At 46.2% G+C, this 72,089-nt stretch overlaps 1 protein-coding gene across 1 annotated transcript; it reads left to right on the forward strand.

Moving 5' to 3' along the window:
* Positions 1–30,553: 30,553 nt before the first annotated feature.
* LOC116991575 (gonadotropin-releasing hormone II receptor-like) lies at positions 30,554–44,949 on the forward strand. Its single transcript, XM_033050287.1, has 3 exons — positions 30,554–31,248; positions 39,737–39,941; positions 42,890–44,949. Exons 1-3 carry the CDS (start codon positions 30,700–30,702, stop codon positions 43,378–43,380), a joined length of 1,245 nt encoding a protein of 414 aa, XP_032906178.1. The 5' UTR covers positions 30,554–30,699; the 3' UTR covers positions 43,381–44,949.
* Positions 44,950–72,089: the final 27,140 nt, after the last annotated feature.

Below are 72,089 nucleotides of genomic sequence, written 5' to 3' on the forward strand. Positions count from 1 at the left end.
AGGCCATACACAAAGAGTCTTCATGTTTCCAGCGCCATCATGGAGAATCTAGCATCAAACAAAGCTACAGAAGGAGATGGAATGTGTGGTGACAGACACACCAATGGATAGAGTAAAACATAGCGGGAATAAAGAATAGAAGGGGAGGAATGGAATTGTACAAGGCCCTGGTGAGACCACACCTGGAGTATTGTGTGCAGTTTTGGTCTCCGAATTTGAGGAAGGCTATTCTTACTATTGAGGGAGTGCAGTGTAGGGCCACCAGGTTAATTCCTGGGATGGCGGGACTGACATAAAGAATGGGTCGACTAGGCTTGTATTCACTGGCAATTAGAAGGATGAGAGGGTATCTTATAGAAACATGTATAATTCTTAAGGGATTAGGCAGGCTTGCAGGAAAATAGTTCCCCATGTTGGGGGAGTTCAGAACCAGGGGTTAAGAATAAGGGGTAGGCCATTTAGGACTGAGTTGAGGAAAAGCTTTTTCACCCAGACAGTTGTGAATCTGTGGAATTCTCTGTCACAGAAGGCAGTGGAGGCCAATTCACTGGATGTTTTCAAGAGAGAGATAGAGTTATCTCTGAGGGTTAAATAAATCAAGGGATATGGGGAGAAAGCAGGAACGGGGTACAGATTTTGGATGAACAGCTTTGAGCCATTCAGCTGGTTCAAAGGGCTGAATGGCCTACTCCTGCACCCATTTTCTATGTTTCTGATTCTATGAAATGTTTGTACCATTGAGTGGTAGGACTGACAACAAATTCTGAGTGGGATTGACTGACAAAATGGCTTTGAAGTGAAACTGAATGAGATTGCAGTAATACATTTGGTTATCCAGGCTAATGTTGAGGTGGCATGGTGGCACAGTGGTACAGTTGGTGCCTTACAGTGCCAGAGACCCAGATTCCATCCTGACTATAGGTGTTTGTCTGTACAGAGTTTGTACATTCTCCCCGTAACCTACGAGGGTTTGGTCCAAGATCTCTGGTTCACTCACACACTCCAAAGACGTACAGGTTTGTGGGTTAATTGGCTTGGTATAATCGTAAATTGTCCCTAGTGTGTGGAGGATAGTGTTAGCGTGCGCCGATCGCTGGTCGGTGCGGACTCGCTGGGCCGAAGGGGCTGTTTCTGCGCTGTATCTCTAAAACTAATCCATCCATCATGTAGCTAACACTGTTAATCATGGCACATCAAAGGGAGCTGTGAACAATGATCTGCTAAATCTGTATGCGAGGTCTGAAGACGTTTCCGACCCGAATGACACCTATTCCATTTATCTACACCTGCTGTCTGACCCATTGAGTTACTCCAGTACTTTGTATCTATCGTACATGTGCAAGGTGCAAGATTGTCAATGCAGTTTGCGATTATTCACTCATAATTGCAATCAATTGATTGATTGATTGATTGATTGATTGATTGATTGGTTGGTTGGTTGGTTGGTTGGTTGGTTGGTTGGTTGGTTGGTTGGTTGGTTGATACAACACAACATGGAAACAGGCCCTTCGGCCCAGCGCGTCCACGCTGACCATCGATCACTCGTTTACACTGGTTCGATGTTATTTCACATTTGCATCCACTCTCTACATGCTCAGAGCAATTTACAGGGAGCCAATTACCCTACAAGCCCGCACGTCTTTGGGATGTGGGTGGAAACCGGAGCACCCGGAGGCAACACACAGGGAGAACGTACAGACTCCACACAGACAGCACCTGAGGTCAGGATCAAACTGGCACTGTGAGGCAGCAGCTCTACCTGCTGTGGCACTGTGCCACCTTGATAACAAAATGATGGCAGCAGCATGAATGGGTAAGGAAATGAGGCTGGCACAGCAATGGGGCTGATTATAGCAGGGTGGTTGTAGACAACAGGGTGCCTGGGGAGAGGAGGGTGTCTGGACAAAGAGGAGCATCGAGGACATAGAAGAGTGTCTGTGCAGAGCGAGGGGAGAGGATGGAGGAAGTGTGGGTACATCAATGTGCAATATTATTCAGCAGACTTTCTTGCACACTGTGATGGTTTTATTTAGCTCCTTACGTCAATGCCAGCAAAACCACTGGCTCCATTGTGCTGTTCTCACATGGCCTCCTTCGGCTTGTTGCTTTCCAAAGCATTAGCAAATTGCTTTTCCAAATATCTTAGCATCTCTCCGTTGAGAGCCACATGTCATAAAGCAGTCCATCTTGCAAAAAGGCAAAATGTTTTTTTTTCTTCTTTTTCATAGACTTTATTCCGCACAAACGCATAATACATCAAAAACCTATTCACAGGCTACAATACATCAAATAATCATTATAGTACAACGATGCAGTTATTATTTACGATACTCTCAACCCCACGCGGAGGAGCAGCCCCTTCAGATATTGGTACAGGGGCAGCAACCTCACACACCCCATATACGCGTGGAACACGGTCTCTTCCTCACCGCAGAAAATACAGGCGGCTGGCGAGCCCGTGAACCGACTCAAACGTTTATTACACACCACCGCTCTGTGCAACACTCTCCACCCCAGGTCCCCAATGTAAAGGGGGACAACTCCCTTGTAGAGAGACCCCCACTGGGGACGCCCCCGCCTTCGGGTGGTGACACAAGCCACCAAGTTGTGTCAGGACGGAAGACGAAGGCAAGGAGGTGCAGATGTGCAAGAGCATTCTGTACAGTATGCGTCTCTTCGCATCACGGAACGGCACGCTGGGCATCTCGGAGAGGCGGCTCAAGTTGTGTGGAGCCCGCGCCCAAGAAATATCCCGGAGCCTGGGCCCGATGAGCAAATCCGACGGAGCGGGGGTAAGCTCAGTCACAACCACTCCGAGCACACGCCTCTCCTCGACACCCGCCATAACAGGGTGAGGACAGGCCACTCCTGCAGCCACAGCATTCCCCTCCCCTCATGAAGCAACGTGCTGGCTGACGATGATCAGATTCCTCGCTCTTAACACATCGCGATAGAATATAGGCAGACCCAAAATGGCGGTCGACCGATGCCCGCCACCGGGAGCCGCGAGACCCCCCTTAGACAACGACCCCGGCGGAAAAAATACGTGGCCAGAGCGTGCCATCTGGGGGGGTTCTCTATATACATATACCTCCGCAGAGTCCTGAGACGGAGAGCCGCCACCTGGGTATGCACGCATATCAAGGACTGGCCGCCCTCCTCTAACGGGAGACTCAGGACCGCTGCGGAGACCCAGTGCTTCCTATTTCCCCAAAATAAATCCACCAGCTTCTTCTGGAAGGCAGTTGCAAAGATAGAGGGCAGGACAGAGTAGCCAGCTGATACCACAACATGGAGGCCACCAGCTGGTTTATGACCAGTACCCTCCCCTGGAAAGAAAGAACTCTAAGCAAGCCTGACCAGCGCCCAGCCGGGCGACGACTTTCATCTCCAGCTACAGCTAGTTCTCCGGCCAAGCATCCTCAGTGGGACTCAGGTAGACCCCCAGATAGAGGAGGTGCGTGGTGCTCCACGCATACAATGTCATCTCCTCCGGCAGGGAGTCTACCTGCCACTGACCCACTAAAAGTCTGGAACACTTACTCCAGTTAATCCTGGCAGATGCAACCGAGAAAACCTTCTGGCAGTCACGCATCCTCCGCAGGTCACCAGGGTCAGTGAACATAAGGAGTACATCATCGGCATAGGCCGAAAGAACCACCTCCACCACCAGGCCAGGTAGGGCCAGGCCTGTCAACCTCCTCCGAAGAAGACGCAGGAACGGCTCCACACAGACCGAGTACAACTGACCCGACATGGGGCACCCCTGACGGGCCCCAGTCCCAAAATGAAAGGGAGCCAACAACACACCTTTAACCTTCACAAGACACTCAACTGCAGCGTACAGAAGCCGGACAAAATGCGGTCCAAATCCAAACGCTTGCAACGTTCCGAAGAGGTAATCATGCTCTACCCTATCAAAAGCCTTCTCCTGATCAAGGGACAGAAAAGCAGCTGACTGACCAGTACTCTGGGCTAGATGAATCAGGTCCCTAACCAGGTGGATGTTATCCTGAATGGACCGGCCAGGGACTGTATAGGACTGGTCAGGGTGGATCAGTTGAGACAGCACGGAGCCCAGGTGATTTACCATCTCCCGTGCAAAAACTTTATACTCTGTACAGAGGAGAGAGGCCAGGCGCCAATTCTTCAGCATGCGGAGTTCGCCCTTCTTGGGCAGCAAGACAACGACTGCCCTACGCCACGAGAGGGGCATCTCCCCGGTCGCCAGGCTCTCCCCCAGAACCAACATGTAGTCACCCCCCAGGATATCCCAGAAGGCTCTAACAAACTCTACCATCAACCCATCCAGCCCAGGGGTCTTGCCCCTCTTGAGCTCGTGCAGGGCACCAGTCAACTCCTCCAGGGTCATCAAGGAGTTCAAACACCTCTCTATCTAGTCGATAGACCCTCCCACAGGACCCGCTGAACCTCCCAGCTGAATCCATCTGCAGAGAACTGAGACCCATTGTTAGGCGCTTCCCCCCCCCTGGTGAATGCTATGTACTTACTTCTCTGTTTCTATCCCAAGTACAGGCCTCGTGGCTGTGAGTCTGGAATCGAGGGGTTAAAGGCTCCTGTACCCGATTGGCCCAGCTGCGTCAGGTGACGGGTGACTCATCTGGAGTATAAATACGAGAGCTTCCCAGGATTCTCTTCTCTTCGTCTTGGACTCTGACTGATGAGCAGACTGTTGGTGGGGGCCGAGGCAGCCTGACCACATGGCATAGAACTTTGTGTATTTTCACCATTCCTTGTTAACAGATATTGTATTGGGACGGATAAGGGCTGACCTTAGAGTTTTCGGGTATTTTGGTTTCAGGGTTGTATCTCTTTGGGCAGGTTTTGGAATCTCCGGTTCGACGGCCCATGGTGTGGCTGGCTGGAGCATTGTTAAATTGTTGTCGGTTTATCCATATCCCTGACTGGGTTGTTTAAATCAGGTTTGAGTTTTGTGTTCCAATGAATAATTAAAACTGTTTTTTGAACCTGAACCTGGTTTTTGACTTGTGTTACGTGGCTCTGAAGTACTTGCATTCGGGAGTCGTAACAAAATGGGGGCTCGTCCTAAGTTTTGAGGACCCTAGACGTTTTTAGAGGGTATTTCTGGTAGGCTTCTGGACTGAGGAAGTCTGTGTGTTGAGAGGGAATTTTTTCTTCCCTGTTTGTGGTAGCATTAAGGCCCAAGTTTTAGCTGGTGGTTTGGGGCTACATTAGAAAATGGAATTTAAGGTGAAAGAATTTGTTGAGGCTCCTAGTCGGGAGTTGTTTGATAGATGTACGAAAGAGCATTTGATTTTGCTGGCTGAGAACTATGCCGTGACTATTGACAAGCATTCAAAGAAACACTCCATTAAATCGGAGTTGTGGGCTGCGTTGGTGGAGGCTGAGGTTTTGCCTGGTGGTGCAGAAAGTCCCCCACCTTCTGTTCAGCCAGTTCAGAACATGGAGGCCATCATTAAACTGAAGGAGATGGAGCTTGAGTCACAGAGAATTGCCTCTTTGTTAAAAGAGAAAGAGCTCATGCATGTTCTTGAAATGAAACGGCTTGAGCTTGAGGAGGAAACCAAAAGGGCTGAATTTCAGCTGCGGGAAAAAGAAATAGATAATTCCCGGGTTTCTTCTAGGGAACGGGAGTTTGAGATGAGCAAGAACATCCGCCTGGTTCCCCCATTTCGTGAGGAGGATGTGGACAAGTATTTCACAGTGTTTGAATGGGTGGCTTTGTCCTTGAAGTGGCCTAGGGACGTGTGGACCTTGCTATTGCAGTGTGTCCTTGTGGGTAAAGCACGGGAGGTGTACTCGTCTTTATCTGTTGAAAGCAGTCTGGACTATGAGTGTGTGAAGTCTACAGTATTAAGGGCTTATGAATTAGTTCCAGAGGCGTACCGGCAGAAATTCCGGCACTTTAGGAAGTTTGATAGTCAGACTTATGTGGAGTTTGCTAGGGAGAAGGAGGCACTTTTTGCCAGGTGGTGCGCTTCTCAAGGAGTGAAGGATTTTGAGCTACTGCGGGCCTTGATGATTATGGAAGACTTTAAGAACTGTCTCCCTGAGAGGGTTACTACTTACCTTAATGAGCAGAAGGTGAATGAGGTGTCTAAGGCTGCGGTGTTGGCAGATGAGTATGTATTGACTCATAAATCTGATTTTGTTGGGCGATCCTATAGTTTTGGTGCACGGCCGGTTGATCGTGGTGGTGTCGCCGGTGGCAGTGTCAAAGCTGTTTCTGTGCCTGCAAGTGGCAGCACGTTGATACAGGGGGAGGTCCGAGCTGATAGGGTTGAAGGAAATGTGAGGACAAATGAAGGTCCTGTGTGCTACTATTGTAGAAGGAGAGGGCACATGTTAAAGTCGTGTCCCGTTCTGAAGCAGAAAAATGCAAAGCCTGTGGCTTTGGTGGGTGCACAGAAGGCACCTGTCGTACCTGAGGTGCCTGAGTCTGATGAGTGTAGGAATTATCCTGCGTTCATCATGAATGGTTTTGTTTCTCTAGAGGATGGGGGTGATAGAGTTCCAGTATCCATCTTGCGTGATACTGGTGCTACTCAGTCCTTTATATTGGATGATGTACTGCCGTTTTCTGGGGAATCATCGGTTGGGTCAAGTTTCCCAGTGGTAGGATTCGGGATGGATGACATGGTAGTGCCTTTGCATACCGTGCGTCTCGAGTCCGAGTTGGTTTCAGGCCGGGTAACTGTTGGGTTACGGCCGTGTTTTCCCTTTGAGGGAGTTTCTGTGATTTTAGGGAATGACTTGGCAGGAGGTAGAGTTTTAGTCACTCCTGAGGTGACGGCTGTTCCGATGGTGCAGAGTCCTGATAGATTGGCTATGCAGCATCCAAAGGTCTTCGCAGCTTGTGCTGTCACGAGGGCTATGGCTAAGAGCCAGGCGAAGTTTGAGGATGTGGTGGACCTGAGTGAGAGCATTTTTGGGGATCAGGATGATAGATCCTGTGTTGTGAAGGGTGTTTCTCCATCTCAAGATGGGATAGTGTCTGGAAATGTGCCGGTGTCACTGTCACGTGACCGGCTGGTTGAGGAGCAAAAGAGTGATCCAGGTTTATCTGATCTGTGCGACTGCGCAGTGCCTGAGGGGGATATGGATTCCACAGCAAAGGGGTATTTTCTAAGGGATGGCTTACTGATGCGAAAGTGGTCTCCCTTGGATATATCTGGGCATGATGATTGGAGCGTGGTTGATCAGATTGTGATGCCTCGTCGGTATAGGGACGAGATACTCTGTTTGGCTCATGATAGTCCTCTGGGTGGACATTTGGGGGTCAATAAGACGTATGACCGCATCTTACGGAATTTTTTTTGGCCAGGTTTGAAAAAGGACGTGAAACAGCACTGCAGGTGTTGTCACATTTGCCAGGTGGCAGGAAAGCCGAACCAATCGATTGTTCCTGCGCCTTTATATCCAATCCCTGTGGTCGGTGAGCCGTTTGAGCGGATTCTAGTTGATTGTGTGGGCCCTCTACCTCGGACAAGGGTGGGCAACAAGTTTTTATTAACAATTATGTGTGCGACTACCCGCTTTCCGGAGGTGGTCCCTTTGCGTAGAATTACTGCCTCTGCAATTGTTAAGTCTCTCACTAAGTTTTTTTCGTTGTTCGGTTTGCCCATGGTTGTGCAGAGTGACCAAGGTACCAACTTCATGTCGAAGGTTTTTGGTCAGGTACTGAAATTGTTAGATATTAAGCATGTTTTGGCTGCAGTGGTGCTGCCCCCTGACACGGGTGGTGATGTGGGGGAGGCACGGTTGTCTGTGGCAGTAACGCAGGGAAAGCTGAGTAACTCTGAGGCTTTGGAGACGCTTCCCTTGCGGTTGTCTCATTTGACTGGCATATCCGTGGCAAGGATAATGTATTGGCTGATGCATTGTCGCGCCAGTGATGTCTGTGTTACTGAATAGTTGCTGAAATTTGGTGGTGTTTTTTTTAGTTCATTTTCAGAAACTTATTCAGTATCTTTGGGTGGGGGTGTTAGGCGCTTCCCCCTCCTGGTGAATGCTATGTACTTACCTTTGTCTGTTTCTATCCCAAGTACAGGCCTCGTGGCTGTGAGTCTGGAATCGAGGGGTTAAAGGCTCCTGTACCCGATTGGCCCAGCTGCGTCAGGTGACGGGTGACTCATCTGGAGTATAAATACGAGAGCTTCCCAGGATTCTCTTCTCTTCGTCTTGGACTCTGACTGATGAGCAGTCTGTTGGTGGGGGCCGAGGCAGCCTGACCACATGGCATAGAACTTTGTGTATTTTCACCATTCCTTGTTAACAGATATTGTATTGGGACGGATAAGGGCTGACCTTAGAGTTTTCGGGTATTTTGGTTTCAGGGTTGTATCTCTTTGGGCAGGTTTTGGAATCTCCGGTTCGACGGCCCATGGTGTGGCTGGCTGGAGCATTGTTAAATTGTTGTCGGTTTATCCATATCCCTGACTGGGTTGTTTAAATCAGGTTTGAGTTTTGTGTTCCAATGAATAATTAAAACAGTTTTTTGAACCTGAACCTGGTTTTTGACTTGTGTTACGTGGCTCTGAAGTACTTGCATTCGGGAGTCGTAACACCCATAAAAGGACCAAACGAAAGCACTGCTCCTCTCTGGATCTGTGACAGAGGAGCCATAATCTGCGAGCATCTCGACGAGCTGTTTGCGGACTACCCGCCCTTTCTCAGGAGAAAAAAGGAAAGATGATGCACGGTCCAGATCGTGCAGCATCTGGACCCGCGACATCACGTAAGCAACGCGGGACCGCTCAAGCAGCAGGTCCCTCAGTGCTTCCTTCCTCTCCTGATACTCTCCCCATTCACAGGAGTCCTCACCAATCCGACCGGGGCGAGGCTCTGCATCGAGTAACTCCCTCATGAGTCGAGGCAGCATCTCTGGCAAAAAAGGATTGGTGACGTTTTGGGTCGGGACCCTTCTTTGGACAAGACACGTCTTCATCCATCCTTTTTCTCCAGAGTCGCAGCCTGACCTGCTGAGTTTGTAGAAATCTGCAGTTCTTTGCATTCTACAAGCATTCCACCAGACTGTGCTTCTGATTGTAAACTGCAAAGAAGGTAAACAGTGACATCAAATGACTGTAATTTACACAATATGCCCCTTTGAATCTGAACCCAGGAAATAAATAGCAGCAAGCCTCCACCAATCCCGCTCCTAATGCCAGACCTGAAAAACCTTCTCTGAACTAGAACGCTGCTACACTGCTTTCAATTAAGCTCACACTGAAAATCCCTTTGAGCCCTGGAGGAACGGCCTGAGAGGTACGAGACTGTACCACTCTTTGAGGTTCGACCCGCAAGCAAAGGCACTGGAAACAGCTGCATTCTGACAGCTTGCATTGATTTTCCAGCCACACTTCATTTCCTTGTGCGTGAGAAGAGGACCACAATCCCAGTTACCGGACTACTTTCAAATTCTGCTCCGAAGTAGCAACTATTAAACAGATTCTGATCAATTGGTGGCACGGTGGCGCAGTGGGAGAGTTGCTGCCTGAAGAGCCTGTCCCACTGTACGAGGTAATTCAAGAGTTCTCCCAAGTTTTCCCCTGATTCGAACTCGGAGAATGCCCGTAGTGGGTCCATAGGAGTTTGTGGATGTCTCCTAGCAGCTCGTAATGCTAACGGTAGGTACTCAGGAAATCCAGTAAACTCGTGACGTTTTTTCAACACTGTGAAAAATGTCCACGAGTAAAAAAATACTTGTGATGAAAATTCTTTTTACTTTTTCTTCGGACGAGCCGCTACGAGACATCCACGAACTCCTACGGACCCGCTACGGACATTCTCCGAGTTCGAATCAGGGGAAAACTCGGGAGAACTCTTGAATTACTTCATACAGTGGGACAGGCACCAGAGACCCAGGCTCGTTCCCGACTACGGGTGCTGTCTGTACAGAGTTTGTACTTTCTGCCCATGACCACGTGGGTTTTCTCCGAGATCTTCAGTTTTCTCCCACACTCCAAAGACGTACAGGTTTGTAGGTAAATTGGCTTGGTATAAATGTAAATTGTCCCTAGTGTGTGCAGGATAGTGTCAGTGTGCGGGGATCGCTGGTCGGTGGGCCAAAGGGCCTGTTTCTGCTCTATATCTCTGAACTAAACAATTGAAATCTTGCACACTCTATAATTCCTTATCAACAATCATAATACATTCTTAAAAGCACTGACATATAATAAAAACTACATGCTATCCAATCCCCTATTTGCATTTATTCTTGGTAAAGATAACTCTCAAGGACTTACGAATCTAAGGATCACAGCTGTTATCGGGCAACTGAACCATCCTACCAACAACTAGAGAACAGTCCTGAGCTACTATCTACCTCATTGGACACCCTAGGATTATCTTTGATCGGACTTTACTGGACTTTATCTTGCACTAAATGGTATTCCCGTTATTACCTTTATCATGTTTCTGTACACTGTGGATGGCTCAGTTGTAATCAGCAAGCAAAAACAGGAAAGCAGACTATTATCTAAATGGTGGCCGACTAGGAAAAGGGGAGATGCAGCGAGACCTGGGTGTCATGGTACACCAGTCATTGAAAGTGGGCATGCAGGTGCAGCAGGCAGTGAAGAAAGCGAATGGTATGTTAGCTTTCATAGCAAAAGGATTTGAGTATAGGAGCAGGGAGGTTCTACTGCAGTTGTACAGGGCCTTGGTGAGACCACACCTGGAGTATTGCGTACAGTTTTGGTCTCCAAATCTGAGGAAGGACATTATTGCCATAGAGGGAGTGCAGAGAAGGTTCACCAGACTGATTCCTGGGATGTCAGGACTGTCTTATGAAGAAAGACTGGATAGACTTGGTTTATACTCTCTAGAATTTAGGAGATTGAGAGGGGATCTTATAGAAACTTACAAAATTCTTAAGGGGTTGGACAGGCTAGATGCAGGAAGATTGCTCCCGATGTTGGGGAAGTCCAGGACAAGGGGTCACAGCTTAAGGATAAGGGGGAAATCCTTTAAAACCGAGATGAGAAGAACTTTTTTCACACAGAGAGTGGTGAATCTCTGGAACTCCCTGCCACAGAGGGTAGTCGAGGCCAGTTCATTGGCTATATTTAAGAGGGAGTTAGATGTGGCCCTTGTGGCTAAGGGGATCAGAGGGTATGGAGAGAAGGCAGGTACGGGATACTGAGTTGGATGATCAGCCATGATCATATTGAATGGCGGTGCAGGCTCGAAGGGCCGAATGGCCTACTCCTGCACCTAATTTCTATGTTTCTATGTTTCTATGTATTGTCTTTCCACTGACTGGATAGCACGCATCAAAAGCTTTTCACTGTACCTCGGTACGCGTGACAATAAACTAAACTCAACTCAACCTTAGATGCAAGAACGGAACTTACTATCAAAACATGGAGGGGACGGGGGACACAATCTTTTGGCAGCCGCGCGCGCATGCGCACACTCACACACGCGTGTGAGGCTTCGGAGGCTCAATCCAGCGCTAAATGCAGCTCAACTGCCTGTCTCACCGGGTTAACCTGTCTTGACTGACGGGATACCAGCGCTGCTTCTCCGCGCTGGCCATATTTCCCGAAAGGTCCTGGCAGGTTAACCTGGCGGGGATGTCGCCCACCTCTCAAAACATGGGGGAGACGTGTCCCCTCTGGCCCCCCCGGGTTTTCCGCCCCTGCTTAGATGGACACAAAATGCTGGAGTAACTCAGCGGGACAGGCAGCATCTCTGGAGAGAAGGAATGGGTGAAGTTTCGGGTTAGTATGAATTAGGGTCTTGATCCGTTCCTTCTTTCCAGGGATGCTGCCTGTCCCGCCAAGTTACTCCAGCATTTTGTGTCTATTTTCGGCGTAAACCAGCATCTGCAGTTCCTTCCTACACATTTTGTCAACTCAACCTTGTTGGATATGTCAAAGGATGAATCAATCCGTGGTACTTGATCCTCACAATGATCCTCGTGCTGTGCAGCAATCTTAACCTTTGTCGTTTTGCAGACAAGATGCATCCTACAAACAGGGGCAAATAGCAGCACCGACAATAAGCCAGGAGGCATCCATTTGTCACCTGAATCCAGAGTGATTTTGGCTGAAGGGACTGTCTCCATAGTAAAAACAAGTGGAAGTGCAAAATGGCTCCATTTGAAATGCATTTCACAACACTTCACAGCATTTCACAACAGGACGGCAATCTGTTGTACTCAGCTGAAGATAAAAGCCACCGACTAAAAGCATAATTCTGAAGACCATCAAGCCTGAAATGTGAATGCAGGGAAAACTCAACGTTGGACGTAGCCTTGATCCAGCGTGTGATCCCAGCAAGGGATCATATTTCAGTGAGATATTAAGGCTGTAGCATGTAGTTCAGGGTCGGCAGCCTTGTTCTGCATAGGGGCCAGGAGCCATGTCTGTGAGCGGATGGCGTGCCGCATCTATCGCCATAGTGTGACACTTGGTGTTGTTTTTCGCATTAGTTTTCACGTGTTTTTCAATTAGTTTTCTGCAGTTCCCAGGTCCCTCGCGTGCCCTGGGACTGGCTGCAGTTCCCAGGTCGGCTCGCCTGCCCCAGGACTGGCTGAAGTTCCCAGGTTGCCTGCATGCCCTGGGACTGGCTGCAGTTCTCAGGTTGCCTGCATGCCCTGGGACTGGCTGCAGTTCTCAGGTTGCCTGCATGCCCTGGGACTGGCTGCAGTTCCCAGGTTGCCTGCATGCCCCAGGACTGGCTGCAGTTCCCAGGTCGGCTCGCCTGCTCCAGGACTGGCTGCAGTTCCCAGGTCGCGAAAACAAATTGGAAAAAAAATACACCTGCGGGCCGGATGATTTTGGGTTAGGGGCCGCATCCGGCCCGTGGGCCGTAGGTTGCCGACTCCTGATGTAGACAGAAGCAAGCACAGGTTTCCAGTGCACACTGTCACAAGTCACACCATTCTGGTACTCAGTTCTTAAAGTTACAGTTGCCATTTTATACACTATTATATATGCACCACACAGAAGGAAGCCATTCAGCCCATCATGCCAGAAAAGCAAAATATACTGTCCCTCCTGGAGTGGCAGTGCCAGTGAGCTTCCTGAGAGTGAATCCACAGAGAGGCAACAGGTGCGGATGGAGTCCCTGGCCACGTCCTCAGGACCTGTGCGAATCAGGTCCTGTGCGGCTGTGGTATTCACGGGCATCTTTAACATCTCACTGCTCCGTTCTGAGGTTCCCACCTGCTTCAAAAAGACCACTACCATCCCGGTGCCAAACAGTAGCGGTGGCACGGAGGCGCAGTGGTAGAGTTGCTGCCTTACGGCGCCAGAGACCCGGGTTCGATCCTGACCGTGGGCGCTGTCTGTGTGGAGTTTGCACATCAAGGTCAGTACCTAAGCCACCAAAAGCTACAATGTAGAAACAAAGAACACAAAGGGACATAACGTGCTGGAGTAACTCAGCAGGTCAGGCAGCATCACCAGAGTTTTGGGTCACGCCAAAGAGTCCAGACCCGAAACGTCACCTGTCCATGTTCTCCAGGGATGCTGCATAACTGCTGAGTTACTCCAGCACTTTGTCTCTTTATTTGTGACAACATGCTTTGCTCCATAGACAGTGTAAACTGATAGAAACATAGAAACATAGAAATTAGGTGCAGGAGTAGGCCATTCGGCCCTTCGAGCCTGCACCGCCATTCAATATGATCATGGCTGATCATCCAACTCAGTATCCCGTACCTGCCTTCTCTCCATACCCTCTGATCCCCTTAGCCACAAGGGCCACATCTAACTCCCTCTTAAATATAGCCAATGAACTGGCCTCCACTACCCTCTGCCACTTATGATGACACTTATCATCACCGCAGGTAAAGCCATGGGACTCAAAGGTAATCTCACAGCTAAATACTAACTAAACTGGAGCATAGGTTCTGAGATCAGTCTACTTCCAGACCAGAACCTATAATAGACAATAGACAATAGACAATATGAGTAGGCCATTTGGCCCTTCGAGCCAGCACTGCCATTCAACGTGTTCATGGCTGATCATCCCCAATCAGTACCTCGTTCCTGCCTTCTCCCCATATCCCCTGACTCCGCTATTTTTAAGAGCCCTATCTAGCTCTCACTTGAAAGCATCCAGAGAACCTGCCTCCACCGCCCTCTGAGGCAGAGAATTCCACAGACTCACCACTCTCTGTAAGAAAAAGTCTTTCCTCATCTCCGTTCTAAACGGCTTACTCCTTATTCTTAAACTGTGGCCCCTGGTTCTGGACTCCCCCAACATCGGGAACATGTTTCCTGCCTCTAGTGTGTCCAAGCCCTTACCAATCTTAATACGTGCCGGAGGTAGTGGTGGAAGAATATTTTTGCTTGTAATGTTCAAAAGGTATCTGGATAAAAGCTTGAAGAATAATAACATTGAGAGATATGGAGAAAGAATGGGGAAGAGGGATTAATTAGATTACACTGTCAGAATCACAGTCATACACCATGGTAACAAACCCTTTTGGCCCATCCATCCACTATGACCAACAACCACCCATTTACACTAATCCTGAACTAATCCAATGTCAACTAGACCAAGTCCTGATGGATTCTCCCCCACTACCACAAAGTGGCCAATTACTGACCAAACAGTCTGAACAAGGGTCCTGACCTGAAACATCACCCATTCCTTCTCTCCACAGATGCTACCTATCACTTACTGTTTCTGCCCTACCCTATTTCACTTTCCAAAATACACTCGTCCAGAGTAGTTCAGCTTAGAGATACATGGAAACAGACCCTTCAGCCCATCGAGTTCACACTGACCATCAATCAAGAGACAAGAGTCAAGTCAAGAGAGTTTTATTGTCATGTGTCCCAGATAGGACAATGAAATTCTTACTTGCTGCAGAACAACAGAATATGTAAACATAATACAAAACGGAAGGTAAAAGTTCAGTATGTCTATAGACCATACACAATGAATAAACAGATATAGTGCAATAATAATAAAAGACTTATTGTTCAGAGCATATTTGGTGTCGTGTTTAATAGCCTGATGGCTGTGGGGAAGCAGCTATTCCTGAACCTGGATGTTACAGATTTCAAGCTCCTGTACCTTCTTCCCGATGGCAACGGAGAGATGAATGTGTGACTAGGATGGTCTTTGATGATGTTGGCAGCCTTTTTGAGATAGCGGCTGTGATAGATCCCCTCGATGGTGGGGAGGTCAGAGCCGGTGATGGACTGGGTAGTGGTCACAACTTTCTGCATTCTTTTCTGCTCCTGGATGTTCAAGTTGCTGAACCAGGCCACGATGCAGCCAATCTGTGGCCAATCATCGGTTCACACTCGTTCTATGCTATCCCACTTTCTCATCCACTCTTTACACACTCGGGACAATTTACAGAAGCCAATTAAGCTACAACCCACATGTTGTTTGGGTGTGGGAGGGAATAGGTGATGTTTCGGGTCAGAGACCCTTCGTCAGACCTGATACGACCCAAAACATCACCTATACCTTTTCTCCGGAGATGCTGTCTGACCCACTGAGTTACTCCAGCTTTTTGTGTCTATTTAAGATTTATTACCGATGTACAGTGAAAAGCTTGGTTTTATATGCTGTCCAATCTGAGCAGATGAACTCAAATACAACAGATAGAGCAAAGGGGAAGACACAGAGTGCAGAATATAGTTCTCAGCACTGTAGCATAGCAGTTCCACAGACAAACGCCAATGTCCATAATGAGGTAGAGGTGAATTGGACAGTAGGTTGACTTATGGAAGCACCGTTTAGAAGCCTGATAACATAGAAAATAGGTGCAGGAGTAGGCCATTCGGCCCTTCGAGCCAGCACCGCCATTCATTGTGATCATGGTTGATCGGCCCCAATCAATAACCCGTGCCTGCCTTCTCCCCATATCCCTTGATTCCACTAGCCCCTAGAGCTCTAACTAACTCTCTCTTAAATCCATCCAGTGATTTGGCCTCCACTGCCCTCTGTGGCAGGGGATTCCACCAATTCACAACTCTCTGGGTGAAAACGTTTTTTCTCACCTCAGTCTTAAATGCCTCCTCCCCTTTATTCTAAGACTGTGGCCCCTGGTTCTGGACTCGCCCAACATTGGGAACATTTTTCCTGCATCTAGCTCGTCCAGTCGTTTATAATTTTATACGTTTCTATAAGATTCCCCCTCATCCTAAACGCCAGTGAATACAAGCCTAGTCTTTTCAATCTTTCCTCATATGACAGTCCCACTATCCCAGGGATCAATCTCGTGAACCTCCGCTGCACTGCCTCAATCACAAGGATGTCCTTCCTCAAATTAGGAGACCAAAACTGTACGCGGGAACAGAGGGGAGGAAGCTGTTCTTGAGTCAGGTGGTGTGTGCTTTCAAGCTTGTGTATCTTCTACCCCAGGGGAGCAGGGAGAAGAGGCAATGATCGGGGTGAGACGAGTCTTTGACTATGTCGGCTGCTTTCCAGAGGCAGCGTGAGGTGTAGATGGCCGGTGGGGAGCCGGGTCTGTGTGTCGGACTGGGCAATGTCCTCAACTCTCTCTGCAATGTCTTGCAGTCTTGTGGTGGAGTCATTCCCTGTTTAAGTGCCATCCCCGACAGTCGACAGTCTGCGACACTAACTGGCCATTTGGAAGGGCGATATGTGAATGACATTGTGTTCATTCCCGGGACCTTCTGGCCGTAACCAGCAATGGAATGGAATCCTTCACAGACGGTGTTTAAGTTTCCATGTGGTTGTGGGTGAGGTGTGTGCAAGGAATGAGGATTCTGCGAGTGTGTGTGTGTGCGTTTATAATTAAGTAAAGAGAAGAAAGACGCGCTTGGCAATAGTATGAATGTTGAGTGAACGGTGAGTCTGAGTCTGAAGAAGGGTCTCGACCCGAAACGCCACCCATTACTTCTCTCCAGAGATGCTGCCTGTCCCGCTGAGTTACTCCAGCATCTTGTGCCTGTCTTCAATGTGTGTGACTGTCAGAATGGCTACATTGCAGTGGCCGGGGGGGGGGGGGGGGGGGGACTGGGGGTGTGTGGGTGTCTCTGTGTGTGTAGGGGAGCAGAGTTGGCAGGGAGAGCGAGAGAGAGAGAGTGGCTGCAGAGACCGCTGTGTCTGCAGTGCTGCTCTGTGTGTGTGTGTGTGTGTGTGTGTGTGGAGCAGACGCATCTTACAGCTAGCTCTAGCTGCGCCTTTATATAGCACCGCTTGCTCATCACTGCAGTCCGGACAGCGAGAGTCTGAACTCACCCTCCCGCACAACTGCCGGTGACCCGGGAGCAGCACCTCTGCACCCACCCCAGTGTCCGCAAGACCTCCGGCCACGGTAAGAAAACCATCAACCAGTGGAAAAGGATAGATAGCCATTGGCAGTGAATTGACAATGTGGAGGTGAAAAGCGCGTTAATCAAATTAAGAACAGCACAGGGCAACGTAAACACACGTCTGCCTGATATATATATATATATATATATATATATGTAGGTAGACAAAAGTGCTGGAGAAACTCAGCGGGTGCAGCAGCATCTATGGAGCGAAGGAAATAGATTTCCTTCGCTCCATAGATGCTGCTGCACCCGCTGAGTTTCTCCAGCACTTTTGTCTACCTTCGTAATTCCAGCATCTGCAGTTCCTTCTTACAAAAGTGTATATATATGTGTGTATATTTTTATATATATAAACTTTATAACGTTATTATATATAACCTTACACACACACACACACACGCACACACACACACACACACACACACACACACACACACACACACACACACACACACACGCGTAAGACGGAACTGCAGATGCTGGTTTAAATCGAAGATAGACAAATTGCTGGAGCAACTCAGCGGGACAGGCAGCATCTCTGGATAGAAGGAATGGGTGGCGTTTCGGGTTGAGACCCTTCATATATATATATATATATATATATATATATATACATAATGTTATAAAGTTTTATATATATATATATATATGACAATAATAAGTTCTCTTGGACTTGAACTATATATATATATATATATATATATATATATATCCCTATATATATTATATATAACCCTATATATATATATATATATATTTAATATCGTTATAAAGTTATATATAACTATTTTTTCCGACTAAGGCATGTTTTCAGTAAATAAGTCTGACGGGAGAGACAATGACCTAGATGTGTTTGCGGGGATTCAATCATAGTTCAGCCATTTCCACATTACACGTGTGAAAAGCTGTGGGGTGAATTGTACTTTGACCGGAGGTGATGTGGTTTGCGGTGAATTCATCACCGTTTGACATAATCCCCCGCGATTGCCTCCATCAACCTATTTCCCCCCATCAATCTTGCTCCAACGCTCAACCTCTTGCCTGTCTGTCCTAAAATGTTTTATTCATGTAGTTCCCGGTGGAAACGTGTCCATGAATGCATTTGTGAAGCTTATTAGGAGTTATTTAGAAAGCTAAAGATGTCGATGGCATAACACTAGTTGCAACAGTGTGTAAGAAGGAACTGCAGATGCTGGTTTAAACCGGAGGGAAGCACTAAATGCTGGAGTAACTCAACGGGACAGGCAGCGTCTCAGGAGAGAAGGAATGGGTGACGTTTCTGGTCGAGACCCTTCTTCAGACTGGTTAGGGATAAGGGAAACGAGAGATATAGACGGTGATGTGGAGAGATAAAGAACAATGAATGAAAGATATGCAAAACAAAGTAACGATGATAGAGGAAAACGTGAAGCTAGTGCGACTTGGGTGGGGGAGGGATAGACAGAGAGGGAATGCCGGGGTTACATGGAGTTAGATAAATCAATATTCATACCACTGGGCTGTAAGCTGCCCAAGCGAAATATCAGATGCTGTTCCTCCAATTTGCGTTTAGCCTCACTCTGACAATGGAGGGGACCTAGGACAGAAAGGTCTGTGTGGGAATGGGAAGGAGAATTAAAGTGTTTCGCAACCGGGCGATCAGGTAGTGTAAACAGGTTGAGCATCTATATCTAGAACTTGCCATCCACACGCCAGTCTCCATCACTAATCCCATATTATCTCCAGCTCTGTTTTCCCCATCCACTTTCCTACAGTCATCAGCTTCTTAAATGGACCAGAACTAACTAATTCTACATCACAAACAGTGATGAGCGTTTGATGGTGCTGGGCCTGTTTAGAAGAATGAGGGGGGGGGACACACCTCATTGAAACGTTCAGAATAGTGAAAGGCTTGGATAGAGCGGATGCAGAGAAGATGTTTCCACTAGTGGGAGAGTCTAGGACTAGAGGTCATAGCCTCAGAATTAAAGGACGTTTGGTTAGTTCAGAGATACAGCGCGGAAACAGGCCCTTTGGCCCATCAAGTCCACACTGACCAGGGATCCCTGCACATTAACACTGTCCCACACACTATCCCACACACTATCCCACACACGTTAGGGACATACACATACACCAAACCTACATTCCTGTACGTCTTTGGAAACCGAAGATCATGGAGAAAACGTTATTTTAGGAAGGAGAGGATTTGAGTGTAGGGCCCTGTACAACTGCAGAAACCAGCATCTGCAGTTCCTTTCTACATGCAATGGACTACCTCTTCCACAACTTGGACTTGTTTTCTACCCTGTTTTTTTTTTTGCACAGTCTTTTTCTTTTCAGTGTCTTATAGAAAGTATGTGCAATTTGTGCATGGTTTGTGTTTTGTATGTTGGATGAGTCTGTGCCTACCATATTGCTGCGAGCAAGACTTTCACTGCACCCATATCTAACTGTACTGGTGCACGTGAAAATAATATGGCAGATTCTTCCCTGCTGTTATCAAGCAACTTGAACCATCCTATCATCAACTAGAAAGTGGACCCGAGCTCCCATCCACCTCACTGGAAACCCTCGAACTATCTTTGATCGAACTTTACTGTACTTTATCAGTTAGTTGAAATTAGATTAGTTTATTGTCACGAAGCTTTTGTTCCGTGCTAACCTGCCAGCAGAAAGACAACATATGATTACCATCCAACCATTCGCAGTGCACTGAAATTTAAAAGCATGGAGTGATTGTAATATGTGATTAGATTCAAGTTTCAAGATTCAAGAGAGTTTATTGTCATGTGTCCCAGATCGGACAATGAAATTCGTGCTTTGCTTCAGCACAACAGAATATTGCAGGCATAAATAAATACAGAACAGATCAGTGTGTCCATATACCATTGAATATATATACACACATAAATAAGCAGATAAAGTTCAATGGGCTATTAATGTTCAAATTTTTGTATGTTGAGTTTAATAGCCTGATGGCTGTGGGGAAGAAGCTGTTCCTGAACCTGGATGTTGCAGATTTTAGGTTCCTGTACCTTCTACCTGAAGGTAGCGGGGAGATGAGTGAGTGGCCAAGATGGTGTGGACCCTTGATGATGCTGCCAGCCTTTTTGAGGCAGCGACTGCGATAGATCCCCTCGATGGTAGAGAGGTCAGAGCCGATGATGGACTGGGCAGTGTTTACAACTTTTTGCAGTCTTTTCCACTCCAGGGCGCTCAAGTTGCCGAACCAAGCCACGATGCAACCGATCAGCATGCTCTCTACTGTGCACCTGTAGAAGTTCGAGAGAATCCTCCTCGACAAACCGACTTTCCGTAGTCTTAGGAAGTAGAGGCGCTGATGTGCTTTCTTTATAATTGCATCAGTGTTCTCGGACCAGGAGTGATCTTCGGAAATATGCACGCCCAGAAATTTGAAGCTCTTGACCATTTCCACCATGGGATATAAACGGGACTGTGGGTCCCCATCCTACATGTTTAAAGATCTGCTTCTGTGGCCAGCACGCAAATAGTCACCTGGGTTGGGGGATCTTGTTTAAAATAATCTTGCACTAAACGTTATTCCCTTCATCCTGTACCTGTTCACCATGGTTGGCTCAATTGTAATCATGTATATCTGTCCGCTGACTGGATAGCACGCAACAAAAGCTTTTCATTGTACCCCAGAGCACATGACAATAAACTAAACTAAACTAAACTCGTCTTGATTTCACTGGACACTTTGCTGTTGTAATTTACAAATTCTTAGCATGCTGGGTCAATCATCTTATTTTCCTCATTTTCATACTGACTATCCAATATTTTGCCGCTTAGCTTTCAATCCATTCTTAACCCTCCGTTAAAATGTTCAAAATCTCTTCTATTACAATCTCTCCTTCAAACTGGCAGCAAGGTGTATTCTGTCTGTAATACTCCCTTGGAGGAAAGGACCATTAGTTAGGCTGCTCCTCAACACACTACTCTGCACAATGTTATGCTCCCTAGATTGTTCACAACATCACATGCCTTTCCCTCCAATAGTTCAGTTTAGTTTAGAGATACAGCGTGCAAACAGGCCCTTCGGCCCACCGAGTCCGTGCTGATCAGCACTGCCACTATCCCACACACATTAGGGACAATTACAATTTTTATTGAATCCAAATGAACCTGCAAACCAGTACACGTTTGGAATGTGGGGGAAAACCGGAGCACCTGGAGAAAACCCACACGATCAAAGGAAGAACATACAAACTCCTTACAGTCAGGATAGAACTTGGGTCTCTGGCGCTGTAAGGCAGCAACTCCTCTGCTTCACTACTGTGCCACCCCTATATCACAAATACATGTGATGCATATTCTCTTTTCCACAGCTACCATTGTTTAATCTATCTGGCCTTAAGGAATATTGAGTCTTTCTCTGGATTTGTACCACACCAGCCTGACCGCTGTGATTCTCAGCTGTGATTCTCAGCTATCGTCCTCCATATCTTTGTACACTCCCTGCATTAGAATGTATGGGCGGCACAGTGCAGTGGTGGAGCTACTGCCTTACAGCGCCAGAGACCTGCGTTCGATTGTGACCACGGGGGCTTGCCTGTATGGAGTTTGTACATTCTCCCTGTGACCTGCATGGATTTTCCCCGAGATCTTCGGTTGCCTCCCACACTCCAAAGACGTACAGATTTGTAGGTTAATTGGCCTGGTGTAAATGTAAAGTTGTCCCCAGTATGTGTGCGATGGTGTTAATAAACAATAGACAATAGACTATGGGTGCAGGAGGAGGCCATTCAGCCCTTCGAGCCAGTACCGCCATTCAATGTGATCATGGCTGATCATCCCCAATCAGTACCCCATTCCTGCCTTCTCCCCATATCCCCTGACTCCGCTATTTTTAAGACCCCTATCTAGCTCTCTCTTGAAAGCATCCAGAGAACCTGCCTCCACCACCCTCTGAGGCAGAGAATTCCACAGACTCACCACTCTTTGTGAGAAAAAGTGTTTCCTCGTCTCCGTTCTAAATGGCGGGGATCGCTGGTCGGTGCGGACTGGTGGGCCGAAGGGCCTGTTTCTGCGCTGTATCTCTAAACTAAACCAAAGCTGGGGAAGGAGTTCAGCGGCACTATTTAATATGGTGCGTGATATCCCGTCAATTCCTCAACATGACGTTAAATCTCTGCTCAGGTTCAGTTCCCAGAATTGCTACTTGAATAATTGCTAGTATGATTGCTACAGTGAGATTCACACTAGCTTTCTCATCTACCTATAACTTTCCCTTCCATTGTTGAAGGTAGTATAAGACTATTGAAGAAGGAGCTATTTTGTCTTGGAGTAGCTGTGACTCACCAGGTTACACTGTTATCTCTGAGTCAGTTGAGACTGCAAAGACAAGTTGGAAACACCTAGGCTAATGAAAGTCAGAAGTACAATGGCTTGCAAAAGTATTCATACCCCTTGAACTTTTCCACGTTTTGTCACGTTACAACCACAAACGTAAATGTATTTGATGTGATAGACCAACACAAAGTGGCGCATAATTGAGAAGTGGAAGGAAAATGACACATGGTTTTCAAATTTTTTTACAAATAAAAAACTGTAAAGTCTGGCGTGCACAAGTATTCAGCCCCCTTTACTCTGATACCCCTAAATAAAATCCAGTGCAACCAATTGCCTTCAGAAGTCACCTAATTAGTAAATAGAGTCCACTTGTGTGTAATCTAATCTCAGTATAAATACAGCTGTCCTGTGAAGGCCTCAGAAGTTTGTTAGAGAACATTAGTGAACAAACAATGTCATGAAGCCCAAGGAACACACCAGACAGGTCAGGGATAAAGTTGTGAGAAGTTTAAAGCAGTGTTAGGTTATAAAAAAATATCCCAAGATTTGAACATCTCACGGAGCACTGTTCAATCCATCATCCGAAAATGAAAAGAGTATGGCACAACTGCAAACCTACCAAGACATGGCCGTCCACCTAAACTGGCAGGCCGGGCAAGGAGAGCATTGATCAGACAAGCAGCCAAGAGGCCATGGTAACTCTGGAGGAGCTGTAGAGATCCACAGCTCAGGTGGGAGAATCTGTCCACAGGACAACTATTAGTCGTGCACTCCACAAATCGGGCCTTTATGGAAGAGTGGCAAGAAGAAAGCCATTGTTGAAAAAAAGCCATAAGAAGTCCCGTTTGCAGTTTGCCACAAGCCATGTGGGGGACACAGCAAACATGTGGAGGAAGGTGCTCTGGTCAGATGAGACCAAAATTGAAGTTTTTGGCCTAAATGCAAAACGCGATGTGTGGCGGAAAACTAACACTGCACATCACCCTGAACACACCATCCCCACTGTGAAACATGGTGGTGGCAGCATCATGCTGTGGGGATGCTTTTCTTCAGCAGGGACAGGGAATCTGGTCAGAGTTGATGGGAAGATGGATGGAGCCAAATACAGGGCAATCTTGGAAGAAAACCTGTTAGAGTCTGCAAAAGACTTGAGACTGGGGCGGAGGTTCACCTTCCAGCAGGACAACAACCCTAAACATACAGCCAGAGCTACAATGGAATGGTTTAGATCAAAGCATATTCATGTGTTAGAATGGCCCAGTCAAAGTCCAGACCTAAATCCAATTGAGAATCTCCGGCAAGACTTGAAAATTGCTGTTCACAGACGCTCTCCATCCAATCTGACTGAGCTTGAGCTATTTTGCAAAGAAGAATGGGCAAAAATTTCAGTCTCTAGATGTGCAAAGCTGGTAGAGACATACCCCAAAAGACTTGCAGCTGTAATTGCAGCGAAAGGTGGTTCTACAAAGTATTGACTCAGGGGGGCTGAATACTTTTGCACGCCACGCTTTTCAGTTTTTTATTTGTAAAAAAATGTGAAAACCATGTATCATTTTCCTTCCACTTCACAATTATGCACCACTTTGTGTTGGTCTATCACATAAAATCCCAATAAAATACATTTACGTTTGTGGTTGTAACGTGACAAAATGTGGAAAAGTTCAAGGGGTATGAAAACTTTTGCAAGCCACTGTATAAGGATGTGAATGTAAAGGATAAAGAGTAATAGAGTCATAGAGCGATACAGCATGGAAACAGGCCCTTCGGCCCAACCCGTCCACACCAGCCAACAATGTCCCAGCTACACTTGTCCCACTTGCCTGCGATTGGTCCATATCCCTCCAAACCTGTCCTATCCATGTACCTGTATAACTGTTTCTTAAACAATGGGATATTCTCAGCCTCAACTACCTTCTCTGGCAGCTTGTCCCATACACCCACCACCCTTTGTGTGAAAAAGTTATCCCTCTGATTCCTATTAAATCTTTTTACCTTAAGCTCCATGGAATAGAGACCCAGCCTACTCAACCTCTCCCTATAGCTCACCCCCTCTAGTCTTGGCAACATCCTCATAAATCTTTTCTGAACCCTTTCAAGCTTGACAATATGTTTTCTATAACGATGCCCAGAGCTGAACACAATATTCTAAATGCGGTCTCACCAACGTCTTATATAACTACAACATGACCTCCCAACTTCTATACTCAATACTCTGACTGATGAAGGCCAAAGTGCCAAAGGCCTTTTTGACCACCTTATTTACCTGCGACTCGACCTTCAAGGAACCGTGCACCTGTATGCCTAGATCCCTCTGCTCTACAACACTACCCAGAGGCCTAACATTTACTGTGTAGGTCCTGCCTTTGTTCGATGTCCCAAAATGCAACACTTCACATTTCTCTGTGTTAAATTCCATCCACCATTCCTCTGCCACCTGGCCAATGGATCCAGATCCTGCTGCAATCGTTCACGACCATCTTCACTATCTGCAAAACCACTAACTTTTGTATCATCAGCAAACTTGTTAATCTTGCCCTGTATGTTCTCATCCAAATCATTGATGTAGATGTCAAACAGTAACCAAACCCTGAGGCATACCACTAGTCACAGGCATCCAGTCTGAGAGGCAACCTTCCACCATTACCCTCTGCTCCTTCCATGGAGATAATTCTCTTTCCATTTAGCTATCTACCCTTGGATCCCCTGCGATCTAACCTTCCAGAGCAGTCTACCATGTGGAACCTTGCCGAACGCCTTACTGAGGTCCATTTACATAACATCTACAGCTCTGCCCTCATCAACCTTTTTGGTCACGTCTTCAAAAAAATCAATCAGATTTGTGAGACACGACCTCCCACATACAAATCCATGCTGACTATCCTTAATCAGCCCTTGCCCATCAGAATGCCTGTATATCCGATCCCTCAGAATACTCTCCAGTAACTTACCAATTACAGATGTTAAGCTCACCAGCTTATAGTTCCCAGCATTTTTCCTGCAGCCCATCTTGAAAAGAGGCACAACATTTGCCACCCTCTAGTCTTCCGGCACCTCTCCTGTATTTAAGGACGACTCGTCAATTTCATCTAGGGCTCCCGCAATTTCCTCTCTAGTTTCCCACAATGTCCTGGGATATATCAGATCAGGCCCTGGAGATTTAGATGTATAAGAATGCGCTGGCGTTGGAGAGGGTCCAGAGGAGGTGTACAGGAATGATTCTGGGAATGATTGGGTTAACGTATGGTGAGCGTTTGAAGGCCCTGGGCCTGCACTCAAAGTTTAGAAGGATGAGGGGGTACCTCATTGAAACTTACCGAACAGTGAAAGACCTGGATAGAGTGGATGTGGAGAGGATGTTTCCACTAGTGGCAGAGTCTAGGACCAGAGACCTTAGCCTCAGAACAAAAGAACATTCTTTAAGAAAGGAGATGAGAAGGAATTTCTTTAGTCAGAAGGTGGTAATTCTGTGGAATTCATTGCCACAGTCGGAGGTGGAGGCTGTCAATTGATATTTTTAAACCATCGATAGATAGATTAGTACGCGTGTCAGGGGTTATCGGGAGAAGGCCGGAGAATATGGTTGAGAGGGAAAGATAGATCAGCCATGATTGAATGAAGGAGTAGACTTGATGGGCCGAGTGGTCTAATTCTGCTCCACTAAATTATGAACTAATAAGTACCACCATTCAATTTATGTTGTTAAATTTAAGGCACCTTCTATGCTCATGTGTAAAGATCTCATGAACACAAATTGTGAATTTCGCTCTGGTTCTCTCTCCCATTACTTAGATTATCTGGTGATTATCACGTTGATATGTGTCGTTTGGCTGGAGGGGCACCATGGCACTACGGTGGAGTTGCTGCCTAATGGCCCTGTCCCACGGTACGAGTTCATTCCAAGAGTTCTCCCGAGTTTGCCCTGATTTACTCAGAGATTTACGGTAATTTCCACTCGTCGGTACTCGGGGCTCTCGTGGACATTTTTCAACATGTTGAAAAATCTTCACGAGTCTTCCTGAGCTTACCTGCCATTAGCGTTACGAGCCGCTAAGAGACGTCCCCGAGTTCCGCTACATTCATTATCCGTGCTTACCACGAGTTTGTTTTTTTTAAAACTCGGGAGAGCTCTTGGAATGAACTCGTGGCGTGGGACAGGGCCATTACAGAGTCAGAGACTAGGGTTTGAAGCTGACTACGGGTGCTGTCTGTGCGGAGTTTGCACGTTCTCCCCGTGACCGCGTGGGGTTTCTCTGGGTGCTCTGGTCTTCTCCACGTTCCAAAGACGTGCTGGTTTGTAAGTGATTTATACGTGTGTCGTATAAAAAAGTGTATGGGTGATCGATGGTCGGCGTGGACTTGGTGGGCCGAAGAGCCAGATTTCACAATGTACATAGCAATGTATCATACAATGTATGTCACTATGCCACTCACTGTCATATGAGGAAAGATTGAAAAGACTGGGCTTGTATTCACTGGAGTTTAGAAGGATGAGGGGAAATCTTATAGAAATATTAAAATTATAATAGGACTGGACAAGCTAGATGCAGGAAAAATGTTGGGCGAGTCCAGAACCAGGGGCCACAGTCTTCGAATAAAGGGGAGGCCATTTAAGACTGAGGTGAGAAAAAAACCTTTTCACCCAGAGAGTTGTGAATTAGTGGAATTCCCTGCCACAGAGGGCAGTGGAGGTCAAATCACTGGATGAATTTAAGAGAGAGTTAGATAAAGCTCTAGGTGCTAGTGGAATCAAGGGATATGGGGAGAAGGCAGGCACGGGTTATTGATTGGGGATGATCAGCCATGATCGCAATGAATGGCGGTGCTGGCTCGAAGGACCGAATGGCCTCCTCCTGCATCTATTTTCTATGTTTCTATGCTGAGCTAAATTTGACTGTCTCACACAGAACATCGAACAGTATTGCACAGGAACAGGCTGAAGATGGGCACAAAAAACTGGAGTAACTTAGCGGGCCAGACAGCATCTCTGGAGAAATGGAATAGGTGACGTTTCGAGTCGAAACCAGTCTGAAGAAGGGTGTCTATCTTTGTTTTAAACAGTTCCTCCCAGATAAGAACAGGCCCTTCAGTCTACAATGTTCGGACCGAAGATGATGCCAAATTAAACCAATGTGCCTGCACGTGATCCATATCCCTCCTTTCCCTGCACATCCATGTGCTTAACTAAAAACCTCTTAAAATAAATTACTGTATCTGCCTGTGAATTCCAGGCACCCACCACCTCCGTGTAAACTTGGTTGTCTCGAACATCTCCTTTAAACTTTGGCCTTCTCACCTTAAACCAATGCCCTCTAGTATTTGGCATTTCTACTCTGAGAAAACAAGTTTTGACTGTCTACCCTATCTAACGTCCTCATATTTTTTAATATTTCTGACATTCCTTTGGCATTCCAGAGAAAACAATCCATATTTGTACAACCTTACAGCTAATATGCCCTAATCCAGGCAGCATTAGGGTAAACTCCTCTGCACCCTCTCCAAATCCTTCACATCCTTCCTGAAATGGGGCAACCAGAAATAGGGCAGCATGATGGCGCAGCGTTAGAGCTACTGCCTTACAGCGCCAGAGACCCAGCTTTGATCCTGACTACTGGTGCTGTCTGTACGGAGTTTGTACGTTCTCCCCGTGACCTGCGTGGGTTTTCTCAGAGATCTTCGGTTTCCTCCCAATCTCCAAAGACGTACAGGTTTGCAGGTTAATTGACCTGGTATAAATGTAAACATTGTTCTTTGTGTGTGTAGGGCGGTGTTAATGTGCGGGGATCATTAATTAAGGGACAGAAGTTTAGGGGTAACATGAGGGGGAACTTCTTTACTCAGAGAGTGGTGGCTGTGTGGAATGAGCTTCCAGTGAAGGTGGTGGAGGCAGGTTCGTTTTTATAATTTAAAAATAAATTGGATAGTTATATGGACGGGAAAGGAATGGAGGGTTATGGTCTGAGCGCAGGTATATGGGACTAGGGGAGAATACGTGTTCGGCACGGACTAGAAGGGTCGAGATGGCCTGTTTCCGTGCTGTAATTGTTATATGGTTATATGGTTATATGGATCGCTGGTCGGCGCGGCCCCGGTGAGCCAAAGGGCTTGTTTCTGTACTGTATCTGAATTTCCGAACTAAACAAAACTGCACTCCAATGCATGTCTTGGTTCCTGCATCAGTAACTTCCAAAGTACTTACTTTGTTGTCATGGAGGAGATACAGGAGAATGCAATTCCTAAAATCTGGAACAAAAAACAAACTGCTGGAGGAGCTCAGTGGGTCAAGCAGCATCTATGGAGGCAAAACATCGATTCTCCCTTTGCCTGCACAGATGCTGCTTGACCCATTGTGTTCCTGCAGCAGTTCATCTTATGCTCGTTGTCAAGTGTATCGAGTCATCCTTAAGTTGTGCAGGGCATGTCATTATTGTGCTCTTATTGTGTTATGATTCCACTGGTGAAGGTGATAATCTATTGTTCTGGTTCCATGGGACAGGCACCATTCATAAGGTATTGCCGGAAACCATTAGTTTAGTTTAGTGTAGAGACACAGTGCAGAAGTTGTCCTGTTTCGACCCGAAACATCACCCATTCCTTCTCTCCAGAGATGCTGCCTGTCCTGCTGAGTTACTCCAACATTTTGTGTCTGTCTTCAGTTTAAACCAGCACATGCTATTCCTTCCTACACAGTGCAGAAGCAAGCCCCTCGGCCCACCAAGTCCACGCCGTTCAACAATTCCTATACACCAGGGACAATTTTGTACAATTTTACCAAGCCATAGTCTACAAACCTGTACGTCTTCGGAGTGTGGGAGGAAACCGGAGCATCCGGAAAAAAAACACGCGCAGGTCACGGGGGGAATGTACAAACTCCGTACAGACAGCACCCGTAGTCAGGATCAAGCCCGGGTCTCTGACGCTGCAAGGCAGCAACTCTACCGCTGCGCCACCCTGCCGCCCGAACATTAACCAAACGTTAAACAATTTCACCTGGATCTCATTCACATGCCCTTTTTCGGGAGAAGCTGCGAACATCTTCTAGAGGGAAGACACTGACTGAAGATAGGTGTGTATAGAGTGTATAAAACCGTGAGGGTGAATGTACATGCAAGAACTAGAGGGCATAGCTTTAAGTTTAGAGGGGAAATAATTAAGGTCAGCTTTTTCACGGAGAATGGTATATATATGGAAGGAGTTTCCAAAGATAGTGATTGAGGCAAGTATAATAACAACACTTATAAAACGTTTGGAGAGTTACTTGCACGGGAAAGGTTCGGAGGGATGTGGATCAAATATGGGCAAATGGGACTAGTTTAAATGAGAATATTGGTTGGCACGCAGAAGATGGGCCGAAGGGCCTGTTTCCGTACTGTATGACTCTAAGTGTAGGAAGGAACTGCAGATGCTGGTTTACAAAGAGGATAGACACAAAATGCTGGAGTAACTCAGCGGGTCAGGCAGCATCTCTGGAGAGAAGGAGTAGTTGACGTTTCTGCTCAGAACCCTTCTTCAGACTAAATTTTGTGACTATCTTCTGTATGATTCTAAGTATCTTCTCAGCCAGTGGTCTTGATGTCAGATGGAGTAGCAATGTTTAGTTTAGTTTAGTTTAGAGATACAGCGCAGAAACAAGCACCTCGGCCCACCGTGTCTGCACCGACCAGTGATCCCTGCACACTAACACTATCCTACACACACTAGGGACAATTTTACATTTGATACCAAGCCAATTAACCTACAAACCTGCACGTCTTTGGAGGGCAGGAGGGAAGCGAAGCTCTCGGAGAAAACCCACGCAGGTCACGGGGAGAACGTACAAACTTTGTTTAGACAAGCACCTTTAGTCAGGATCGAACCCGGGTCTCTGGCGCTGCAAACGTTGTAAGGCAGCAACTCTACCGCTGCACCACCGTGCCACCCTGTTGAAGGCCTGTGTTAGAACAAGGCATCTTCCCAACCTTGCTGAATGTGTAACAAGCTTCTTGTTTCACCTGCAGGCTGTGAGAACTGGAATACTCGTTGGGGTTAACGTATAAACCTTGGCAAACTCAAGATCCCGAGGCTGCACTGACACTGACAGGATTCCCGTTGAGTCCGTTGCCATCAAGCAGGTATCCAGCAGGTTCGGAGCCCGGCACCTATAATGAACGCCAGTCTTGACGCTTTCATCAGCCTCTACCTTCGTCAAACTCGCTGTGACTACAATGGCACGGATGAGGCCATGGCCATGGTGCGGAGGTGTAACGGCAGCGGCAGCCCTCACTTTCAGATCCCCGTCTTCTCCGGCGTGGCCAAGGTGAGGGTGGGGATCACTGCCCTGGTCTTCACCGTCTCCGCCTTCTGCAACCTGGCCGTGCTGTGGACCACCGGCCGCAACCGCAAGAGGAGGTCCCACGTCCGGATCCTGATCGTCAACCTGGTGGTGGCGGACCTGCTGGTGACCTTCGTGGTCATGCCACTGGACGCCGCCTGGAACATCACCGTGCAGTGGCAGGGCGGAGACCTGGCCTGCCGGCTCCTCATGTTCCTCAAGCTGATGGCCATGTACTCCTGCGCCTTTGTCACCGTGGTCATCAGCATCGACCGCCAGTCCGCCATTCTAAACCCCCTGGGCATCAGCGAGGCCAAAAAGAAGAATAAGATCATGTTGACGGTGGCATGGCTGCTGAGTGCCATCCTCTCTATCCCACAGGTGAGAGCTGCCCAGCGCCAACTGATATTTCTAAACTAACTAAATGGCGTCAAGTTGGGTACTATCTAAATAGCGTCAAGTTGGGTACTATCTAAATGGCGTCAAGTTGGGAAAAGGAGAAGTACAACGGGATCTGGGGGTCCTTTTACATCAGTATATGAAAGTAAGCATGCAGGTACAGCAGGCAGTGAAGAAAGCGAATGGCATGTCGGCCTTTATAACAAGAGGAATTTAATATAGGAGCAAAGAGGTCCTTCTGCAGTTGTACAGAGCCTTAGTGAGACCACACCTGGAGTATTGTGTGCAGTTTTGGTCCCCTAATTTGAGGAAGGACATTCTTGCTATTGAGGGAGTGCAGCGTAGGTTTACAAGGTTAATTCCCGGGATGGCGGGACTGTCATATGCTGAGAGAATGGAGCAGCTGGGCTTATACATTCTGGAGTTTAGAAGGACGAGAGAGGATCGCATTGAAACATATAAGATTGTTTAGGGCTTGGACACACTAGAGGCAGGAAACATGTTCCCGATGTTGGGGGAGTCCAGAAACACTTTTTCTCATGGAGAGTGGTGAGTGTGGAATTCTCTTCCTCAGAGGACAGTGGAGGCAGGTTCCCCAGATGCTTTCAAGAGAGAGCTAGATAGGACTTAAAAATAGCGGAGTCAGGGAATATGGGGAGAAGGCAGGAACGGGGTACTGATTGGGGATGATCAGCCATGATCACATTGAATGGCGGTGCTGGCTCGAAGGGCCAAATGGCCTACTCCTGCACCTATTGTCTATTGTCTATTGTCTATTTCACTCTGGGAACTGAATGCTGGCCAAGTGTTTTTCTGGCTGACTGGCTACAGTCAATTGCTGGTAGACAAAAGTGAAAGAATGCAGTAGTTACTTGAAATTAGAGAAATTAACGTTCATACCACTGGGTCGTAAGCTGCCCAAACGAAATATGAGGTGCTGTTCCTCCAATTTGCGCTGGGCCTCACTGACAGTGGAGGATGCCCAGGCCAGAAGGGTCAGTGTGGAAATGGGAAGGGGAGTTAAAATGTATGGCAACCAAGAGATCGTAAACCAGCATCCGTAGTTCTTTCCTACAGATTTAATGTTCAGTTTTGTCTGGAAAAATCTAGTCCATTCCCATTGATTAACAGAAGTTTACAACCAAGCAAAATCATCCTGTACCAGTGAAAATATTTTATTAAATATTTTCTGAAAGCACTGTTTTAGTGTTCAGTTTAGAAATACAGCACGGAAACAGGTGCTTAGGCCCACTTATCACATGCCCACCAACAATCACCCATTCACACATTAGTTCTATGTTATTTCCACTTTCATAAGGTCATATGTGATAGGAATAGAATTAGGCCATTCGGCCCATCAAGTCTACTCTGCCATTCAATCATGGCTAATCCATTACTTCCTCCCAACCCCATTTTCCTGCCTTCTCCCCATAACCTCTGACACCTGTACTAATCAAAAATCTATTTGTCCCTGCTTTAAAATATCCACTGACTTGGCCTCCACAGCCTTCTATGGCAAATAATTCTACAGGTTCACTACCCTCGGACTAAAGACATTTCTCCTCATCTCCTTCCTAAAAGAACATCCTTTAATTCTAAGACTATGACCTCTAGTCCTAGATTCTCCCACCAATGGAAACATCCTCTCCACATCCACTCTATCTGAGCTTTTCACTATTCTGTATGTTTCAATGATGTCCCCCCTCATTCACTGACCATCGATCGTTTGTTCACACTCATTCTATGCCATCTCACTTTCTCATCCACTCCCTACGCACTCGGGCAATTTACAGAGGCCAATAAGCCTACAAAACCCGCACGTCTTTAGGATGTGGGAGTAACCTGGAGCACCTGGAGGAGACCCACGTGGTCACAGGGAGAACGTGCAACACAGACAGGCAGCACCCGAGGTCAGGATTGAACCCGGGTCTTTGGCGCTGCGAGGCAGCAACATTTACCAGCTGTGCCATTCTGCAGCTGTACGGTGCAGATTGAAGCTGCTGCAATGTTATTACTTAAAGCATTCTCTGGTTCAGTATTCGAGATTCAAGATTCAAGAGAGTTTATTGTCATGTGTCCTTGATAGGACAATGAAATTCTTGCTTTGCTTCAGCACAACAGAACATAGTAGGCATGACTACAGAACAAATCAGTGTGTCCATATACCATTATATAAATATATACACACATGAATAAATAAACTGATAAAGTGCAAATAACAGATAATGGGCTATTAATGTTCAGAGTTTTGTCCGAGCCAAGTTTAATAGCCTGATGGCTGTGGGGAAGTAGCTATTCCTGAACCTGGTCGTTGCAGTCTTCAAGCTCCTGTACCGTCTACCTGAAGGTAGCAGGGAGATGAGTGTGTAGCCAGGATGGTGTGGGTCCTTGATGATACTGCCAGCCTTTTTGAGGCAGCGACAGAGAATAAATGCAAACTAAAGCTCTATCAGCACTTAAACGACTCAAACGCCTCCCCTGATCTGCAATATAATTTCTCCATTCTACACATTGTCAGCTGAAGTGTCTCCTCTCCCGGAGATAAAGTAATATTAAACAGAATAATGTGGAAATAACGAACTGAAAATGCCGGCTTACAAAAATGACACAAAGTGCTGGGATATCTCAGCGGGTCAGGCAGCATCTCTGGAGAACATGGATAGGTGACATTTTGGGTTGGGGCACTTCAGAATAACCTCAGTAAATTAGAGAGAGACTGCAGAACGAAGAGGCTCGGCTCGATTAAAAGACCATTTATCTGATGACAAATCAGATCTGCGGACAGAATGTTACTTCAGCAGAAAGATGGCTTTCTGAAATATTATTGTAACAGCTGGAAAACCCTAATGATAGTTTGATCAGCTGAGTACAGCATAAGATTTCTCCAACTGATTGATTGATTGAAAGATACAGCATGGAAACAGGCCCTTCAGCCCACCGAATCCACGACGACCATCGATCACCCGCTCACATTAGTTCAATGCTATCCCACTTTCTCATCCACTCCCTACACACTAGGGGAAATTTACAGAGGCCAATAAACCTATACGTCTTTGGGATGTGGGAGGAAACCGGAGCGCCCGGAGGAAACCCACATGTTCTCAGGGAGAATGTGCAAACTCCACACAGACAGCACCCGAGGTCAGGATCGATTTTGGGTCACTGGTGCTGTGAGGCAGCAGCTCTACCAACTGTACCACTGTGTCGCCTTGTTTAGACTCAGTGGCTACGTTCAATTGCTAGTAGCGTTAAGGCAGACAGCCATGAAACTTAGAGGCCAACGATTTAATGCCCAGTCTCATCTGGGAAAATACTGTCCATTACACAAGAATACAACTGAGCAGCATCATCCTGCACTACTAAAAATAAGAGAGAGAGACAGAGAGACAGAGACAGAGCGAGAGAGAGCTTAAACAGTGACAGAGGCTAATGAAATCAGTGAATGATTTATTTCCATGCACTGACAACTGGAATCAGGTTTTACTGATCCTTAAAAAACCGTATCGAGCTTGTTCTATGCTGTACATGTCCGTAATTCAAAACAATTGGAGACAATTTTTTCTATGCAGAATGAAAGCCTTATTTATCAGTAATCACAGTGTGTGTACCTGATGGGGAATAATGGTGCTGGCGTGTGGTATTGACAGCCGTGGGTATTCTAGCCAGGCTTGCATGTTGCCATCTGCATGTCATAGTTCCTTTACCTCAGTCTGCTGAGCGCACTTTAGTTCCACCATCGTTACCTATAATTTACCGGCTTCCTGCTGTGGTTTGATCTGAAGGAGCTCCTCATGAATGATGCTTGATGTCTTATTCATTGTTTGGAGTATAACAAACATAACCTTTATAAATCCCACTTTACAACAACCCTAATGGGCCTGTCCCACTAGGAGATTTTTTCGGCAACAGCCAGCGACTGTCATGGTCATATCAAGTCGCCGAAAAACCGGCGCCAACCTACATCATCCTGGCGACAACCTACGCCAGCACCTACGTCAGGAAAAGTCAAGCTACGATCATTGGCGTCAAACACACTGTCGCCAAAAATGTTTCAACATGTTGAAAATTTAGCGGCGATCAGAAAGACGCTCCTACTTTTTGCGCGACTGAGGAGACTACGCCCGGCGAACATGTGGCGACAAACTAGTCGCCTGTAGTTGCCTAAAAAATCACCTAGGTGGGACAGGCCCATAAAGCACCTTCCTGCACAGTCCCTGTTATAAGCTGGACAAAACACAACAGCCTTTTTGTACACAAAATATTCCCGTAAGTAGTAATGAGCTGAATTTTAAGATGACCTTTAAATATATTTTGTATTTATTATGTGCTAATGAACACTGTTAGCTTTAAATATTGCAGTAAATTTCAGTCTGCATCATATAATAAGCAATCCAGTTGTTGGCAGTAATGCCTTCGCTCCTTGTCAGTTGTGGTTAGTTTTAGTGTTCAGAACGGACTAGAATTTGGTTGTATGGTCACTGATCTAATGCAACCATTTGATGAAGTTGTTTGCAGCATTATGCAAACCAGTTTTGCCCGCAGACTACTGCAGAAAGCAGCGGAAAGAAGCAATTTGAGCTTAAATCTGCTTTATTATTGTCACAAGGACCGAGGTACCGTGGAAACCTTTGCTTTGCGTGATATCGGCTATCAAGTCAAACTCAAGGACAATAGAACCCAAGAGAATAATGCAGCACGGCAACGGGCTCTCACACATGTTTATGCTGTTTCCCACTGGGCAAAATGCCACGCATTCAACTGCAGATGCTAAACCAAGACAGAGATAAAGCCAGGAAGGTCAAGTGTTCAGGACAGATCAGGTTAAGAAATGTCTGCTTGGAGTGGTGTTGTCTTTGCAAAGAGAGGAGATTGTTTTAAAAATGAGTAGGGATAAGAAATAGAGCGATCATGTACGGCAGCCAATACATGAGACTCAAAGTGCAAAGGCTGCACGGTAGAAGGATAATTCGGTTTGTAGATATCATAGAAACATAGAAAATAGATGCAGGAGTAGGCCATTCGGCCCTTCGAGCCTACACCGCCATTCAATATGATCATGGCTGATCATCCAACTCAGTATCCTGTACCTGCCTTCTCTCCATACCCCCTGATCCCTTTAGCCACAAGGGCCACATCTAACTTCCTCTTAAATATAGCCAATGAACTGGCCTCAACTACATTCTGTGGCAGAGAATTCCAGAGATTCACCACTCTCTGTGTAAAAAATGTTTTTCTCATCTCAGTCCTAAAAGATTTCCCTTTTATCCTTAAACTGCGACCCCTTGTTCTGGACTTCCCCAACATCGGGAACAATCTTCCTGCATCTAGTCTGTCCAACCCCTTAAGAATTTTGGAAGTTTCTATAAGATCCCCCCTCAATCTTCTAAATTCTAGCGAGTATAAGCCAAGTCTATCCAGTCTTTCTTCATATGGAAGTCCTGACATCCCAGGATCAGTCTGGTGAACCTTCTCTGTACTCCCTCTATGGCAAGAATGTCCTTCCTCAGATTAGGAGACCAAAACTGTATGCAATACTCCAGGTGTGGTCTCACCAAGACCCTGTACAACTGCAGTAGAACCTCCCTGCTCCTATACTCAAATCCTTTTGCTATGAATGCTAACATACCATTTGATTTCTTCACTGCCTGCTGCACCTGCATGCCTACTTTCAATGACTGGTGTACCATGACACCCAGGTCTCGATGCATCTCCCCTTTTCCTAATTGGCCACCATTCAGATAATAGTCTACTTACCTGTTTTTGCCACCAAAGTGGATAACCTCACATTTATCCACATCATACTGCATCTGCCATGCATTTGCCCACTCACCCAGCCTATCCAAGTCACCTTGCAGCCTCCTAGCATCCTCCTCACAGCTAACACTGCCCCCCAGCTTCGTGTCATCCGCAAACTTACAGATGTTGCATTCAATTCCCTCATCCAAATCATTAATATATATTGTAAATAGCTGGGCACTGAGCCTTGCGGTACCCCACTAGTCACTGCCTGCCATTCTGAAAAGGACCCGTTTACTCCTACTCTTTGCTTCCTGTTTGCTAGCCAGTTCTCTATCCACATCAATACTGAACCCCCAATACCGTGTACTTTAAGTTTGTATACTAATCTCTTATGTGGGACCTTGTCGAAAGCCTCCTGAAAGGCCAGATATAACACATCCACTGGTTCTACCCTTATCCACTCTACTAGTTACATCCTCGAAAAATTCTATAAGATTCGTCAGACATGATTTACCTTTCATAAATCCATGCTCACTTTGTCCAATGATTTCAGCACTTTCCAAATGTGCTGCTATCCCATCTTTAATAATTGATTCTAGCAGTTTCCCCACTACCGATGTTAGACTAACTGGTCTGTAATTCCCCGTTTTCTCTCTCCCTCCCTTTTTAAAAAGTGGAGTTACATTAACTACCCTCCAATCCTCAGGAACTACTCCAGAATCTAAAGAGTGTTGAAAAATTATCACTAATGCATCCACTATTTCTGTGGCTATTTCCTTAAGTACTCTGGGATGCAGCCTATCTGGCCCTGGGGATTTATCGGCCTTTAATCCATTCAATTTACCTAACACCACTTCCCGGCTAACCTGGATTTCACTCAGTTCCTCCATCTCATTTGACCCCTGGTCCCCTGCTATTTCCGGCAGATTATTTAAGTCTTCCTTAGTGAAGACAGAACCAAAGTAGTTATTCAATTGGTCTGCCATGTCCTTGTTCCCCATGATCAATTCACCTGTTTCTGACTGCAAGGGACCTACATTTGTTTTAACTTTTTCTCTTCATTTTACAGACTTCATTAGAGACCATTACATCAAAGGAATCAAATATCTAGCACCTTGGATGGACACTGGCAATTGCAGGCAGAGTAGCTAATACAGCACGGCAATTGGTTTCTTCGGCCCACAATGTTTGTGCTGAACACGATGCCGTTAAAATGATCCCATCTGCCTGTACATGATCCGAATCCCTCTATTCCATACCCTTCCATGTGCCCGTTCCAGGTGTCCACCACTCTCTGTGTAAAACAACTTGCCCCGCACATCTCCAGTGAACTTTTCCCCTCTTAGCTTATGCCCTCTAGTGTTGGACATTTCCACTCTGGGAAAAAGGTTTTGACTGTCTACCCTATCTATGCCTCTCATCATTTTACATACTTGTATCAGGTCTCCCCTCAACCTCTGGCCTTCCAGAGAAAACAAGCCAAGTCTGTCCAACCTCTCCCTGTAGTTGAAACCCTCTAATCCTGGCAGCATTATGATAAACCACCCTCTTGCACCCTCTCCAGAGTCTCCACATTCTTCCAATAATGGGGTGACCAGAACTACACGCAATAAAATTCAGCCAGACATAGTCCTATAGAGCTGCATCATGACTTCCTGACTCTAATACTCAATCTTCCTCGCAATGAAGGCAAGTATAGAATACACCTTCTTTACCACCATATCTACTTGTCCTGCCACCATCAGTGAGCTATGAACTTGGACTTCCAGATCCCTCTAAAGGTAGAGCAGAGGGGTGTATATAGAATGCAGAACATGGAGTCTTGGCTTGGCCATAGAGGCCCGTTGTCCTGGTTGTGGCCTGTTGTCGGAGTTGCATGGGTTGTCCTGGCCAAGTGATGTGTCAACGTCATCCACCGCTGTTCCATTTCCAGAGACAAAGTGCAATGTCCGCAATGGGGTACAGGTGAAGCGAACAATAGCCTATCTTATGGAAGGACCATTCACAAGCCTGATAGCAAAGGGGAAGATAGACACAAAATACTGGAGTAACTCAGTGGGACAGGCAGCATCTCTGGAGAGACTTCTCCAGAGATGCTGCCTGTCCAGCTGAGTTACAATAAACAATAGAAAATAGACAATAGGTGCAGGAGTAGGCCATTCGGCCCTTCGAGCCAGCACCGCCATTCAATGCGATCATGGCTGATCATCCCCAATCAGTACCCCGTTCCTGCCTTCTCCCCATATCCCCTGACTCCGCTATTTTTAAGAGCCCTATCTAGCTCTCTCTTGAAAGCGAGAGTTATTCCAGCATTTTGTGTCTATCTCCGATTTAAACCAGCATCTGCAGTTCGTTCCTACACAGCAAATGTGTATTATGTTGAAATTGGCATTTGATTTTTTATGTACATATATGTTATGTATATGTGTATGTGTGTATATGTGTATATGTATGTATGTATATATGTACATGTATATGTATGTATGTATGTATTTATGTATATATGTATGTATATATATAATTTTCCTTTTATTTATTCATTTTCATCTTTTCTTTTCTTCTTTTTTTTAAATCGTTCGAAATAAAAATAAAGATATCATTCAAAGGGGAAGAAGCTCTTCCTGAGTCTGGTGGTGCATGCTTTCAAGCTTCTGTATTTAGGTATTAGAATTGTGAAGACAAAGGTTCATGAGCATGTTTTGAAACAGTGTACCTGCGATTTCTCTTGCAGATTCTCCTGTTTCATACGACAAGCATCAATGTGCCCCAAAACTTCACTCAGTGCTCCACTATTGGGAGTTTCAAAGAACACTGGCAAGAGACCTCCTACAACATGTTTACATTTGTTTTCCTGTTTCTCATGCCTTTGATGATCATGATATTCTGCTACACTCGAATCCTGATGGAGATATCAAAGAGGATGGCCAAGGGAAACTGTAAGTTAAAGTCTCATTATCATTAGTGTCTCTGTTTTCCCAGCACCATCAGTGATTCACATAATGACATTCTCATGCGATCTGTGGAACTGTGGAACTGTGTAACTTCCGCATTTCCCTTCCTGACGTTTCAATTGTACTTTCAACCTTCCAGATTAATTAATTAACCCACTCCCAATATATGTGAACCTTAATGGCATTAAGGCCGGCACTGTGGCGCAGAGTTGCTGCCTAAAGGGCCTGTCCCACTGTATGAGGTAATTCAAGAGTTCTCCTGAGTTTCCCCTGATTCGAACTCGGAGAATCACGGTAATAGCCGTTCGTAGGTACTCGGGGCTCTTGTGGACATTTTGCACAGCGCTGAAAAAACTTCACGAGTTACCGCGTTCCCCGAGTACCTGACGTTAGCGTTACGAGCCGCTACGAGACATCCACGAGCTCCGACTTAGCCGCTACGTACATTCTACGTACTTACCATGAGTTTGATTTTTTTTAAACTCGGGAGAGCTCTTGAATTACCTCGTACAGTGGGACAGGTCCTTTACAGCGGGAGAGGCCCGGGTTCGATCCCAACTATGGTGCTGTATGACAGAGCTTGTCCGTTCTCCCCGTGACTGCGTGGGTTTTCTCCGGATGCTCCGGTTTTCTCCCACACTCCAAAGATGTACAGGTTTGTAGGTTAATTTGACTTCTTTAAATTGCAAATTGTCCCTCGTCCCTTGACCCTAGTAGGACGGCGTTAGTGTATGGGGATCGCTGGTTGGCACAGACTCCTTGGGCCGAAGGGCCTGCTTCTACGCTGTATCACTAAATAAACTAAACTAAACTAAACTAAACTAAACATACAATAATGAAACACTCCTTGCACGTATTATTTTCAAATACATTGATATCATTGAGACAAAGTGTCATACAGCACGGAAACAGGCCCTTCGGCCCAACTCATCCATGCTGACCAAGATGCCCCATCTAAGCTAGTCTCATACATCCGAGTTTGGCCCATATCCCTCTAATCCTTCCTCATCCATGTACCTATCAAAATGTCTTTTAAATGTTGTTTTAGCACCTGCCTCTACTTTCTCTGGCAGCTAGTTCCATATACCCACCACCCTCTGAGAATCTGAAGAAGTGTCTCGACTTGAAAGGTCACCCATTCCTCCTCTCCAGAGATGCTGGGGTTACTCCAGCATTTTGTGTCTACCATTTGAGAAACTATATACTACACTCTGGTATTGTTCTCTTTCCCACCTTTTATACCTTTAGTACTTGTAATTATATTCATGCAGAGTATTACCTGATTTGCTTGAATAGCACTCAAGCCAAAGCTTCTTACATATAACAATAATAAACTAAGCCTAAACCCTCAAAAGTTGCCCCTTAGGTTTCATTGAAATCTTTCCCCCCTCACATTAAACCTAAGCCCTCCAGTTCTTGATTCCCAATACACTGTACATTCACCCAATCTACTCCCCTCATGATTTTATACACCCCTGGAGTGGTGTGTTAAGTGCCTGTCCCTCTTGAGCGACCTAATCCGCGAGTTCTGGCGAGTTTGCCCTGGACTCATACTCGCAGCATGGTCGACACGAGGTTGTAGGAGGTCTTCGTAACAAGGGGTCACAGTTTAAGGGTAAGGGGGAAGTCTTTTAGGACCGAGATGAGAAAAACATTTTTTACACAGAGAGTGGTGAATCTCTGGAATTCTCTGCCACAGAAGGTAGTTGAGGCCAGTTCATTGGCTATATTTAAGAGGGAGTTAGATGTGGCCCTTGTGGCTAAAGGGATCAGGGGGTATGGAGAGAAGGCAGATACAGGATACTGAGTTGGATGATCAGCCATGATCATATTGAATGGCGGCACAGGCTTGAAGGGCCGAATGGCCCCCTACTGCACCTATTTTCTATGTTTCTATGTTTCTATGTTTCTAACTCTCCTTCATGGTCGAGAGTGATCTCCGCGTACTCGAGGCCTCAGCTAGGTAGCGGCGTTTTTTTTCAATATGTTCTAAAATGCCCGCGAGTAAAAAAAGGTCGCCATGGAAAAAATCGATACTTTTTTTACCTGTAGGTTTAGTCATAGTAGGTCATAGTAGGTCGTAGTAGGTCGGCATGTTAGTCGTAGGTAATCGAGAGTAGTCGATGGTAGTCGTAGATAGTCTTCATCATAGTCGAAGGGAGGTCGAAGGAGTTTGAAGCAGGTCGTCTTCACTCTCCACTATTCGGTGTCCAGTTTTCCTCAAGTTAGTCGTAGCTAGTCTTCAATATGACATTTTTTTAAACTCTTCTAAACTTGCCAATCAGGTTGCCCAAGTTGGACAGCCCCTTTAAGATGTTCACCCTTACTGACCGAGAAGAATTTGGTCACATATACCAGACACAAGGAATGTCAGGTGCTGGTTTACATAAAAAACACCCAAAGTGCTGGAGTAACTCAGCAGTCCAGGCAGCATCTCTGGAGAACATGGATAGGTCACCTGAAACGTCGCCTATCCATGCTATCCAGAGATGTTGCCCGTTTCATTGAGTTATTCCAGCACTTTGTGTCACTTTTATTAACTGTGCCATTGAGATGGTCAGGTAAATATAAATGACTCATGTCTCTTGAGGTAGAAAGGGAAGATGAAACAAATTGGTATTTAGGCACTCATGTGGGAAGCATTGTTTGTGGATGTTGATTGAGGAAAGGGTTACACTCAGATTCATATCAGAATGTCAAGTCATTGTCATGGCTTCAATAGTCATCAATATCACACCATCAACATTCATTGACTAAGCTCACAAACAAGCATTTACTGATGGATTGATCTATATTGTTCGATCTCGCACAACAAAGAGAAAGCGAGAAAAGAGAAATTACAGTAAGAATGTCATCAGAATGAAAATTATTTTTTAAAAATCTATATCCTGATAAAAATGGGAGATTGGTTTGTTTTTGTGTTTGCTTTTCAGTATCGTCGAAGGAAGTGCATTTAAGACGATCAAAGAACAACATACCCAAGGCTCGACTGAGGACCCTAAAGATGAGCATTATTATTGTGACCTCCTTCATTGTTTGCTGGACCCCCTACTACCTCCTGGGACTCTGGTACTGGTTCTCCCCAGAGATGCTTTCTGAGGAAAAGGTCTCGCCTGCATTGAGTCAGATCCTCTTCATCTTTGGTCTCTTCAACACTGTCCTGGACCCCATCACCTATGGGCTTTTTACCATCCAATTCAGGAAGAGTCTCCAGTGCTGCTGCCACTCGGACAAGACCGCGTCCAACTTAAATCTCAACACGACGCAGACGGGCTCCTTCAGGTGCTCGGGGTCGTCTTTTCGCCTCAAAAAGTTAATTGCGCTTGGTCAAGAGGGTCAAAGGTCAATCGCGGAGAACGAGTCCCACAGCAACAGCAATTATTGCAAGAACGGTTATCTTGATGCACCGGGAGGCTGCCAGTGAAGGCACTAACACAAGGTGCTGATGACTGATCCTCCTGTGGTCCTGAAACACGAAGTACAGAAGACTGATGTGTCCTTGTGTAGTCTTGCATTAGGGAGCAGGCCAGTCTAACTGCGAGTAACAGCTTGGTTGGTGTGTGTGCATGATTTGATTTTGCCAACTCTACCTGTGGTCGAACGTTGTTTTCTTTCCCACTTTGGTGACTGCCTTCTTGCCCTTATACAACAAAGGCACCATTCTGCCCGTCCACTCCATCCTATCCCTGTGTAAGGGCAATTAAGCCTCCCTCCATGGCCCTGGTGATGCATCACCATCTCAGATTCAGATTCAGATTCAGATTCAACTTTAATTGACATTGTGCAGTGTACAGTACAGAGACAACCAAATGCAGTCTGACACTTACCCAACAACGCCTTCTTCGCTCCTCCATCAAAGTAAATTGGTCTGAAAATACTGGTCTTGAATCAAGAGGATCCTTGTCATCAGAAGTGAAGCCACATAATGTTCAGACACATAGGTATTTATAAACTGTGGTCTCGTCTCTGTCAGAAGCACCTATAAATATTTCAACTCTTCAAATAGTTTGGTAACGTTGAAGCTTTCAGAACCTCTGATGTCGTGTTACTTATCTTGAAAATCGGAAAATGATCATATCCTCCAATAGCCGACTAGCCTGTCAAACTGGCTGGAGAGACACCACAGGAAGAGTCAAATGCAAGTGGACCTCCCAGTGTCTGGGCTGGCTGCAAGACGTCCTTCCTCCTGCTCCATCAATATCAAAGCTCATTCCATCAACTTCATGCAGTTGCATCTCTTTAGAGCACTTTGCGTAAAGTCTGAAGAAGGGTCCCGACCCGAAATGTCACCAGCCTGAAGAAGTGGTCTAACCAGAATCGTCACCTATCCATGTTCTCCAGGAATGCTGCCTGACCCGCTGTGTCACTCCAGCACATAGTGTCTCGCTTTTTAATGTAAAATCAATGTAGATAATCAATGCTTTAAGACAAGGACCAACCCAAAACGCCACCCATTCCTTTTCTCCAGGGATGCTGCCTGTCCCGTTGAGTTACTCCAGCATTTTGTGTCAATCAACACTTATCAACAATCTGCAAATTGTAAATGTTCATCGTTAATCTGCTTCGGCCCGTCTCCATTTGACATCCAAATCACAGCTGGAAAATCCTTCCAAGCCCAGTCCTTTACATTCAGAATACAAAGTGTAGATTTAATATAAATTCTATTTTTTAATGGAGATTACTTTCTCCTTCTGTCAACTGTGATGGGTTTACCACTGCTTTGTGAACGAGTGATGATTATTTTCTCAATACATCGACAGGATTCTTATTTAATAAAATGATGCCTATCGATGTGTATAACTGTGTGCATTGTACTTTATCCAGAGTTACCCAGTCCAATCTAAACTGACTTTACCAATTACAGTACTTGTTTGTCTCAACAAATAAATACACTGCCATGTGTGGTTGATACTGCCTGATGTGGTTTATCTTGAGCTCGTAGATGAGTATATGCATCGTGTAATAATTGATCTCAGTGCATCCGGATTAGAAAAGGGTGAATTTAACTTCATCTGGTGCTAATCACCAGATGGCAACAAAACAAGTAATTTATCCTTAAGGGCCTGTCCCACTTGGCCGTCATTTGTGCATCACGCAGTTGGTGCGCACCACAGCCTATGTCATAGAAACATAGAAACATAGAAAATAGGTGCAGGAGTAGGCCATTCGGCCCTTCGAGCCTGCACCGCCATTCAATATGATCATGGCTGATCATCCAACTCAGTATCCTGTACCTGCCTTCTCTCCATACCGCCACAAGGGCCACATCTAACTCCCTCTTAAATATAGCCAATGAACTGGCCTCAACTACCTTCTGTGGCAGAGAATTCCACAGATTCACCGTTCTCTGTGTAAAAAATGATTTTCTCATCTCGGTCCTAAAAGACTTCCCTCTTATCCTTAAACTGTGACCCCTAGTTCTGGACTTCCCCAACATCGGGAATAATCTTCCTGCACCTAGCCTGTCCAACCCCTTAAGAATTTCATCACGCACCATGCGCGCTTAATGTGCACCATGCGCGCATCTCATGCGTGTCACGACGCAGGCGTAAATGATGTTGCGTAAATTACGCGCAAATGATGGCCAAGTGAGACAGGCCCTTTACTTTCCCAATTTCATTCAGACCTAAGAGTCTGAAGAAGGGTCTCGACCCGAAACGTCACCCTTTCCTTCTCTCCAGAGTTGCTGCCTGTCCAGCATTTTGTGCCTGACGTCTCTCAATCCTTATTAACAGCGCTTCATCCTCATATCTAACTTTCCCTAACCGATCCACACTTTTCATAACATCATGTTCAGAAGTTATAAGAGCAGAGTTAGGCCGTTCGGCCCACCAAGTCTACTCTGCTATTCAATCACGGGTGATCTATCTTTCCCTCTCACCCCCATTCTCCTGCCTTCTCCCCAATACTAATTAAGAATCTTTCAATCTACGCCTTAACATCCATTATCTTGGCCATCACAGTCTTCCGTTGCACAGAATTCCACGGAATCGCCACCCTATTTGGTCAGCACGGTGGCGCAGCGGTAGAGTTGCTGGCTTACAGCGCCAGAGACCCGGCTTAGATCCTGACCACGGGTGCTGTCTGCACGGAGTGTGTACGTCCTCCCCGTGACCTGCTTGGGTTTTCTCCAGGTTTCCTCCCACACTCCAAAGACATACACATTAGTAGATTAATTGGCTTGGTATAATGATAACTATTCCTAGTGTGCAGGGATCGGACTCGGTGGACCGAAGGGCCTCTTTCTGCACTGTATCTCCAAACTAAACTAAACTATTGGTGTCAACTATTTCCTGCATTATTTGATTCTACATTTTCATATTCTTTGTCAAGAACCTCTACTTAAACCCCTGTTAGATTTATCAGCAATGCTCAAGTTTAAGATACTTGTCACAGGGACAGATACAATATCAGCACATATTGAGGAGCTTAGTGAACGTGCTTTGCCTGGATATTGGTCTAATGGGGATGCTGAAGTTTGCTACATGACCTGTCACTTCACTGAGACTGGCAGCAACTATGCTCTCTACACAAATATACATTAATGCAGGAATAAATCCCTGGAGTTGCCATCAATCATTCGACGCTCTGCTGCAATGCTGAGGTCTCCATTTGTTTAGTTTTGTTTAGTTTAGAGATACAACGTGTAAACAGGCCATTCGGCCCTCCATCTCCACCGACCAGCGATCCCTACACATTAACACTATCCTACAGAGACCAGAGACAATTTATATTTTACACTATACCAATTGACCTACAAACCTGCGCGTCTTTGGAGTGTGGGAGGAAGATCTCGGAGAAAACCCACACAGTTCACGGGGAGAACGTACAAACTCAGCACAGACAAGCACCCATAGTCGGGATCGAACCCGGGTCTATGGCGCTGCGAGGCAGCCACTCTCCCGCTGCGCCACCGTGCCGCCAAAAGAGGGCGCCATCTCTGTGAAATTGATTGCCACAGAAGGGTGCGGTGGCCAAGGCAATGGGTGTTTTTAAGACGTAGATTGCCAGATTCTTGATCAGTCTACTGTTGCACCACTATGCTGCCCAGTGTGATGTGGTGTGAAACGAACAGAGTTCAGTCAGACAAATCTGAAGTTGGGCAAAGTTCCCTTTGAAGAGGTTTGAAGAGCCTTAAACTGTTGGATCAGAACAAGATCCTCATGAGAGACCTGGGTAGAGTGGATGCGGAAAGGATGTTTCCATTAGTGGGAGAGTCTCGGACCTGAGGGCACAGCCTCAGAATAAAAGGACGTACCTTTTAAAAGGAGGAGGAATTTCTTTAGTCAAAGGTAGTGAATCTATGGAATTCATTGCCTCAGACGACTGTGGAGGCCAAGTCAATAGATATTACTAGGATGCAGGTTGACTGATTCTTGATTAGTCCGGGTGTCAGGGGTTATGGAGAGAGAGCAGGAGAATGGGAAGTTCATTGCTACAGATGGCTGTCGAGGCCCAGTGAATGGAGGAGATTAACAGATTTAAGGGTCTGTCCCACGTGGCGATTTGGCCAGCGTCATATCAGTGTCGCCAAAAGATTTTGAACATTTCAAAATCCAGCAGCGACAAAAAAGTGGTTGCGACACTTGAAAAAACACCGCGCATCATACGTCCTCACGCCGCCTCATACGTCCTCACGCCGCCTCATACGTTGTCACGCCGCCTCATACGTCCTCACGCCGCATCATACGTCATCACACCGCCTCATACGCATCACGCTGCCTCATACGTCCTCACGCCGCCTCATACGTCATCACGCCGCATCATACGTCATCACGCCGCCTCATACGTCATCACGCCGCCTCATACGTCCTCACGCCGCCTCATACGTCCTCACGCCGCCTCATACGTCCTCACGCCGCCTCATACGTCCTCACGCCGCATCATACGTCCTCACGCCGCCTCATACGTCGTCACGCCGCGTAATACGTTGTCACGCCGCGTAATACGTTGTCACTCCGCGTATTTTTCGGTGACATGATACAGTCAATGATGATGGCAGTCGCCGAAAAAAATCACCAAGTGGGACAGGCCCTTAACAGATTCTTGATTAGTACAGGTGTCGGGGGTTATGGAGAGAATGGATTTGAGAGGGAAAGATAGATCAACTACTATTGAATGGCATAGTGGACTTGAAGGGCTTAACTCCGACAATTTTGCTCATCGGACCTATGAGCATGAAGATAGTCTATTCCAATGTCCTCCAGGCTTTCTGCACCCTCTGCGAACCAGTGGTCAATTTGAAGTCTTCCCCCTGGGGCTAAATTCACGTCAAGTTCCATTCACCCATCGCCCCCTTGTATTTTTACCTATTATAAATTTCTCATGATGGAGGTGGCGGGTCACAGACAAGGCCAGTGTTTCTTGACCTGAGGAAGGGGGTGGCCGTCTACCTTCTCGACCGACTACAGTACTGCAGTAGTTCGAGTACAATTGAATGGCTTGCACATGGACTTCGAAAACCAGATCAGAGTCAAGGTTTCAAGGTCAGTTTATTGTCACATGTACCAGTTGAGATACAGTGAAATTTGAGTTACCATACAGCCATACTAAGTGAAAAGCAACAAGACACACAGCCACGTAGAAGTCAACATAAACATCCACCACAGTGGGTTCCACATTCCTCACTGTGACGGAAGGCAATCTTCTTCCTCTTTGTTCTCCCACGTTCAGGGCAGTCAAACCATCCACAGTCGGGGCAATCAAAGTCCCCACAGCCGACGGGTGAAGCCCCCATCGGGGTGATCGAAACCCCTGCGTCAGGGCGGTTGAAACTCTCTCCGCGGCATGGAGCTCCTGAATTGGCCCGTTCTTACCAGAGACCGCAGGCTTCACGATGTTAAAGTCCACAGACCCCACGGTTGGAGCTTCGATCCCCGGCAAAGTGATCGCAGGCTCCGTGATGTTAAAGTTCCACAGACTCCCGCGGCTTGGAGCGCCGGGTCGACCTCCAGGAAAGACCACCAACTCCACAACGTTGAGGTAAGAGATTGAAAAAAGTTTCCCCCAACCTCCCCCCCTGGTTTGGTTTGGTTTGGTAACTCAGACACCCAAAAACAAAGGAAGGTGCAGAAATCGCTAGATGTTGCCTTGTCCATCATGGCTATCGATCTCCTCACCATCCTAGGGATCTGCGGGAAGTGCTTCTCTGGGAGAACAAAGAATGTCATCAGAGACCCACACCACACTGGCCATGCCCTCATCTCACTGCTACCATCGGGAAGAAGGTACAGAAGCTCGAAATCCGTGAGCTCTAGCTTCAAGAACAGCTTCTCCCCATCGACTATATGGTTCTTGAGTCACTCTGTAGAGGCCCAACCACATCCCCACCCAACTGCCATGGACTACATGGATAGGACAGGTTCGGTACATGGATAGGACAGGTTTGGAGGGATATGGACCAAATGCAGGCAGGTGGGACTAGTGTAGCTGGGACATGTTGGCCGGGGTGGGCATGTTGGGCCGAAGGGCCTGTTTCCACACTGTATCTACGACTATGACTTTGAAACTATGTTGCACTACTTGCTTCTGCTGGCACTATTGTGGTCTAAACTATAGTTGATAATTGATTGTGTTATTGTTTATTGTATATTTATTTGTTGTGTGGCTGCGTTAATGTGCCTGCGAACACGAGGCAACTAAGTATCACTGTGTTCCCGTACTGGTCCACATGACAATTAAACATTCTTGACACTAGATCATGACTGTGGCTATCTTTTCTTGAATTCTAGATTTTACAAAGGTGACCTTTAAGGTTGTTAATCCAAGACTCTGGATTACTTATCTACCAATCTTGTAATCCAACTCACAGCAGCATTTAACCCACATCAGCTCTCAGTTCAGAAACATTTCATTTTAATGTGACAAGTTTTGTGACAATGTTCCATCATACCGTAACCTTGAAATCACCCCCATTCCTACAATCCCCCTGTTCTCTCGGCTCCGACAATAAAGCCATCTCGACCTTCCTTAAATTAAATATCTTCCACTACTAAAATCCTAAAATCTGGAATTTCTTTCCTCAACTGGCAACACAGTGGCGTAACGGTAGAGTTGCTGCCTCTCAGTGCCAGAGACCACCCTGACTATGGGTGATGGTTGCATGGAGTTTGCATGTTCTCCATGTGACCCCGTGGGTTTTCCCCGGGTGCTCCGGTTTCCTCCCACACGTATAGGTTTGTAGGTTCATTGGTTTCGGTAAAGATTGTAAATTGTCCTTCAGTGTGCAGGATACTGTGCACAGTAGATAGCATGCTGACTGGTTGCACCGGGGCTTGGTTCGGCAACTTGAGCATCCAGGAGCGGAAAAGGATGCAGAAAGTTGTGACCACTGCCCAGTCCATCATTGGCTCTGACCTCCCCACCATCGAAGGGATCTATCGCAGTCACTGCCTCAAAAAGGCAGCCAACATCATCAAGGGCCCTCACCATCCTGGCCACACACTCATCTATCCGCTACCATCGGGCAGAAGGTACAGGAGCCTAAAATCTGTTACATCCAGGTTCTGGAACAGCTACTTTCCCACAGTCATCAGGTTATTAAACTTGCCAACAAACAGACTCTGAACTGTAACAGCCTATTGCACTTTATCTGCTTATTTTACTTCGGAGTCACGTGAGTGACTACGTGAAGAACCCCGCCAGGACGCATGCGTGTCATATCGCTACACGCATTGCAACGAGTCACAGCAGGGGGAACGACGTTCCCCTTAGCGGCAAACTTGAAAGCAGGGAACAGCAGGTAAGGAGACTCTGCGTTCCTTCCACTTACCTTACAGGTGGAGACATGGACCAGATCCACAAAGGCTGCGGGAAAGCTGGCGGGGGAGAACCGCGGAGTAGCGGGCAGCCGGCAGCAGCAGCCAACGGCACGCCAATCTCCCGTAATGGGAACAGCTGTGCCCGACTTCGCTCCCGACTTTGCTCCCGCACCGGCCAAGCCGGGCGGTAGAGCGAAGCAAAAAATCAACAGAGTCGTTGACTCCGATGAGTCCGACTCTGAACAGCCGCGAGCGGCCAGTGCCCGTGCGCATTGGGGCCGGTTGGAGCGGCTTTAGGAGCAGCCGCGAGCGGCCGGTGCCCGTGCGCATTGGAGCCGGTTGGAGCGGCTGCAGGAACTGGAGCAGGAGCGGCTTCAGGAGTAGCGGCTTCAGGATCAGCCACGACGGCCAGTGACCATGAGCATTGGAGCCGGTTGGAGCGGCTGCAGGAACTGAAGCAGCAGCGAGTGGCCAGTGCCCGATGCATCGGAGCCAGATGGAGCGGCTGTTGGAGCAGGTAAGTGGCAGGCTCCGGGAGATGGAGACTAGTCACAGGGGGCAGCTAGTAAGCCCTACAGCAGTACCTCTTGTAGGGCTGCACAGTGTTTCTCCCTCATCAGAGGGGAGTATAGGGGGTCAATTCTGGGCTGAACCTGAAGAGGGGTGCAGAACATACCCCTAGTGCACATGGGGTGCAAGAAAACCTATTGGAAGACACTTACCATCAGGGAACTGCAAAACACTGAATGTTCCCAGTGTCAACCAGTGTATTTGAAAACATGGCAGAGCCAGGGACTTGAAACAACAGAAAGTTCTGAAAGTCCTAACAGCGGGAATTATGGGTTTCGCCAGCACAATAAACAAAAAAGACATGACACAAGGGCTTTAGACCCTGATTTGCAGGCCTATGCAAACCTGGAACCTCCAAACCACCAATATTACTATTTGGAGGCAACTTATCAAAACAGGTAAAAGAACTTGACAAAGAGGGTAAAACCCTGGGGCTCATTAAAGCAACGTCTAAAAACTACTTCCTGGGGAATGCGCTAACCCTCAACACTGACCCAACTACAGATCCAGACACCGGCAGCTCAACGTCCACGGAGGATGCCGAAAAAGTAACAAACCTACCAATAGTAACCATGGAGGTAGGTGGGTCTGGTTCCTTACGAGGTTGGTGGGAGATTACAATTCTATCTGGATGCATGGAATAAATTAACTACCGACACTTATATTTTCAGAAGTATAGGGTTATACCATAGAATTTATACAAAACATAATCCTCCAGTTCAGCATGTACCGAACCGAATGTTCGTGCTTACAGGCAAAGAAAAAAAAAATCAAAAGCGCATGCTGAACTACAGTGCCCATATAAAAAAGGAGTAATGGAGGATATCCAACACGAATCACAGGAATTCGTGTCCAAAATCTTTATCATAAACTAGATGGTGGTTGCCACATCATCATAGATTTGACTAATTTGAATATTTTCGTACTATATACTCATTACTAGATGGGAACCTTTGTTACTGCTAAGCAATTGATTCCTAGGTTACTACATGGCAAGCATCGTATTAAAAGATGCTTACTATACAGTACCCATTAGAGGTGACCACAGATGTTATTTAACACAATGGATCATCTGCGGTACACCCTTAACACAGTTCACATGTCAGTGACTTTGCCGAAAGAAAAGGTTACAGCCTTAATGGAGGCTTGCAGCAAAACAAAACCATCCATCAGACTGGTAGCAAGAATAATTGGCCTTATAGTGGCTGCGTTTCCAGCCACACAAATCGGACCTTTACATTATCAAAAATCACAGATGGTAAACATTCGTGCACTCAAACATTATGGGGGTCATTCTGACAGATCAATGAAGCTACCAACAGAGGCCACAATGGAACTAAAATGGTGGAAACATAACATTAGGCATTGTTCCGATCCAAACATTATCAGCTACCCATCTATGGAACTACATACTGATGCCAGTGCACTTGGATGGGATGCTACCAATTCCATCTCCAGCTGTGGGGGAGATGGAATGCACAGGAGGCATCATTATTACAAACACTGGGCATAAACTACCTGGGAATGTTGAGTGCATTCCATGGCTTTAGTCATATTGTTCTGGGTTATATCACCAGCATGTTAGACTACAAATTGACAACACCACCGTGGTAGCATATATCAACCATATGGGTGGAAACATATCGACATCATGTGCAATCTGGCCAACACAATTTGGCAATAGTGTATCCAGAGAGATATTTGGATATCAGCTACCTACTTACCAGGTAAACTGAATTAGTGGCAGACAACAGGTCACGCTGATTCTATGAAAACACTGAATGGATGATGGATAAAAAATGTATTGCAGAAATTACAGCACGGCATGGAACACCAGATATCGACCTATTCGCATCCATGCTCTCACCAGTTATCGAATTATGTTCATGGGAACCAGAACCTGGGGCAGTGGTACAGATGCATTTTCGCTGCATTGGGGGATTATTTATTTATGCATTCCCTCCTTCTGCCTCATCAGTCGGGTATTTAGGAATATACAGTAGACTCCGCGTCTGGTATTTTGATAGTACCCGATTGGCCTACTCAACCATGGGTCCCGGTGATACTCGACATGGTATTAGAACCATGCATCACCATCCATCATAGACCTAATTTACTGGTTCTTCCCGCAACAAGGGGTAGTTACCCATGTCATAATTATATAAACCTATTAATTTATAGAGTTGAAAGCACCTCTACTACACCTGGGACTGACGGACCGAACAGTGGATATTATTTCAGCGGCCCACAGACAGTCCACCAAAAAACAGTACTTGGTGTCATCAAGAAATGGGAAGTACTGTCACAACAATAAACATCACCCACAGATCTATGAACATCCCGTCTGTTCTGCAATTCCTGGCAAGCCTCCATTACGACGAGAGGCTCAGTCATAGTGCCATCAACTGCGCCAGAAGTGCTCTGTCAACATACCTGTGGCGAGGAACAGAGCGGCATTCTGTTGGGACACACCCTGGTAACCAAACTCATGAGGGGCATTTTAATGTTAATCCCCCAAGAACCAGGTACTCCCAAATATGGGATGTGAGCATTGTACTGACCATGTTAAGAAACTGGTCTCCAGCTACAGCTCTGTCCCTACAGAAACTGACTATGAAAACAGTCATGCTGATGGCCTTGGTCACGGCACAAAGGGTCCAGTCACTACAGAAACTAAGGCTGGACAATATGATTATTTAATCTGGAAATTTAACTTTTCACATCAATGAAATAGTCAAACAGAACAGACAGGGGTCAGCAGGCCTAAAAACAGAATTCAGGGCCTACCCGACAGATGGTCGTCTCTGTATTGTAACACACTTACTATTATATATGGAGTATACTAAGATCATCAGAGGGAAAGAAATGTCACTTTAATCAGCTACAAACAGCCACTCAAAACAGTGACAGCCAAGACCATCTCTAGATGGCTAAAAAAGGTCCTAATAAAGGCTGGAGTAGACACTAGCATTTTTAAATCTCACTCCACCAGGGCTGCAGCTACATCGGCAGCTATGAAGTTGGACGTTCCTATGGACCAAATCCTCAAGACAGCAGGATGGTCAACGGAGGAAACTTTACAACGACTTTATAAGAAACCAGTCATTGAACCTGGAACATTTGCAGAAACAAATTTAAGTTCTGTAATATAATTTACCCCATCAATAGGGGCAATAATTGGTGTTAATATATTTATCATTGGGTTTCAATATCATATTGATGTCTAATGATGTTAACTCTATTCTCCCCATAATCAAGGCAGATGTGATGCATGGACTCGTTTCCACGGCATGAAATCACAGAGCTTTAAAATCTTCACGTAGTCACTCACGTGACTCCGAAGTAAAATAGTAAGATTAAACGAGAACTTACCAGTTTGAAGTTTGATCGTTATTTTATGAGGAGTAACGTTGAGGGAATACGTGCCCTCCGCTCCCACCCTTGATCATATACTCAACTGGTATCTCTTCTCTAATCTTACTATGTTTAGTCATTACAGTTATCTGTGATTTCACACGGCTGCTTTGAAGAATGACACGCATGCGTCCTGGCGGGGTTCTTCACGTATTCCCTCAACGTTACTCCTCATAAAATAACGATCAAACTTCAAACTGTTAAGTTCTTGTTTAATCTTACTATTTATGTGCATATTGAACTGAACGGTTCTGTATTTTTGCTTACAATATTCATTGCCCTAACTTGGACACATGACAATAAACTCTCTTGTCTTGTCTTGTCTTGGGGATCGCTGATTGGCGAGGACGCAACGGGCAGAAGGGCCTGTTTCCGTGCTGTATCTCTAAAGTAAACAAAACCTCTTTGCCAGTTTACACTGCTTTCTCATTTAAAGATCTTCCTTGGCAGCTATGTCTCTGACCATCTGTTCAACATTGCACATGGCTCTGTGCCAAGTTTCATCTCTGTGAAGCAACTTGCTCCAAGCTGTGAAGCTGAAATTGCTATTGAACTGGGAATCTTGGTTGCAACTGAAGATGCCCACAAGGGTGAAAGGTGGCACAGTGGCGCGGCTGGTAGAACTGTTGCCCCACAGCGCCAGAGACCCGTGTTCAATCCTGCTCAGGAGCTGTCCGTGTGGAGTTTGCACGTTTTCCCTGTGACTGCGTAGATTTTCCTCAGGTGCTCCGATCTCCGCCAACATCCCAAAGATGTGTAGGTTTTGTAGGTTAATTAGCCTCTGTCAAAAAAAAATTGCCCGAACGTGCAGTGTATGGACGAGAAAGTGGGATGACACAGAATTAGTGTGAATGGGTGATCGATGGTCGCATTGACTCAATGGGCCGATGATCCTGTTTTCCTGCTGTATCTCCAAACTAAAGCTCAACTCAAATAATATGTGACTGTGACCAGAAGCCAACTACCAAATACAAAATAAACACAAAAAGTGCTGATGGAACCCAGCAGGTCAGGCAGTATCGGTGGAAAGAATGTCAAGCAATGTTTTGGGTCTGAAGAAGGCTGACACACCATGTTTCTATTCCCTTCACAGCTGCTACCTGACCCACTGAGTTCCTCCAGCACTTTGCCTTTTGTTCAAGATTCCAGCATCTGCAACTTCTTGTGTCACCAGATTTTAAATGGCTTTTTTGTTTAAAACTAAGCCGTATTTAGTTTAGTTTAGTTTAGAGATACAGCATGGAAACAGGCCCTTCGGCCCACCGCATCGACACTGACCAGTGATTACTCCATAAACTAGCACTATCCTTTCACACTAGAAACTATTTACAATCTTTGTAGGTCAATTACCCGACAAATCTGTAGTTCTTTGGAGTTTGGGATGAAACAGGAGCACCCGGAGAAAACCCACGCAGGATGTGAGGAGAACATATAGTCAGCAGCAGAGGTCAGGATCGAACCTGTGTCTCTGGCGTTGTAAGGCAACAACTCTACCGCTGCACCACCATGCCGCACAATTTACTTTCCCAAGTTGCAGCCATGAGAATCAGGAGGTGAGGAGTTTTATTTTAAGTCAGAAGCAAATGGCTCTAATTCGCATCTGGCTGCAAATAACAAGGCTTTGAACGATCTCTTGAATGGATCACCATGGAGCTACTGGATGACTGTGTCTCGGGTGCTGCAGAAGGGAACACTTTCACTAGAAAATAAATCTGGTCAAAAGCTGCAGAAATGCAATTTAAAACATGTACACTCAAGCCAGAAACCCATTTCAATAACTGTAATAATAGGCAAAATCCTGAAAAATTATACGAAAACTCAAAGTAAAAATCTGATCAATAACCTTTTATTCAACAAAGCCTCCATTCACTGAGAGACCATCTAAGAAGATGAGTGAATACAAGGAACTACAGATGTTGGTTTACAAAAAAAAAAGTCAAAATGTGCTGGAGTAACTTGGTGGGTCGGCCAGCATTTCTGGAGAACATGGATAGGTGATGTTTTGGGTCAGAAGGGTCCTGAAACCAAAGCATCACCTATCTATCTTCTCCAGAGATGCCGCCTGACCCACCGAGTTACTCCAGCATTTTGTGACTTTTATTTCTAAGGAGGAGTAACAGTACTCAGCAATGATGTTAAAGGATCTGTTGTAAAATATTCAACATATATTGTACCATCTGAAGTCCTCCACTGGTCTGATCACATCTTCCTTTAGGCATCACTCAGGAAAGAAGCTGCAAACTGGAGACCAAACATTACCCTTGCATTTCACCACTTTCCCTCCCTCCCCCACCCTAGACGTCCTGCTAGTTTTACTGTTCGTGTCCACACGTTATCATCTCCTCCACAGCCATCATAGAAACATAGAAAATAGGTGCAGGAGTAGGCCATTTGGCCCTTCGAGCCAGCACCACCATTCAATGTGATCATGGCTGATCATCCTAAATCAGTACCCCCGTTCCTGCTTTCTCCCCATATCCCTTGATTCTGTTAGCCCAAAGAGCAGTTTGAAGACATCCAGTGAATTGGCCTCCACTGCCTTCTGTGGCAGAGAATTCCACAGATTCAAAACTCTCTGTGAAAAAGTATTTCCTCATCTCATTCCTAAATATCCTACCTTATACTTAAACCCTGACCCCTGGTTCTGGACTCTCCCAACATCGGAAACATTTTTTCCTGCATCTAGCCTGCTCAATCCCTTAAGAATTTTAAATGTTTCTATAAGATAACCTCTCCTAAATTCTGGTGAATATAAGGCCAGTCGATCCATTCTTTCATCAAATGTCAGTCACGCCATCCCAGAATTAACTGCACTCCCTCAATAACAAGAATGTCCTTCCTCAAATTAGGAGACCAAAACTGCACACAATATTCCAGGTGTGGTCCCACCAGGGCCCTGTACAACTGCTGTAGGACCTCCTTGCTCCTATACTCAAATCCTCCTGCTACGAAGGCCAACATGCCATTAACTTTCTTCACTGCCTGCTGCACCTGCATGCTTACTTTCAGTGACTGATGTACAAGCAGACCCACGTCTCGTTGCACCTCCCCTTTTCTTAATCTGACACAATTCAGATAATAATCTGCCTTCTTGTTCTTACCACCAAAATGGATAACCTCATATTCATCCACATTATACTGCAACTACCATGCATCTGGCCACTCACCCAACCTATCCAAGTCACCCTGCAGCTTCATAGCATCCTCCTCGCAGCTCACACTGCCACCCAGTTTTGTGTTATCTGCAAACTTGGAGATGTTACATTTAATTATTTTGTCTAAATCGTTAGTGTATATTGTAAATAACTGAGGTCCCAGCACCGAGCCTTGTGGTACCCCACTAGTCCCTACCTGCCATTCAGAAAAGGACCCACAAATTCCTACTCTTTGGTCCCTGTCTGCCGACCAGTTCTCTATCCAAAGTCAAAGTCAATTTTATTCATCACATGCACCCGAAGGTGCAGTGAAATGAATTTGCCAGCAGCTATACACTTAAAAAAAAGAACACACAATACACAATAGAATTTAACACAAACATCCACCACAGCATTCTTCACTGTGGTGGAAGGCAACAAAGTTCAGTTAGTCCTCCTCCTTTGTTCATCCGTGGTCGGGGCCATAAACCCTCCGTAGTCGTCGCTACGGACGGCCCGATGTACTGGCCCTCTCATCGGGATGATCAAAACTCCGACGCCGGGACGATCAAACACACTCCACGGCTTGCAGTGCCCGAATCGGCACTTTCTTACCTGAGACATATGCTATAATATGCTTCCGGATATTATAGGCCGCAGGCCGGTGGTCGGAGCTCTTCTACGGCGATCCCCGACAAGGGATCCCAGGCTCCGGATGTTGTCCACTCTCCGCCCGCGGCTAGAGGCTCCGCAGACCACAGGCGCATGATGCCAAAGTCCCCAGGCCAGCGATCGGAGCACTCCTCTCTGGCGACCCCCGGCAAGGGTTCCCCCTCTCTGCGATGGAAAAGTCCACGCTGCGCCCGCTGCTGAACCATCGGGCCCGACTTCGGGAAAGGCCACTCCAATCCAAGCTGTTAGGCCGCGAGGGAGGTGACATGGAAAAAGTCACCTCTCTGTCAAGGAGGCTACCGAGAGCGGCTTCCCCCCCCCCCCCCCGTCCACGATTTCTAGGGCCACCTCCTTGAGTACTCTGGGATACAAACCATCAGGCCCTGGGAATTTATCTGCCATCAGTCCCAACAGTATTACCTATTCAGTGCCTTCAGTCCCAACAGTTTACATTTCCTGACTAATGTGGATTTCCTTCAGTTCCTCCCTCCCACTAGATCCTCGGTCCCCTAATATTTCTGGACCAAACAATGGACCATTAGGGACTCTTTGAAACATAGAAACATAGAAAATAGATGCAGGAGGAGGCCATTCGGCCCTTTGAGCCAACACCGCCATTCATTGTGATCATGGTTGATCGTCCCCAATCAATAACCCGTGCCTGTCTTCTCCCCATATCCCTTGATTCCACTAGCCCCTAGAGCTCTATCTAACTCTCTCTTAAATCCATCCAGTGACTTGGCCTCCACTGCTCTCTGTGGCAGGGAATTCCACAAATTCACAACTGTCTGGGTGAAAACGTTTTTTCTCACCTCAGTCTTATTCCCTTTCTTCTAAGACTGTGGCCCCTGGTTCTGGACTCGCCCGACATTGGGAACATTGGGAACATTTTTCCTGCCTTTGGTCATCGGTTCTGACTCTGATCGGCAATGTACCTTTTCATACCTCTAATTTCCCTCTCCCCTAACTCTCAGTCTGAAGAAGGGTCTCGACCTGAACGTTACCTATTCTTTTTCTCCAGAGTTGCTGTCTGACCCACTTGAGTTACTCCAGTTATTTGTGTCTATCTTCCGCTGAGTTACACCAGCATTTTGTGTCTATCATCAGAGAGACCGATATTGAGAAAGAGCCTAAGATTACAGATAAGCTATTTGGACTTCAATATTCATGAGTCAGCAGTGAACAAGCAATTGACTTCAATAAAATTGCAGATACCGGCTGCCATCTGGTAATACAAAACTCACATTTTGCTCAATGAAGGTCAGCTGGAAGTGAAGCAGAATCGGCCACATCATGAAAGTTTGACCGGCCGACCTAACACCAGGTGTAGAGTTCACAGCGTAGCAATCCAATCGGCTTTCTCTTGAGTTTAATTAAAACTTGGAAAAAAGGAACGCTGTCTGCATTCATCACGTTAGGTCCGAAGGGATTTAACGGCAGCATATTAAATGCAGCCACAACAAAACAGCTGCATTGCATTTTAAGGAGGTAGGCATTTTGAAATCAAGAGGCAGCAAGAAAGAAAACAACGGCATGTGAACTCATGCAAATGGTTTTCAAACAGTTTCGGAACGTACTGATTTAAGAATAAACTCAATCAACGAATTTAAAGAATTAAGTATAAAGGTTGAGGATGAGTTTTTAATTTCCAAAATTGAATTTTATTCAGCATCAAAAACATATTCAACACGGCATGGTGGCGCAGCGGTAGAGTTGCCTCACAGCGCCAGAGACCCGGGTTCGATCCCGACTACAGGTGCTGTCGGTACGGAGTCTGTACGTTTTCCCCGTGACCTGCGTGGGTTTTTCCCAAGATCTTCGGTTTCCTCCCACACTCCAAAGACGTACAGGTTTGTAGGTTAATTGGCTTGGTATGAATGTAAACAATGACCCCAGTGCGTGTAGGATAGTGTTAGTGTGCAGGGATCGCTGGTCGGCACGGATTCGGTGGAATGAAGGGCCAGTTTCAATAGACAATAGGTGCAGGAGAAGGCCATTCGGCCCTTTGAGCCAGCACCACCATTCAATGTGATCATGACTAATCATCCCCAATCAGCATCCCGTTCCTGCCTTCTCCCCATATCCCCTGACTCCGCTATTTTTAAGAGCCCTATCTCTTGAAAATATCCAGAGAACCAGCCTCCACTGCCCTCTGAGGCAGAGAATTCCACAGACTCACAACTCTCTGTGTGTTCGCTCGCTATATCTCTAAACTAAACTAAGAAGAACAGTTTGAAAAAACAATCTCATATTCAGTTATTCGCAACTATCCTTACACCAAGCATCCTCTCCACTGATGGTAATACCCCCTCGGGTGATATCTCTTTCCTTGTTTGAGGGGATATCTCCTCTCTTACCGGCCCTCTCCTCACGCCTGTCATCGCTAGTGGCACCCCCCTCTTCATCTCTCCAACCAGCAAAAGAGTTTATGAAGAAAAAAGGGCCCCGATCTGAAACATCGCCTATCCACGTTCTCCAGAGATGCCGCCTGACCTGTTGATGTACTCCAGTACATTGTGTCTTTGTTTGTAAAACAGCATCTGCAGTCCCCTTGTATCTACATTCCGAGATAATGCCCAACCCAGGGGACTGTTTGTGTGTCAGCCACAGAAGCAAATCTACAATCACATATTACAATCACTCCACACTCGTAAATCTCTACTCCGACTTATCTACGCACTGTAAATGCTTTATCTGTACACTGTGAATGGCTCGATTGTAATCTTCTATTGTCTTTCTGCAACAAAAGCTTTTCACTGTTCATCGGTACACGTGACAATAAACTAAACTGAACTAAACGACAAAAGACTTTGGCTTAGTGAAATGTTTATTAACATGGAGTGACGATGATTTACTCGGGGTGGAAACAGAATCCAAATCCATCGTGACATCTGGGCCTCCTCCATTGCAAGAGTGAGGCCCAGCGCAAATTGGATGATTACTCGCGGGGATTATTGAAGGACCATGAACCTTCTGAACCTTCAGAATGTTGTAGTCGGCAGGGCAGTACTCTGCATATCGCCAACTTGGACAATCTTACATTTTTTTTATCAAGCCAATTAACCTACAAACCTGTACGCCTTTGTAGTGTGGTAGGAAACCGAAGACCTCGGAGAAAACCCACGCAGATCACGGGGAGAACGTACAAACTCCATACAGACAGCACCCGTAGTCAGGATAGAACCATCTCTGGCGCTGCATTTTGCTGTATTTGGTTCCGTTCAGGTTTCCTAAGTGGGACAGGGGCATTATGCCCCTGTCCCACTTAGGAAACCTGAACGGAAACCAATGTAGACTTTGCGCCCCACCCAAAGTTTCCGTACGGTTCCCAGAGGTCCCCCGAGGTTTTTGTCAGTCTCCCTACCTGTTTCCACTGCCTGCAACCTCCGGCAACCACCTGCAACCTCCGGGAACCGCACGGAAACCTTGGGTTGGGCGCAAAGTCTCCAGAGGTTTCCGTTCAGGTTTCCTAAGTGGGACAGGGGCATTAGGCAGCAATTCTACCGCTGTGCCACTGTGACTGCCATCATGAGGAGCTGAGAGATGGGATCATTAGATTGCCCCTCAGGGGGTTAGCAGGGAGTGAACGGGCTGACTGGCCACCTTGTGTGCTGTAATGCTGAGAGGCCATTTCTCAGATAACACTTTAAAACCGTGGTCCTGTTGCCTGCCGCATATTTGACATTGATTGATTTGATACTTTATTATCACATATGATGCTTCACATTGAAATTCTTTGTCTCGCACATCATGAACAAGGTATGCCAAGAGTCGCCACGTAAGGGTGCCGGCAATGTTATAATGTGTTCAATGTAGTCCTTAATGGCCCCTCTTTGTTCTCGGCCTCTCCCCACCCCCACACCGGGTACCTTTTTGTTTTTGGTGACCCCACACTCCGAGTCCCTGTTACTCCTCCGGGCCTTTTGTGACACCTCCAATATTTGCTTTTTACTCTGAATCGATGAGAGATTTTCCATTGTGATAACATTGAAGCCGATGGGAGCGTGTTTTGTGCGCAATTAGGCTGCGGTACCACCTACAGTACACTGATGTAACAGATTACACTCCAAATGCGATTCACCGGCTTCAACACACTTAAGCACACTCCGGGGATACTGAAGGCACTGCAATAGTACAGATGTTCCTTATTAACTCAGAGATGTATATCGGCACTTGAGTAATCACACAACACAAACAGCTGACTGAGAAGCCCTCTGCACAAGCTGTGATGTTTGATAAACCTCCCCTGGCACAGCGTGATAGGAATGTTCTCAACAGCTCTGATTAGAAGCCTGCTCACGTTTTCTCAGAAAATAGGAGCGAAATGCTGGAGTAACTCAGCGGGTCAGGCATCATCTTTGGAGAAAAGGAATAGAAGACGTTTCAGGTCGAGTTAGAAGAAGGGTCTCGAACCAAAACGAAAATGCTGCTCAGACCCGTTGAGTTACTCAGCATTTTGTGTCTACCTTCTCAGAAAAAGTTAACAGGCTTCTAACCAAAGCTATTTTGCTGGGGTGTCTCTCTTTGGTGTGAACCAGCACCTGCAGTTCTTTCCTACAAATGTTTTTCTGATATAGTCTTCCGCACTTGAAGTCCAGACACTGATGGAATAAAGTGCCTGGGTTGCAAAATGGTTTGTCGCTGCCTGCCTTCACCGCTCCTCGCGTGTGAGCCAAACAGAAAGGATAGAGAATATTCGGATGTAAATCACTTCAAACCAGTCATGAAAGGAGTTTGTACGTTCTCCCTGTGACCTGCTTGGGTTTTCTCTGAGATCTTCAGTTTCCTCCCAAACTCCAAGGACGTACAGGTTTGTAGGTTAATGAGCTTGGTATCAATGTAATTTGTCCCCAGTGTGTGTTAGGATAGTGTTAGTGTGTGGGGATCGCTGGTCGGCACGGACTCAGTGGGCCGAAGGGCCTGTTTCCACATTGTATCTCTAAACTAAACTGAACAACATATAATCCTCTGACATTTTCGTCACCTCCAACGGGATCCCACTACTGGCCACATCTTCCCATCTCCCAACTTTTCTGCTTTCCGCAGTGAAACCATTCTCTCCATAACTCCCTGGTCAATTTGTCCCTTCCCACCCAAACCACCCACTCCCCTGTCCCTTTACCTCCCCCCTCAACTCCATCCAAGGACCCAATCTGTCTTTCCAGGTGAGGCAGAGGTTCACCTGCACGTCCTCCAACCTCATCTACTCCAAGCGCAGGCTCGGCGATCGCTTCGCTGAACACCTCTGCTCAGTCCGTCTTAACCAACTCGATCGCTCGATTTGCTCAGCACTTCAACTCCCCCTCCCCTTTCCCAATCTGACCTTTCTGTCCTGGGCCTCCTCCATTGTAAGAGTGAGGCCCAGTGCAAGTTGGAGGAACATCACCTCATATTTCACTGGGTAGTTTACACCCCAGCGGTATGAACATTGACTCCACTAATTTTAGATAGCCCTTGCTTTCTCCCTCCTTCCCCTCCACCTTCCCAGTTCTCCCACCAGTCCTACTGTCTCCGCCTACTTCCCCCCCCCCCTCCCCCCGACATCAGTCGGAAGAAGTGTCTTGACCCGAAACATCGCCAATTCCTTTTCGCCATAGATGCTGCCTCACCCGCTGAGTTTCTCCAGCATTTTTTGTCTACCTTCTGAACTAAACAGTGGATGATCTTCGGGTCTCCGTGCAAACATGAAGATTTCGAGCAGACACCGGCGGGTGGCATTTCGAGCAGGATTCATACAGAAGTTTATCACAGACACCTTGTAGCTAACTGGCTTCCTGTTATGCTGGCTAAATGACACAGCACAATGAGCAAATCGATCCAGACTATTGTTGGGCCCCTATGACACGAAATATCATTGTAACCTTAACCATTCACCCCTGTGATAACCTTGAAAAAGGTTTCATCAATAAATAATTTGGTTTAAAGGCAAGATTACTTTCAACTACAAAATACTTTACATGTAATGAAATTGACTTTCTATAGCGTAACCACGGCTTATCTTGCGTATTTATAGTAAGCTACTTCACGGTTTGGTGTATGCACAACAATAGGCAATATACAATAGGTGCAGGAGTAGGCCATTTGGTCCTTCGAGCCAGCACCGCCATTCAATGTGATCATGGCTGATCATCCCAAATCAATACCCCGTTCCTGCCTTCTCCCCATATCCCCTGACAACAAAAGCTGAACATCCTAAATAAATCTGAAGAAGCGTCTCGACCCGAAATGTCACCCATTCCTTCTCTCCAGAGATGCTGCCTGTCCCGCTGAGTTACCCCAGCACCTTGTGTCTATCTTCGGTTTAAACCAGCATCTGCAGTTCCTTCTTACACATCCTAAATAAATAATCACCTTCAAAGAAAAATCATTTCTGTAACTTCTGCATTCCTCCTCTCTCCCCCCCCCCCCCCTAGTGCCACTTGCCTGCGCTTGGTCCATAACCCTCCAAACCTGTCCTATCCTTGTACCTGTCCAACTGTTTCCGTACACCCACCACCCTCTGTGTGAAAAGGTTACCCCTCAGATTCCTATTAAATATTTTCCCCTTCACCTTGAACCCATGTCCTCTGGTGCTCGATTCCCCTACTCTGGGTCAAAGATTCTGTGCAACTACCCGACCTATTCCTCTCATGATTTTGTAAACCTCTACAAAATCTCCCCTCATCCTCCTACACTCCATGGAATAGAGACCCAGCCTACTCAACCTCTCCCTATAGCTCACACCCTCTAGTCCTGGCAACATCCTCTTATTTATTTTTTTCTGAACCCTTTCAAGCTTGACATTATCTTTCTTATAACATGGTGCCCAGATCTGAACACAATATTCTAAATGCGGTCTCACCAACATCTTATATAACTGCAACATGACATCCCAACTTCTATACTCATATCAGCAGTTCCCATTTTTTATTTAAATGCACACAATTTTATAGCATAGTTTTCAACCACAGGATAACCCAAAGCAGACTCTAATCATGGATTAGATTTTATTTGGACAAAGCAGTTTTGTAGAATCATAGAGTGATACAGCGTGGAAACAGGCATGTCGGCCCAACTTGCCCACACCAACCAACATATCCCATCTACCCTAGTCCCACCTGCCTGTGTTTGGCCCATATATCTTCGGTCCTAAATGTTTCTTAAACGTTGGGATAGTCCCTGCCTCAACTACCTCCTCTGGCAGCTGGTTCCATACAGCCACCACTCCTTGTGTGAAATAGTTACCCCTCAGGTACCCATAGGGTTGGAGAGTGATCAGCTGAGGCATCACTGGCTCTTGCAAATCAATATCAACCCTGAGCAAGAACAAGGGAGAGAGGCCAGGAGGAGTGACCCAATATAATAAACAAACTCCTGGAGGAAACCAGCATCTGTGGAGGAAAATGGCAAAGCAACATTTCAGGTTGGGACCCATCTTCAAGTCTGCAGTAGAGGGGAGAATACTGGTAAAAGAGGCAAGAAGAAGGGCCGGGCCAAGCACTGACCAAAGCTTCATCAAAGAGTTGTTTTTAGACTTTTTAGTTTTAGAGATCCAGTGTGGAAACAGGCCCTTCGGCCCACCGAGTCCGCACCAACCAGCAATCCTTGCATATTATCTAAATGGTGGCCGACTAGGAAAAGGGGAGATGCAGCGAGACCTGGGTGTCATGGTACACCAGTCATTGAAAGTAGGCATGCAGGTGCAGCAGGCAGTGAAGAAAGCGAATGGTATGTTAGCTTTCATAGCAAAAGGATTTGAGTATAGGAGCAGGGAGGTTCTACTGCAGTTGTACAGGGTCTTGGTGAGACCACATCTGGAGTATTGCGTACAGTTTTGGTCTCTAAATCTGAGGAAGGACATTATTGCCATAGAGGGAGTGCAGAGAAGGTTCACCAGACTGATTCCTGGGATGTCAGGATTGTCTTATGAAGAAAGACTGGATAGACTTGGTTTATACTCTCTAGAATTTAGGAGATTGAGAGGGGATCTTATAGAAACTTATAAAATTCTTAAGGGGTTGGACAGGCTAGATGCAGGAAGATTGCTCCCGATTTTGGGGAAGTCCAGGACAACGGGTCACAGCTTAAGGATAAGGGGGAAATCCTTTAAAATCGAGATGAGAAGAACTTTTTTCGCACAGAGAGTGGTGAATCTCTGGAACTCTCTGCCACAGAGGGTAGTCGAGGCCAGTTCATTGGCTATATTTAAGAGGGAGTTAGATGTGGCCCTTGTGGCTAAGGGGATCAGAGGGTACGGGATACTGAGTTGGATGATCAGCCATGATCATATTGAATGGCGGTGCAGGCTCGAAGGGCCGAATGGCCTACTCCTGCACCTAATTTCTATGTTTCTATGTTTAACACTATCCTGCACACACTAGGGACAATTTACATTTATACCAAGCCAAATTACCTACAAACCTGTACGTCTTTGGAGTGTTGGAGGAAACCGAAGATCTTGGAGAAACCCCACGCGGGTCACGGGGAGAACGTACAAACTCCGTACAGACAGCACCAGGAGTCGGGATCGAACCCGGCTCTCCGGTGCTGCAAGCGCTGCAAGGCAGCAACTCTACCGCTGCGCGACTGTGCCGCCCTGAAGACACTTGAGACACAAGAGATTTTGTTTTAAAGCAGTAAGGAATTGAAGGGTTGAAATGGAAAAATATGATTCAATGTAAAAATTCCAAAGTTAATGCATTGATCTTTCTGTAATGATAGCAATATATGAGTAGGACTTTTAACACAGAACATAGAATAGTACAGCACAGGAACAGGCCCTTCATAAGTTCATAAGTTCTAGGTGCGGAATTCAGCCCATCAAGTCTACTCCACCATTCAATCAGGGTTGATCTATCTCTCCCTCTCAACCCCATTCTCCTGCCTTCTCCCTTTCTTCCCACAATGTCTGTGCCGAACATGATGCCAAGTTCAACTTTTAACTGCCTGCACGTGATCCATATCGGTCTATTCCCTGCATATCCATGTGCCTATCCAAAAGTCTCGAGTGTCATTATGGTATCTGCTTCCCCCATCACCCCTGGCAGTGCGTTCCATGTACTCATCACACTCTGTGAAAGAACTTGCCCCTTTAAACGTTGCCCCTCTCACCATAATGCTCTGCCTTCTAGTATTAGACATTTCCATCCTGGGAATGTTCTGAATGTCTACCTTGTCTATGCTATGGTCTATTTGTGTATAATATTGGAGTTAGCCTACAAACCTGTACGTCTTTGGAGTGTGGGAGGAAACCGGAGCACCTGGAGAAAACCCATTCAGTCACGGGGGGAATGTACGGTACCCGGGTTCCATTCTGACTATGGGTGAACTGTCTGTACGGACTTTGAACGTTCTCCCCGTGACCTGCGTGGGTTTTCTCCAGGATCTCCGGTTTCCTCCCACACTCCAAAGACGTACAAGTTTGTAGGTTAATTGGCTTGGTATAATTGTAAATTGTCCCTAGTGTGTATAGGATAGTGTTAGTGTGCGGGGATCACTGTTCGGTGCTGTCTCTGTGGGCTGAAGGACCTGCTTCCGCGCTGTATCTCTAAACTAAACGAAACTAAAGGTACACACTCAGTGCAGACAGCACCGGTAGTCAGGATCGAGCCCGGGTCTCTGGCGCTGTAAGGCAGCAACTCTACCGCTGTGCCACCGTGCCGCACTGTCCTGGGACAGACTATCAGCATTCCATTCGCATTTGTTGGCGCAAGTTTCCCTGATAACACGATTTCTAATTCATCACAACCTAGGGCTTTGGGACAAGGCGAACAAAATAGATTTCAGGTCTGATTCCTGAGCTGCCCTGGAAGCAGCATTGGTCAGTCAATCCCTTAAGCTGCTTCCAACATTCAATTAGTCCGTGGCTGATCTGTATCTTAGCTCCATCTAGCCAGCTCGGTTTGATATTCAATACTTAACAAAGCTTTATCACTCTCATCCTTGGATTTTGTAATTGCCTTTCAAGCTCAGTTTTGGGGAGAGGGAGAGGTGCAGATTTTGACTTCCCCTGGTAGTCTAACATTACGACTGAATTACTGAGGTTTAATTTTATTATTATGCTCTCTAACATCTAAACATCTCCCACCAGAGCTATTAGATTTCCTCTATCTATTCGATACTCCTTCAAATATCCTAAACACATCAACTGTATCACTCCTACCAAAGGGAGACTCTGCCCTGTCTGCAGAACTTGTTCTCCTAACTTAACCCATTCAAAGCCCAGGGTAGACAAAAATGCCTGAGAAACTCAGTGAGTGAGGCAGCATCTATGAAGCGAAGGAATAGGTGACGTTTCGGATCGAGACCCGGTGAAATAGGGACACAAGAGACTGCAGATACTGGCATCTTGATCAATGAACAAACTGCTGGAGGAAGTCAACGGGTCGGGCAATATCTTTGGTGGGAAAAAAGGCACAAAGTGCTGGAGTAATGTAGCAGGTCAGGCAGCATCTCTGGAGAATGTGGATAGGTGATGTTTTGGATCAGGACCCTTCTTCAAACTGCTGTAGTGGGAAGCCAGGCAGCTTCTGACAAAGAGCCCTGACTGAAAACATCTGTCCATTTCCCTCCGCAGATGCTGCCTGACCTGTTGAGTTCCTCCAGGAGTTTGTGTGTTTGCTCATCATTTTAGTGAATCTCAGCTGCAATCTTGCAAAGACCAGTGTATTTAATAACCGAATATCAGCCAGGATAGCTGTGATGAGCAATCAGCTACTTTTTACAAAGAGAGAGGCAAATCAGATCTCTCTTTTAGACTTTAGGAATATAGTGCGGAAACGGCCTTTCGGCCCGTCGAGTCCGTGCCGACCAGCTGATCACCTCATACACTAGCACTACCCTACACACTAGGGACAATTTACTTCTTTTTGTGCCTAAACCTATTAACATAAAAAACCTGTATGTCTTGGGAGTATTGGAGGAAACCAGAGCACCTGGATAGAGTGAATGTGGAGGGGGTGTTTCCACTAGTGAGAGAGTCCAGGACCAGAGGTGATAGCCTCAGAATAAGAGGATGTACCTTTACAAAGGAGATGAAGAGGAATTTATTTTTTGGTCAGAGGGAGGTGAATCTGTGAAATTCATTGCCACAGAAGGCTGTGGAGGCCATCAATGGATATTTTTAAGGTGGAGATTGTAAATTCTTGATTTGTAAAGGTGTCAGAGGGAATGGGGAGGGCAAGAGAATGGGGTTGAGAGGGAAATATAGATCAGCCACGATTGAATGGCGAGTAGATGTGCTGGGCCGAATGGCCTAATTTTGCTCCTAGAACGTATGACCTTATGAACACCCGGAGAAAACCCACGCGGCCCCAGGGAGAACCTACAAACTCTGTACACATAGCACTTGTAGTCAGGATCAAACCGGGGTCTCTGGCACTGTATGGCAGCAAGTCTCCTGCTGTGCGACCTTGCCACCCGCAATGCCAAGTGTTTTTATTATTTTAGTGGAAGCAATTGTACAAAAAAGAATGACTTAACAGTTCTACAACTCTAGCACAGCTTCAATTTTAACATTTTACAAACAGGATATTAAATTAAAATAAGAAAAGAGAGAAGAAAGGATCGAGAAAGATGAAAAGAAGGAGAAAGAAGAGGAGATATATCCGTCGACCCACCCCTGCGCCCGCTCACCCAGCCTTACAATCAGTTTTGAGTTTTTGTTCAACCATTATATTGTTCAAGAAATTCAATAAAAGGAGGCCATATTTTTAAGAATTGATCTGGTTTGTCAGTCAAGACAAACCTAATTTTTTCTAGATGTAGTGTCTCCGTGATCCACATCTTCACTGAGCGGACTGTTGTTTTTTTCCAAAATGTAAGTATGTTTTTTTGCTGATATTAGACCGTAATCAAGAAAGCATCTTTGAAATACCATTAGTTTGACACATGCCTCTGATATTCCCGGTATTATTAGTTTTGGGTCTGGTTCTAGTGGAATTTTCGGTGTTTTAGAGGTAACGTTAAAGACTTCCGTCCAATGCCCGCTGTTTGCAGGGCAGAGTCCTGTTCCTGCGGCCAACATCCAACCCTGAATACTCGCTGCCAGCAATGACCGTCGGGCTGAGCTGATGGGACGCTGACCCGAATCCTGTAACATTGAATAGATGAGGAAATATGTGCTGAACGCCTCTACAGAACGTAACAAGGTAAATCAGCGTATCCGCAATTATTTGTGGGTTTTGTACAAAACCACAATTCACAACTTTCCCACATCCAAAGCGTTAGTTCTCTTCTTCTTCCTCTCTTGTCCCGAAACGTCACCTATCCATGCTCTCCAAAGACGCTGCCTGACACGTTGAGTTACTCCAGCACTTTACGTCCTTTCTTTTAGTAAACCAGCATCTGCAATTCCTTGATTCTCCGAAGATCTTTGGACGTATCGCACGTTGGAAGGTGAACAGCGATGTGGAAGGCGTTTTGCAAACGGAGTAAGTCCTTTCTGGTGAAAAGACATTGTGGATTAATTTTATCTTTCTTGCACTGTTTCCTTGCTGAGGACATGTGGACATCTGTGGAAATAGTGCCTTAGGATCCTACGCGTCTGGCCGATAAATAGTGCCCTAGGATCCTACGCGTCTGGCTGAGAAAGGATATGGTATCTATAAAGACATATGCTGCTTATTTACACAGAAATTCCAGGATCCACTCACATTAATTCACTGAAGACAACATAATGGAGTAGAGACCATCCAAACATTGAGCTGTTTTCAACTGGTCCTGGCACAAGTGAGCTATGAGATTAGTTTATTATCACGTGTACTGAGGTACAGTGAAATGCTTATTTTGCGTGCTAACTAGTCAGTGGAAAGACAAGGTAGACAAAAGTGCTGGAGAAACTCAGTGGGTGAGGCAGCATCTATGGAGCGAAGGAAATAGGCAACGTTTCGGGCCGAAACCCATTTGGATTTCGGCACATAGCTCTGGCGCTGTGAGGCAGCAACTCCACCACTGTGCCACCATGCCACCCTGTTAATTGTAACATTTTCTCTGATGAAAATTCTAGCCCAACATCAGGTGAATGCATGATGCTAATTCAATATGATTATGAAATTATTAATGATGAAATTAATTCAATGGGAGACAGAAAATTTCTCTCTCATGTCAGAAGAATTGTTTACCAAAGGAGCCTCCATCTGCTGAGAGAACGTTACATAATGTAAAATTTCATTCCTAATTGAGGTTGGGGGAAGGGAACATCGAAGACCGATTGATGTTGATACACTGGGGCTTGCAAACACACACAGCAAGGGTGAGGTCCAGGTCAGGCTGCCATGACGCTTGGCTCTTTCACAATTTACTTTAGTTTAGTTTAGTTTAGAGATACAGCACTGAAACAGGCCCTTCGGCCCACTGTGTCCGCACCGCCCAGCAATCCCTGCACATTAACACTATCCTACACACACTCGGGACAATTTACATTTACACCAATCCAATGAACCGACAAACTTGTTCGTCTTTGGAGTGCGGGAGGAAACCGGAGCACCCGGAGAAGGCTCACACTGTCACGGGGAGAACGTACAAACTACGTACAGGCAGCACCCATAGTCAGGATCGATCACGGGTCTCTGGCGCTGTAAGGCAGCAACTCTACCGCTGCGCCA

This window comes from Amblyraja radiata, chromosome 34 (genome assembly GCF_010909765.2).
Source record: "Amblyraja radiata isolate CabotCenter1 chromosome 34, sAmbRad1.1.pri, whole genome shotgun sequence".
NCBI classification, from domain to species: Eukaryota; Metazoa; Chordata; class Chondrichthyes; order Rajiformes; family Rajidae; genus Amblyraja; species Amblyraja radiata.

Bases quoted from the DNA above. Each gene is read 5' to 3' on its own strand.
- LOC116991575 (XM_033050287.1), top strand. From the start codon at position 30,700: ATGAACGCCAGTCTTGACGCTTTCATCAGCCTCTACCTTCGTCAAACT. The intron at 31,249-39,736 runs GTGAGAGCTGCC...TTTCTCTTGCAG, and splicing joins CCATCCTCTCTATCCCACAG to ATTCTCCTGTTTCATACGAC. The intron at 39,942-42,889 runs GTAAGTTAAAGT...TTTGCTTTTCAG, and splicing joins GAGGATGGCCAAGGGAAACT to TATCGTCGAAGGAAGTGCAT.